We start from the raw sequence: 72,089 nt of genomic DNA, 5'->3' as shown, positions 1-72,089 counted from the left end.
TTTGCGACCAAACTTTAGCTTCCTGACTAATGTCTTGAGATGTTGCTTCAATATATCCACATAACTTTCCTACCTCATGTAGTATTCTATTTTGTGAAGTGCACCAGTCCCTCCTGCAGCAAAGCACCCCCACAACATGATGCTGCCACCCCCATTCTTCACGGTTGGGATGGTGTTCTTCGGCTTGCAAGCTTCCCCCTTTTTCCTCCAAACTTAACAATGGTCATTATGGCCAAACAGTTCTATTTTTGTTTCATAAAACCAGAAGACATTTCTCCAAAAAGTAAGATGTGCATTTGCAAACCGTAGTCTGGCTTTTTTATGGTGGTTTTGGAGCAATGGCTTCTTCCTTCCTGAGTGGCCTTTCAGGTTATGTCGATATAGGACTCGTTTTACTATGGATATAGATACTTTTGTACCTGTTTCCTCCAGCATCTTCACAAGGTCCTTTGCTATAGTTCTGGGATTGATTTGCACTTTTCTCACCAAAGTACGTTCATCTCTAGGAGACAGAACGCGTCTCCTTCCTGACTGGTATGACGGCTGCGTGGTCCCATGGTGTTTATACTTGCGTACTGTTGATTGTACAGATGAACGTGGTACCTTCAGGCGTTTAGAAATTGCTTCCAAGGATGAACCAGACTTGTGGAGGTCTACAATTTGTTTCTGAGGTCTTGGCTGATTTCTTTAGATTTTCCCATGATGTCAAGCAACAAGACAGTGAGTTTGTAGGTAGGCCTGGAAATACATCCACAGGTACACCTTCAATTGACTCAAATGATGTCAATTAGCCTATCAGAAGCTTCTAAAGCCATGACATTATTTTCTGGAACTTACCAAGCTGTTTAAAGGCACAGTCAACTTAGTGTATGTAAACTTCTGACACACTGGAATTGTGATATAATGAATTATAAGTTAAATAATCTATCTGTAAACAATTGTTGGAAAAATTCCTTTTGTCATGCACAAAGTAGATATCCTAACTGACTTGCCAAAACTATAGTTTGCTAACACGAAATTTGTAGAGTGGTTGAAAAACGAGTTTTAATGACTCCAACCTAAGTGTATCTAAACTTCCGACGTCAACTGTATGTCTTTCCACCCATATACGATCTTGTCTCAGCACTGCAACTCCCCACGGGCTCGGGAGAGGAGAAGGTTGAGTCATGCGTCCTCCAAAACATGACCTGCCAAACCACACCAACATGTTGGAGGAAACACAATTCAACTGAGGACCGGATAGGCGCCCGGCCCACCACAAGAGCACAATGATCCAAGTAACCCCCCCCCCAGCCAAACCCTCCCGTAACCCAGATGACGCTGGGACAATTGTGCGCAGTTCTATGGGACTCCCGGTTATGACACAGCCTGGGATTGAACCCGCTTCTGTAGTGACACCTCAAGTACGGCATTGCAGTGCCTTAGACTGCTGAGTCACTCAGGAGGCTCATACTGTTGTAATGAAATACCCCTTGATCTTGAGGAATAGGACTTGTAAATATAGATGAGTCTAATTGTTTTACCTTGGCCCATTGATTCAAAACATGGTTGAAAAACAAATGCTGTTCTCGTGAAATGGCATGCTTTGAGCACTACTGAAAAGTGCTATTTTGCATGATATGAAAAATAAATGCCATATGCTGCATTTTCTATAGGCCTATTGTTTACCTTTTTGTTGGTGTCACTATAGAATTAGAAAACTCAATGACTGTCGTTGACACGTTCATGTCTCCATAATGTGCAGCTGTTGAAGTCTATCAAAGCTGCACAAGTTTAAGCATGTCCGTTAGGCCTTTGGAAAAATATTTAGAATCAGCACTAATTATGTTGAGCAATAAAAGCCCTACTTGTGGTCTTGAATTAAAGTAGTTTTTCCAGTGTGTTTGGAGCACAAAATCATGGAGATGTTTACAAGGGAGGAACTCCATCAAACCTGTATTCCATAGGCTGGGATACGAACAGCTGTTGCAAGAGCGCAGTTTTCTCTGTCCACAGGTCACGTAAACAATGACTGATAGGCAGCTTAGCACTTCTTCAATTCGACCATACAAATAGGCCCGTGGCGCCTTCGGAAAGTGATACCCCTTGACTTGGTCCACATTTTGTTGTTACAGCCTGAATTCAACATTTTGTAAATTGATTCAATTTTTCTCACCCATCTACACGCATCTGTTTTTAGGAATGTTTTGAAATACAGAAACATCTCATTTACATAAGTCACACCCCTGAGCCAATACATGTTAGAATCACATTTGGCTTCGATTACAGCTGGGAGTATTTCTGGGTAAGTCTCTAAGAGCTTTGCACACCTGGGTTGTACAATATTTGCACATGATCCTTTTTAAAATTCTTCAAGCTTTGTCAAGTTGGTTGTTGACCATTTCTAGACAGCCATTTTCAAGTCTTGCCATAGATTTTCAAGCCAATTTAAGTCAAAACTGTAACTAAGCCACTCAGGAACATTCATCCAGGTTAACAACTCCAGTGTAAATTTGGCCTTGTGTTTTAGGTTATTGCCCTGCTGAAAAGTTAATTTGTCTCCCTGTGTCTGTTGGAAAGCAGACTGAACCAGGTTTTCCTCTAGATTTTGCCTGTGCTTAGCTCTATTCCGTTTATTTTTATCCTAAACAACTCCCTAGTCCTTGCCAATGACAAGCATACCCATAACATGATGCACTCACCACCATGCTTGAAAATATGAAGTGAGGTACTCAGGGATGTGTAACGTTGGATTTTCCCCAAACACAACACTTTGCATTCAGGATATAAAGTCATTTTCTTTACCACATTGTATGCAGTTTAAGATTAGTGATTTGTTGCAAACAAGATACATGTTTTGGAATATTTTGTCATCTGTGTGGGCTTCCTTCTTCTCACTCTGTCATTTAGGTTAGTATTGTGGAGTAACTACAATATTGTTGATTCATCCGCAGTTCTCTTATCACAGCCATTATACTCTATAACTGTTTTAAAGCCTCAAGAAATCCTTGAGCGGTTTCCTTCCTCTCCGGCTACTGAGTTAGGAAGGACGCCTGTATCTTTGTAGTGGCTGGGTGTATTGATACACCATCCAAAGTGTAATTAAAAGCCCATGCTCAAATGGATATTTAATGGGTGCTTTATTTTATTTTATAGGTGCCCTTCTTTACGAGGCATTGGAAAACCACTCTGGTCTTTGTGGTTGATTCTGTGTTTGAAATTCACTGCTCGACTGTTGGACCTTACAGATAATTGGATGTGTGGGGTACAGAGATGAGGAAGTCTTTACAAATTTATGTTCAACAATATTATTGCACACAGACTGAGTCCATGCAACTTATTATGTGACTTGTGAAGCACATTTTCAATCATGAACTTATTTAGTCTTGGCATGACAAAGGGGTTGAACACTCATTGACTCAAGACATTTCAGCTTTTCATTTGTTATACATTTGTAAACACTTAGTCATACTCAGTTCCTCTTTGACATTTTGGAATACTTTCTGAAGGCATTGTATACATTTTAACAGCCATCATCAACAACCACAATCCGTAAGGCACAAATAATGAAGAGTGCAACAGTGTGATTCACATGCAGTAATTGCTATGTAGATGTCAATAATAGACATAAGTGATATCCATGTGGTCTGTAGTCTACACCACCGCTGCCGGCCTTACTTCCAAGTGTTTATTCGAGTTTTTCATAGAATCTTGGATGACGACGGCAGTCGCACCATTGGAAGACAAGGCTTGCATCGTAGCTAGCCTACATCAAACGCATTCGGTGTGTCATCATAGTGGTCTCTGACTTGTGGTCAGACTCTCTCAGGTGGAACTTAAACTTGCACCTTTTTCCGATGTTGATTTGAATGCCATTGATAAAACAGAAAGGTGTCAAAGTATTTTTTTCGCATATGAATTTTAATAGTAATCGTGCAAGTAATCATCTAGTTTTTTCAAAGTATCTGTCATCTGATTACAATATCTTAGCTGGTAGTGTAATTACAGTTTTTTTTGTAGTCCGTTACTGCCCAAACATGCATTCAACCAAAGCATATAGTTGGTTAACCAAGGGCCAGCTTTCACCATGTTTGACTCCAGCAAATGTTAGCACAAGGCTAAGCTTTTCTATTGGAAACATGTTCTTGTGTGACATTTTAGCTTTGCTCTGCATCTGACACAAGCAGGTCCGAAACAACTCTAGCTAAGCTAAAGTCATAGAGTGAGGAGAGAGCAGGAGAGAGAAGGCGAGAGAAGGAGAGAGAGGGACGGTTAGGTGGGAGATAAGGACAGAGAGGGGAGAGGAGAGACAAGGGAGAGCGAGAAGCAGAGAGAAAGGAGATAGAGAAGGAGAGAGAGGGGAGAGGGGAGAGGGGAGAGAGAGAAGGAGAAAGAGGGGAGAGAAGGAGGGAGAGGGGAGTGAAGGAGAGAGAGGGGGAAGAGCTAATGAGAGGGGATGGGACATAGAGAGGGAGGAGGATGGTGCAGTACAAAGAGGACAGCTGAAAGATAAGAGCACCTCCCTGCATAGGACACATCATACTGACGCCATCATACATGGCTCTCATTCATCCCGTTTGTCCTCTTCTATCAATCCATCCATCCATTCATGCAGGCCAACCTCTTCTTTTCACTGCACTCCTCCCTCTCCTCCTTCCCTCCTCCCCCCTCTCCTCCTTCCCTCCTTCCCCCCTCTCCTCCTTCCCTCCTTCCCCCCTCTCCTCCTTCCCTCCTTCCCCCCTCTCCTCCTTCCCTCCTCGCTCCTCTCCTCCTTCCCTCCTTCCCCCCTCTCCTCCTTCCCTCCTTCCCCCTCTCATTCCTCTCCTCCCTCTCTCCTCTCTCTCTCCATGTCCTCTGTCTTTAATCTAGGGCCTGACATGCCCAACTGCAGACAATTAGCATTTTCTTCCTCTCCCTCTTTTTCTCTACCTCCTCTTCTAGTTCTTGTCATCCTCTCTTCTCTCCTCTCTGATTGTTGTGGAAATTATATTTGGGGCTCTGGACAGATTCAGTCTGTTCTCTCTATCTCTGTCTCTCTCCCCATCTTCTACTCTCTCTCTCTCTTTCTCTCTCTGTCTCGCTCTGTCTCTCTCTCTTTCTCTCTTTGTCTCGCTCTGTCTCTCTCCCCCTCTTTCTCTCTCTCTCTCTCTCTCTCTCTCTCTTTCTCTCTCTGTCTCGCTCTGTCTCTCTCTCTCTCTCTCTCTCTCTCTCTCTCTCTCTCTCTCTCTTTCTCTCTCCCTCTCTCTCTCTCTCTCTCTCTCTCTCTCTGTCTCTGTCTCTCTCGCTCTCTCTTTTTCTCTCTCTCTCTCTCTCTCTCTCTCTCTCTCTCTCTCTGTCTCGCTCTGTCTCTCTCTCTTTCTCTCTCTCTCGCTCTCTCTCTCTCTCTTTCTCTCTCTCTTTCTCTCTCTGTCTCGCTCTCTCTCTCTCTATCTCTGTCTCACTCTGTCTCTGTCTCTCTCTCTTTCTCTCTCTCTCTCTTTCTCTCTCTCTCTTTCAACATGGATAAACCTGCTGGCAATGAAAACTTTATGGGTTTTATCCCATCTCATCGTTCTCCCACGTTCTCTCTCTCTCTATCCAGTCACCACTCACCTTGTTTCCTCCTCTTTCTCTTATTTGTCACTATCCCTCCTTCTCTCAGCTTCCACCACCTGACCCCTCTGTCCTCTCGTCCTCTACTCTTCCACTCCTCTGCCTCCTGTCTCCCTGTCTCTCTCTTTCGCTCTCTTTCCCTCTCTTTCTCTCTCTCTCTCTGGGTGAAATAGGGGAATGATTAGTGAGAACACATTCAGATTTTCCTTCCATGTGTCGTGCCAGTAAAACGCCCGTGTGCCCGCAACACTCAGGACAGCTGTGCCAGAGAAGTAGGGGTGTGTGTGTGATGATGATGAGAGAAAGCGAGAGCACCGGGAGTGGTAAAGTAACAGAGCGTGATACAATGTACAACACTTGCATAAGTGTGGCTTGTGTAGCTTAAGGCATGCATATCCAACGTGTGTAAGATCTAGAATATATGTGTGCTGGTGGTTATTGTGTGTGCTCTTAGGTTATTGGTTGTTGTTTGTTGAGATCATTGCTGCCCTGTGTGTGTATGCTGATTGCCGAGGTGTGTGTGTGTGTGTTGTTTGGTCGTGGGAACTCTACTTCAGCTCTTTCTCTCTCTCTCTCTCTTTTAGCCCAGATGTGTTGCACGGTGCAGTGAAACCTGAACGGCCCCCACCCCCCACCAACGCGCCCAGAGCTCTGCGTTAAGACACATATGGAAACAATTCAGTCAATACCCTGAGCAGGGTAGCCCTCACACACACACACACACACACACACACACACACACACACACACACACACACACACACACACACACACACGTTACTTCCATCGGTCCCTTGTTGAGGTGCTCATTGCATGGCATTTGACAGTGTGTTAACTCTGCAGTACTTCAGGTTGTCTACACCCTATCACTAAGTCATTTGGATTGTCAACTGGCTGTTGAGGTGAGGAGGTGGTTAGGTGAAGGGCTATAGTAGTGGAGTAGAGGGAGATACTGGAGGGCGGTCGGTGATGTCACAGAGGCATCTTGGCCCCCAGGGTTCCGAGAGTCCTTGTTGTAACATTCTAGAACCCCTATCACCAGACCCGTGAGAGCATGTAGGTGTTTATATTCCACAGTGTGTGAATGTGCCGACCTGTGTGTACTGTGTGTTTAGTCTGCTTTTGAGTGTGAGAAAGTGTGTGTGTTGGGTCTGGGGAGGAGCGAGGGCAAGGGTTGTTTTTGATATAGCCAAAGTGCAGAAACAAGCCCATTTCTGTAGTTTAATATTTCACTGCCTCCCCACTAAGAGCTGCATGTCCAAATGGAAAATAGAGGGGTGGGATAGAAGAATGACATTGAGAGATGGAGAAAGAAAGAGTACACACACACACTTTGAAACGACACACATTTCTCTAGACACACATGTGTTTCTGCTACACACACACGTTTCAGGGTCATGCATGTACACTCATTATGCATTTCTCTCTCTTTCTCTTTCTACCTCTCTATTTCTCTGTCTCACTTGCTCCCTCAAACACAGCATGCACACACGGTGCTCGGTGACTGGTGCTCTGACTTGGCGTGAGTGTGTAGGTGATCTGAGTGTGATTAGTGTTTGGCTCCATGACAGCTCTGATGACGACGTTCAGCGCTTTGAGCTCCTCACACAACTAGCCAGTACACTACACTACGCCTCGGACACACACACACGCACCCATCCACCCATACACACGCACCCACACGCATGTGCACTTGCATACACACACACACACGCACAGAGCGCAGACCTACACACACACATATGTTCCACATGTACTGTACCTCTACACAACCTGTCTGTCTGTCTGTCTGTCTGTCTGTCTGTCTGTCTGTCTGTCTGTCTGTCTGTCTGTCTGTCTGTCTGTCTTCTATTTACTCTATTTACTGTCTGTCTTCTATTTACTTTTCATTTAGTTCATTACTCTCACCAGAGCAGCTGTGTGATGGATTGTATCTATCAAGTCAGAAATCAACATATGTATACATGCACATACACACACATGTGAATACACACACACACACACACACACTCTCTCTCTCTCTCTCTCACGCACTTTCTCTCTCTCACACAGCACACACACCATTCTCTCACTTGCGGGGCTCCATGCCCAGATGGTGTTAATCCTCTCTGTCCTCCACACATTTCTCTGCTCCCATCATCGGCAACGCTGCTTTGATGAAAACACACACACACCACTCTCTCCATCATTATCATTGTTTCAGCTGTAGAGGACTGTTTGTAATTACAGGGGTTTGAAATGAAAGGGAGAAAGAGAGAGAGAGACTGTGTCTGTGACATATTAGTGATTTTTGACCGTAATTGTTTTCTGACCCCATCCCATACTTGTTTTTAAAAACAGGGCTTTGGAGTGGACTGGTTCTAAGGCTTTTGGTCATTCTCTGCTGGAGTTCTGAGTAAAAGACAAAAGGTTTGTGGGTGGCTATCAGTAAGGCTTGAGAACGCGGGGTACTTATGGACAGACAGAGGCCTGTCATGTTGCCAGGCCTGGGGCTGGAATTAGGGTTGACTCCCAGCAAAAAGGCTTGTGTTGTGGCTAGATGTTGTGTACCGTGTTGGTCCTGTACTGGATGGATTCTCTAAAGACTAATGCATCATGCTGACGCAATGATAAACAAATCCAGATCTATTCGATTGATTGACTGACTGACTGACTGACTGACTGAATGAGTGATTGCTGTCATCTGTCAGCAGTAGGAAGCCCATTTCAGTCAGAGACATGTCAGGGACAATTTGACCCCGCCACAGAAATGTAGTGTACAAACCCACAGCCTGATGACAGGCAACATGCAGACATCTCAAGCCATATTTCACTATGTCCCAGGGCTCGTAAAACACATGCTCGTTAAACAAACCACTGTGACAAACACGCCGAGGTCAGAGGTCAAGGATGAGGTCATCATACAGTATCACATTATAGAAAAAACTCACTGAGAGCACCCCCCTCCCCTCCATCCCTCTCTTCTCCTTTGATTTGATTATTGCATCTGGAGGACTCATCCATCTCTCTCTCCTCTCTCTCTCTCCTCTCTCTCTCTCTCTCTCTCTCTCTCTCTCTCTCTCTCTCTCTCTCTCTCTCTCTCTCTCTCTCTCTCTCTCTCTCTCTCTCTCCTCTCTCTCCTCTCTCCTCTCTCTCTCTCTCTCTCTCTCTCTCTCTCTCCTCACTCTCCTCTCTCTCTCTCCTCTCTCTCTCTCTCTCTCTCTCTCTCTCTCTCTCTCTCTCTCTCTCTCTCTCTCTCTCCTCTCTCTCCTCTCTCTCCTCCCTCTCCTCTCTCTCTCTCTCCTTCTCTCCTCTCTCTCTCTCTCTCTCTCTCTCTCTCTCTCTCTCTCTCTCTCTCTCTCTCTCCTCTCTACCTCTCACTCCCTCTCTCTACCTTTCTCTCTCTCCCTCTCACTCCCTCTCTCTATCTTTCTCTCTCCCTCTCACTCCCTCTCTCTCTCTCCCTCCCTCTCTCTCTACCTCTCTCTCTCTCCCTCCCTCTCTCTCTCTACCTCTCTCTCTACCTCCCTCTCGCTCGCTCTCTCTCTCTCTTTCTCTCTCTCTCTCTCTCCTCTCTCTCTCTCTCTCTCTCTCTCTCTCTCTCTCTCTCTCTCTCTCCTCTCTCTCTCTCTCTCTCTCTCTCTCTCATCTGGCTATTTCCCTGTCTCTCAGGGATTTACAACTAAACAAAAATCCTCCTTTGACAAAACATCAGAAAATAGCTCTGCTTTGTCTGTACGTTTTGTGCATAGTCAGTGGAACTGTTTTCATATGTTACTCAAATAAGAATTCGAACAGACAATTTACCTCCTACGCACGCACGCACACACACACACACACACACACACACACACACACACACACACACACACACACACACACACACACACACACACATACACACACACACACTGCAAAGGGGAGTGTGTGTGACCTGTGTACGTCCTCTGCTGACTATGTGTTACCCAAGAGGCAGTGTTTGTGTGGTATCCAGTGGCAACCACTGGGGAGGGTGGGAGAGGCTGATGCAGGGATGTAGGGCTGCAGCCTTGCTTTCCCTCCACTCAATGTGCGTGCCTGATTGCAGTGTGTGTGTATGTGTGATGCGCGGAGTGTGTGGAGAGTGTTGTTGCCTAAAGTCTAAATGTTACTGACATGCACACACTGACTACTGGAGTCACAAAGTTAAATGCACTCTGCTCTCCTCTCTCCCCGGAGGCTCCCTCCCTCCTTCCCTCTCTCTCTCTCTCTCTCTCTCTCTCTCTCTCTCTCTCTCTCTCTCCTCTCTCTCCTCTCTCTCTCCTCTCTCTCTCTCTCTCTCTCTCTCTCTCTCCTCTCTCTCCTCTCTCTCTCCTCTCTCTCTCTCTCTCTCTCTCTCTCACTTTTTCACTCTTTTCTCTCTCTGTCATACTCTCCTGCTTTTTTCTTCCTACCTCTGCCATTGACCCTTCCTCTCTTTCTCTGATGGTTTTAACAGAGGTGTGACTCATTCAGCATAGAGCCACAATGTCAGGTACTGAGGGGAGAGAAAAGTGGAGAGAGAGAGAGAATATGAAGGAGTGTAGTGTGATGAAAACATAAACATGGAGCAAAATGAATAATTTTAGCAAACTGTTTCTATCACGATTGAGTTTTTCCTCCTCCTTGCGTATTTTCCTTCTTCTTCGCGATTCATGTTTTGGCCTCAGGGAGCTGACCGACACAACAACCTGTTTATGTGTTAATCCTTGTTGATGACTTCTTATGCTTTAAGGAAGCTAATTACCTAATTACCCTGTGGGTCATTAAGGAGCCCACTTTACACACACACACACACACACACACACACACACACACACACACACACACACACACACACACACACACACACACACACACACACACACACACACACACACACACACACGGGCACTCAAGCATACACTCACACACACACAAACATACACACACACATATAAAAGGCTGGGAGAATGGGGGTAAGGTAGGGGGTGGTGGGGGCAGGGAGAATGAATATGGGAATGGGAGGGGTTAGACTGGAGGAGTCATGTGAAAGTGTATGCCGTCAATCATCTGTCTCACTAACCCTTTGGCAGGGGTTCTCCACACACACACACACACACACACACACACACACACACACAGTCTTGGCTGATATTAGGGAGATTCTGATATTTCTCCCAGTGAAGTGACCTTGTACTGAATGATTTGCTGGAATGTGCCCTGAAGTTCAGGTCAGTCTGAACACACACACACACACACACATTATGAACATTGATTCATGTTCTCAGTATCCTCACTGAGGAGTACAGGCGGTCAGGCGCCACTCTTTTTTCTCCTTCACCTTCCTTCCTGTCTTTCCCTGCCTTCCATTCCTAGCTATTATCCCATCTCACGTGGGGGGAGGGGGTTCTGGGTAAGATTTACAATGATGACGACAACGATGAGGAAGATGAGGATGACAGTGATGCTGAAAAGGACAGTAATAACAAAATCATGTTGCAAGGATTATGACAACAATGAGAAGAAAGATGGTTTCACAGAGGGTGTTGTGAAGCACTTCTGGGTGTTTACTTTAGGCCTCTCAAGTGCAGCCATGCGGCCGAAAGACCCTTTCAATACTGCCACCTTCAGGACAGAACCCGTCATTGATGAGGGGTGTCAGTGTGAAATATATCAATTAATAGCTTATTACTACTCTACTAGTGGTGATGGTGTAGCTATTACTACACCTAGAGATGATAACATTGGTGATGATGTAGTTATTACTACACCTAGAGATGATAACAGTGGTGATGGTGTAGTTATTACTACACCTAGAGATTATAATAGTGGTGAAGGTGTAGTTATTACCACACCTAGAGATGATAACAGTGGTGATGTATAAATATTACTACACCCAGAGATGATAACAATGGTGATGGAGTAGTTATTACCACACCCAGAGATGATAACAGTGGTGATGGTGTAGTTATTACTACACCTAGAGATGATAACAGTGGTGATGGTGTAGTTATTACTACACCTAGAGATGATAACAATTGGTGATGGTGAAGTTATTACTACACCTAGAGATGATAATAGTGGTGATGTTGTAGTTATTACTACACCTAGAGATGATGACAGTGGTGATGGTGTAGTTATTACTACACCTAGACATGATAACAATGGTGATGGAGTAGTTATTACTACATCTAGAGATGATAATAGTGGTGATGTTGTAGTTATTACTACACCTAGAGATGATAACAGTGGTGATGGTGTAGTTATTACCACACCTAGAGATGATAACAGTGGTGATGGTATAAATATTACTACACCTAGAGATGATAACAATGGTGATGGTGTAGTTATTACTACACCTAGAGATGATAACACTGGTGATGGTGTAGTTATTATAACTAGAGAGTGGTGATGGTATAAATATTACTACACCTAGAGATGATAACAGTGGTGATGGTGTAGTTATTACTACACCTAGAGATGATAACAGTGGTGATGGTATAAATATTACTACACCTAGAGATGATAACAGTGGTGATGGTGTAGTTATTACTACACCTAGAGATGATAATACTGGTGATGGTGTAGTTATTACTACACCTAGAGATGATAACAGTGTTGTTGGTATAAATATTACTACACCTAGAGATGATAACAGTGGTGATGGTGTAGTTATTACTACACCTAGAGATGATAACAGTGGTGATGGTATAAATATTACTACACCTCGAGATGATAACAGTGGTGATGGTATAAATATTACTACACCTAGAGATGATAACATTGGTGATGGCATAAATATTACCACACCTAGAGATGATAACAAGTGGTGATGGTGTAGTTATTACCACACCTAGAGATGATAACAGTGGTGATGGTATAGTTATTACTACACCTAGAGATGATAACAGTGGTGATGGTATAAATATTACTACACCTAGAGATGATAACAGTGGTGATGGTATAAATATTACTACACCTAGAGATGATAACATTGGTGATGGCATAAATATTACTACACCTAGAGATGATAACAGTGGTGATGGTGTAGTTATTACTACACCTAGAGATGAGTGGTGATAGTTATTACTACACCTAGAGATGATAACATTGGTGATGGTATATTACTACACCTAGAGATGATAACAGTGGTGATGGTGTAGTTATTACTACACCTAGAGATGATAACAGTGGTGATGGTATAAATATTACTACACCTAGAGATGATAACAGTGGTGATGGTATAAATATTACTACACCTCGAGATGATAACAGTGGTGATGGTGTAGTTATTACTACACCTAGAGATGATAACAGTGGTGATGGTATACATATTACTACACCTAGAGATGATAACAATGGTGATGGTGTAGTTATTACAACACCTAGAGATGATGATATCGGTGATGTTGTAGTTATTACTACACCTAGAGATGATAACAGTGGTGACGGTATAAATATTACTACACCTAGAGATGATAACATTGGTGATGGCATAAATATTACTGCACCTAGAGATTATAACATTGGTGATGGTATGAATACTACTACACCTAGATATGATAACAATGGTGATCGTGTAGTTATTACTACACCTAGAGATGATAACAGTGGTGATGGTGTAGTTATTACTACACCTAGAGATGATAACAGTGGTGATGGTATAAATATTACTACACCTAGAGATGATAACATTGGTGATGGTATAGTTATTACTACACTAGATATGATAACAGTGGTGAGTAGTTATTACTACACCTAGAGATGATAACAGTGGTGATGGTATAGTTATTACTACACCTAGAGATGATAACAGTGGTGATGGTATAGTTATTACTACACCTAGAGATGAGTGGTGATGTTATTACACACCTAGAGATGATAACATTGGTGATGTTGTAGTTATTACTACACCTAGAGATGATAACAGTGGTGATGGTATAAATATTACTACACCTAGAGATGATAACATTGGTGATGGTATAAATATTACTACACCTAGAGATGATAACAGTGGTGATGTTGTAGTTATTACTACACCTAGAGATGATAACAGTGGTGATGGTGTAGTTATTACTACACCTAGAGATGATAACAGTGGTGATGGTGTAGTTATTACTACACCTAGAGATGATAACAGTGGTGATGGTGTAGTTATTACTACACCTAGAGATGATAACAGTGGTGATGGTATAAATATTACTACACCTAGAGATGATAACAGTGGTGATGGTATAAATATTACTACACCTAGAGATGATAACATTGGTGATGGTATAAATATTACTACACCTAGAGATGATAACAGTGGTGATCGTGTAGTTATTACTACACCTAGAGATGATAACAGTGGTGATGGCATAAATATTACTACACCTAGAGATGATAACAGTGGTGATGGTATAAATATTACTACACCTAGAGATGATAACAGTGGTGATGGTGTAGTTATTACTACACCTAGAGATGATAACATTGGTGATGGTATAAATATTACTACACCTAGAGATGATAACAGTGGTGATGTGTAGTTATTACTACACCTAGAGATGATAACAGTGGTGATGGTGTAGTTATTACTACACCTAGAGATGATAACAGTGGTGATGGTATAGTTATTACTACACCTAGAGATGATAACAGTGGTGATGGTGTAGTTATTACTACACCTAGAGATGATAACAGTGGTGATGGTGTAGTTATTACTACACCTAGAGATGATAACAGTGGTGATGGTATAAATATTACTACACCTAGAGATGATAACAGTGGTGATGGTGTAGTTATTACTACACCTAGAGATGATAACAGTGGTGATGGTATAAATATTACTACACCTAGAGATGATAACAATGGTGATGGTGTAGTTATTACCACACCTAGAGATGATAACAGTGGTGATGGTGTAGTTATTACTACACCTAGAGATGATAACAGTGGTGATGGTATAAATATTACTACACCTAGAGATGATAACATTGGTGATGGTATAAATATTACTACACCTAGAGATGATAACATTGGTGATGGTATAAATATTACTACACCTAGAGATGATAACAGTGGTGATGGTGTAGTTATTACTACACCTAGAGATGATAACAGTGGTGATGGTGTAGTTATTACTACACCTAGAGATGATAACAGTGGTGATGGTGTAGTTATTACTACACCTAGAGATGATAACATTGGTGATGGTATGAATACTACTACACCTAGATATGATAACAGTGGTGATCGTGTAGTTATTACTACACCTAGAGATGATAACAGTGGTGATGGTGTAGTTATTACTACACCTAGAGATGATAACAGTGGTGATGGTATAAATATTACTACACCTCGAGATGATAACAGTGGTGATGGTGTAGTTATTACTACACCTAGAGATGATAACAGTGGTGATGGTATACATATTACTACACCTAGAGATGATAACAATGGTGATGGTGTAGTTATTACCACACCTAGAGATGATAACAGTGGTGATGGTGTAGTTATTACCACACCTAGAGATGATGATATCGGTGATGTTGTAGTTATTACTACACCTAGAGATGATAACAGTGGTGATGGTGTAGTTATTACCACACCTAGAGATGATAACAATGGTGATGGTGTAGTTATTACTACACCTAGAGATGATAATAGTGGTGATGTTGTAGTTATTACTACACCTAGAGATGATAACAGTGGTGATGGTATAGTTATTACTACACCTAGAGATGATAACAGTGGTGATGGTGTAGTTATTACCACACCTAGAGATGATAACAGTGGTGACGGTATAAATATTACTACACCTAGAGATGATAACATTGGTGATGGTATAAATATTACTGCACCTAGAGATGATAACAGTGGTGATGGTGTAGTTATTACCACACCTAGAGATGATAACAGTGGTGATGGTATAAATATTACTACACCTAGAGATGATAACATTGGTGATGGTATAAATATTACTACACCTAGAGATGATAACAGTGGTGATGGTGTAGTTATTACTACACCTAGAGATGATAACAGTGGTGATGGTATAAATATTACTACACCTAGAGATGATAACAGTGGTGATGGTATAGTTATTACTACACCTAGAGATGATAACAGTGGTGATGGTGTAGTTATTACTACACCTAGAGATGATAACAGTGGTGATGGTATAATATTACTACACCTAGAGATGATAACAGTGGTGATGGTGTAGTTATTACTACACCTAGAGATGATAACAGTGGTGATGGTGTAGTTATTACCACACCTAGAGATGAGTGGTGATATTACTACACCTAGAGATGATGGTGTAGTTATTACTACACCTAGAGATGATAACAGTGGTGATGGTGTAGTTATTACTACACCTAGAGATGATAACAGTGGTGATGGTATAAAGTTATTACTACACCTAGAGATGATAACAGTGGTGATGGTGTAGTTATTACTACACCTAGAGATGATAACAGTGGTGATGGTATAAATATTACTACACCTAGAGATGATAACATTGGTGATGGTATAAATATTACTACACCTAGAGATGATAACAGTGGTGATGGTATAAATATTACTACACCTAGAGATGATAACATTGGTGATGGCATAAATATTACTGCACCTAGAGATGATAACAGCGGTGATGGTGTAGTTATTACCACACCTAGAGATGATAACAGTGGTGATGGTATAAATATTACTACACCTAGAGATGATAACATTGGTGATGGTATAAATATTACTACACCTAGAGATGATAACAGTGGTGATGGTATAAATATTACTACACCTAGAGATGATAACAGTGGTGATGGTGTAGTTATTACTACACCTAGAGATGATAATAGTGGTGATGTTGTAGTTATTACTACACCTAGAGATGATAACAGTGGTGATGGTGTAGTTATTACTACACCTAGAGATGATAACAGTGGTGATGGTGTAGTTATTACCACACCTAGAGATGATAACAGTGGTGATGGTGTAGTTATTACTACACCTAGAGATGATAACAGTGGTGATGGTATAAATATTACTACACCTAGAGATGATAACAGTGGTGATGGTATAAATATTACTACACCTAGAGATGATAACATTGGTGATGGCATAAATATTACTGCACCTAGAGATGATAACAGCGGTGATGGTGTAGTTATTACCACACCTAGAGATGATAACAGTGGTGATGGTATAAATATTACTACACCTAGAGATGATAACATTGGTGATGGTATAAATATTACTACACCTAGAGATGATAACAGTGGTGATGGTATAAATATTACTACACCTAGAGATGATAACATTGGTGATGGTATGAATACTACTACACCTAGATATGATAACAGTGGTGATCGTGTAGTTATTACTACACCTAGAGATGATAACAGTGGTGATGGTGTAGTTATTACCACACCTAGAGATGATAACAGTGGTGATAGTGTAGTTATTACTACACCTAGAGATGATAACAGTGGTGATGGTATAAATATTACTACACCTAGAGATGATAACAGTGGTGACGGTATAAATATTACTACACCTAGAGATGATAACATTGGTGATGGCATAAATATTACTGCACCTAGAGATGATAACAGCGGTAATTGTGTAGTTATTACCACACCTAGAGATGATAACAGTGGTGATGGTATAAATATTACTACACCTAGAGATGATAACATTGGTGATGGTATAAATATTACTACACCTAGAGATGATAACAGTGGTGATCGTGTAGGTATTACTACACCTAGAGATGATAACAGTGGTGCTTGGTATAAATATTACTACACCTAGAGATGATAACAGTGGTGATCGTGTAGTTATTACTACACCTAGAGATGATAACAGTGGTGATGGTGTAGTTATTACTACACCTAGAGATGATAACAGTGGTGATGGTATAAATATTACTACACCTAGAGATGATAACAGTGGTGATCGTGTAGTTATTACTACTGCATTCAGGTGTGTTTAGTAGGGGAAAACAACCACTTATCTCTTTCCGATCTATAGATAGGTCAGATCTATTAAGTGTATTTTCTGTTTTGGTGACTTTGCTGAGCAATTAGTGCTTTTTGAGGTGGGCCCGGTATTATAAATATTAGCTGCTCATGTGGCTATCATAAAAAACTACAAATGCCATGATGATCGGGAAGAGACTGCCGTATCGAGGCAATGGTAAGAATCTCTCAATTAACTATCTAATGTTAGCTAAATGTATTAATGAATAAATTGGCAACATTTATTTAAATTGACAATTCTGTGAACTCTTCTGTGAAATCTTCCGTTTAGCTTGGAAAGACAGTACCGTGCAGTACCGAAGAGCCCTTACTGCTGCTCGATCATCCTATTTTTCTAACTTAATTGAGGAAAATAAGAACAATCCGAAATTCCTTTTTGATACTGTCGCAAAGCTAACTAAAAAGCAGCATTCCCCAAGAGAGGATGACTTTCACTTTGGCAGTGATAAATTCATGACCTTCTTTGAGGAAAAAATTATGATTATTAGAAAGCAAATTACAGACTCCTCTTTAAATCTGCGTATTCCTTCAAAGCTCAGTTGTCCTGGGTCTGCACAACTCTGCCTGGACCTAGGATCAAGAGAGACGCTCAAGTGTTTTAGTACTATATCTCTTGACACAATGATGAAAATAATTATGGCCTCTAAACCTTCAAGCTGCATACTGGACCCTATTCCAACTAAACTACTGAACGAGCTGCTTCCTGTGCTTGGCCCTCCTATGTTGAACATAATAAATGGCTCTCTATCCACCGGATGTGTACCAAACTCACTAAAAGTGGCAGTAATAAAGCCTCTCTTGAAAAAGCCAAACCTTGACCCAGAAAATATAAAAAACTATCGGCCTATATCGAATCTTGCATTCCTCTCAAAAATCTTAGAAAAGGCTGTTGCGCAGCAACTCACTGCCTTCCTGAAGACAAACCATGTATCCGAAATGCTTCAGTCTGGTTTTAGACCCTATCATAGCACTGAGACAGCACTTGTGAAGGTGGTAAATGACATTTTAATGGCATCGGACCGAGGCTCTGCATCTGTCCTCGTGCTCCTAGACCTTAGTGCTGCTTTTGATACCATCGATCACCACATTCTTTTGGAGAGATTGGAAACCCAAATTGGTCTACACGGACATGTTCTGGCCTGGTTTAGATCTTATCTGTCGGAAAGATATCAGTTTGTCTCTGTGAATGGTTTGTCCTCTGACAAATCAACTGTAAATTTCGGTGTTCCTCAAGGTTCCGTTTTAGGACCACTATTGTTTTCACTATATATTATACCTCTTGGGGATGTTATTCGAAAACATAATGTTAACTTTCACTGCTATGGGGATGACACACAGCTGTACATTTCAATGAAACATGGTGAAGCCCCAAAATTGCCCTTGCTAGAAGCATGTGTTTCAGACATAAGGAAGTGGATGGCTGCAAACTTTCTACTTTTAAAGTCGGACAAAACAGAGATGCTTGTTCTAGGTCCCAAGAAACAAAGAGTTCTTCTGTTGAATCTGACAATTAATCTTAATGGTTGTACAGTCGTCTCAAATAAAACTGTGAAGGACCTCAGCGTTACTCTGGACCCTGATCTCTCTTTTGAAGAACATATCAAGACCATTTCAAGGACAGATTTTTTCCATCTACGTAACATTGCAAAAATCAGAAACTTTCTGTCCAAAAATGATGCAGAAAAATGTATCTATGCTTTTGTCACTTCTAGGTTAGACTACTGCAATGCTCTACTTTCAGGCTACCTGGATAAAGCACTAAATAAACTTCAGTTAGTGCTAAATACGGCTGCTAGAATCCTGACTAGAACCAAAGAATTTGATCATATTACTCCAGTGCTAGCCTCCCTACACTGGCTTCCTGTCAAAGCAAGGGCTGATTTCAAGGTTTTACTGCTAACCTACAAAGCATTACATGGGCTTGCTCCTACCTATCTCTCTGATTTGGTCCTGCCGTACATACCTACACGTACGCTATGGTCACAAGACGCAGGCCTCCTAATTGTCCCTAGAATTTCTAAGCAAACAGCTGGAGGCAGGGCTTTCTCCTATAGAGCTCCATTTTTATGGAACGGTCTGCCTACCCATGTCAAAGACGCAAACTTGGTCTCAACCTTTAAGTCTTTACTGAAGACTCATCTCTTCAGTGGGTCATATGATTGAGTGTAGTCTGGCCCAGGAGTGGGAAGGTGAACGGAAAGGCTCTGGAGCAACGAACCACCCTTGCTGTCTCTGCCTGGCCGGTTCCCCTCTTTCCACTGGGATTCTCTGCCTCTAACCCTATTACAGGGGCTGAGTCACTGGCTTACTGGGGCTCTCTCATGCCGTCCCTGGAGGGGGTGCGTCACCTGAGTGGGTTGATTCACTGATGTGGTCATCCTGTCTGGGTTGGCACCCCCCCCTTGGGTTGTGCCATGGCGGAGATCTTTGCGGGCTATACTCAGCTTTGTCTCAGGATGGTAAGTTGGTGGTTGAAGATATCCCTCTAGTGGTGTGGGGGCTGTGCTTTGGCAAAGTGGGTGGGGTTATATCCTTCCTGTTTGGCCCTGTCCGGGGGTGTCCTCGGATGGGGCCACAGTGTCTCCTGACCCCTCCTGTCTCAGCCTCCAGTATTTATGCTGCAGTAGTTTATGTGTCGGGGGCTGGGGTCAGTTTGTTATATCTGGAGTACTTCTCCTGTCCAATTCGGTGTCCTGTGTGAATCTAAGTGTGCGTTCTCTAATTCTCTCCTTCTCTCTCTCGGAGGACCTGAGCCCTAGGACCATGCCCCAGGACTACCTGACATGATGACTCCTTGCTGTCCCCAGTCCACCTGGCCGTGCTGCTGCTCCAGTTTCAACTGTTCTGCTTTATTATTATTCGACCATGCTGGTCATTTATGAACATTTGAACATCTTGGCCATGTTCTGTTATAATCTCCACCCGGCACAGCCAGAAGAGGACTGGCCACCCCACATAGCCTGGTTCCTCTCTAGGTTTCTTCCTAGGTTTTGGCCTTTCTAGGGAGTTTTTCCTAACCACCGTGCTTCTACATCTGCATTGCTTGCTGTTTGGGGTTTTAGGCTGGGTTTCTGTACAGCACTTTGAGATATCAGCTGATGTACGAAGGGCTATATAAATAAATTTGATTTGATCTGATTTGATTTTGAACTGTCTTGAAAAAGTTTTAAATTGACACAATACCTGTTAGCAAAGGTGTCAGCAAGAGATGACGTGCCGGAGCTTGCAGGGATTTGTAGTTTAGCATGATGTCTACTTTGATGCTAATTAGCATTATTCGAATCTGAGAGTAAATAGAGCCGCATATATTGATAAAAGTCACTTTTTCTGATAGAAATTTACACTTTTATCAAAATGTCACACCAGGGTATGCCTACACACAACACAGACCTTATTATAAGTGTTTCTAATTGTTGTTAGTTTGTTGTTAGTTTGTTGGCCTGGCCAGTCTCCAAATCTCAACCTCATGGAAAATCTTTGGAGGAAGTTGAAAGTCTGTGTTGCTCAGCAACAGCCCCAAAACATCACTGCTCTAGAGGAGATGTGCATGGAGGAATGGGCCAAAATACCCAAAACCTTGTGAAGACTTACAGAAAACATTTGACCTCTGTCAAAAGGGTATATAACAAAGTATTGAGATAAACTTTTGTTATTGACCAAATACTTATTTTCCACCATAATTTCCAAATAAATTAATTAAAAATCCTACAATGTGATTTTCTGGATTTTTTCCCCCTCATTTTGTCTGTCATAGTTGAAGTGTACCTATGATGAAAATTACAGGCCTCTCTCATCTTTTTAAGTGGGAGAACTTGCACAATTGGTGGCTGACTAAATACTTTTTTGCCCCACTGTATATGCATATTCTAGATTCTGGGCCTGATAAATAGGCAGTTTCATTTGGGTATGTTTTTCATCCAAACATCAAAATTCTGCCCCCTACACTCAAGAGGTTTTATACAGTATCGCTCAGCACTAGTGACAGTAGGGATAGGTCAGATCTATTGTGTGTATTTCTGTGTTGGTGACAGTAGGGATAGGTCAGATCTATTGTGTATATTTCTATGTTGGTGACGGTAGGGATAGTTCAAATCTATTGTGTGTATTTCTGTGTTGGTGACAGTAGGGTTAGTTCAAATGTATTGTGTGTATTTCTGTGTTGATGACAGTAGGGATAGGTCAGATCTATTGTGTGTATTTCTATGTTGGTGACATTAGGGATAGTTTAAATCTATTGTGTGTATTTCTATGTTGGTGACATTAGGGATGGTTTAAATCTATTGTGTGTTATTTCTATGTTGGTGACAGTAGGGAGGGTGGAATGGGGAGGATCAAAGTGTCCTGATTGATCTGTCTGGTTCCACCCACCTGTTCTGTCTGGAATGTTCCTCTCCTGGCAGCATGTGTGTGTGCGGGTGTGTTATGTCTATGAGAAGCTTTGTGTGTCTGTATGTGTGTGTTCACATCTGTTACCAGGTGGATGTCAATCTCTCTTTGTGTGTGTGTGTGTGTGTGTGTGTGTGTGTGTGTGTGTGTGTGTGTGTGTGTGTGTGTGTGTGTGTGTGTGTGTGTGTGTGTGTGTGTGTGTGTGTGTGTGTGCAGTCTGTTTCAACACGTCTATGTAATTTAAGGGAAAATGATCATCTGGAGCTGGAATATGTGCTCATGTCTGTCTGCCACCGCTCCACCCCTCTCACACCTTCCCTCTTTTCTCTCATACCCTCGTTCTTTGACAGCTCTAATAAGTTCAGTAGGTCAGGTTACACCCCTCCGTCCATGCCAACCTCTCCCAGTTTTTCTGTTCTTTCTCTCTGTCCCCAGTTTCTTTATTTTATCTCCCTCTGTTCTCTCTCCCTCTGTTCTCTCTCCCTCTGTTCTCTCTCCCCCTCTGTTCTCTCTCTCCCTCTGTTGTCTCTCTCCCTCTGTTCTCTCTCTCCCTCTGTTCTCTCTCTCCCTCTGTTCTCTCTGCCCCTGTTCTCTCTCTCCCTCTGTTCTCTCTCTCCCTCTGTTCTCTCTCCCTCTGTTCTCTCTGCCCCTGTTCTCTCTCTCCCTCTGTTATTTCTCTCCCTCTGTTCTCTCTCTCCCTCTGTTCTTTCTCTCCCTCTGTTCTCTCTCTCCCTCTGTTCTCTCTGCCCCTGTTCTCTCTCTCTGCCCCTGTTCTCTCTCTCCCTCTGTTCTCTCTCTCCCTCTGTTCTCTCTCTCCCTCTGTTCTCTCTCCCCCTCTGTTCTCTCTCCCCCTCTGTTCTCTCTCTCTCTCTGTTGTCTCTCTCCCTGTTCTCTCTCTCCCTCTGTTCTCTCTCTCCCTCTGTTCTCTCTCTCCCTCTGTTCTCTCTGCCCCTGTTCTCTCTCTCCCTCTGTTCTCTCTCTCCCTCTGTTCTCTCTGCCCCTGTTCTCTCTCTGCCCCTGTTCTCTCTCTCCCTCTGTTCTCTCTCTCCCTCTGTTCTCTCTGCCCCTGTTCTCTCTCTGCCCCTGTTCTCTCTCTCCCTCTGTTCTCTCTCCCTCTGTTCTCTCTCTCCCTCTGTTCTCTCTCCCTCTGTTCTCTTCCCCTTCCCCTTTCCCACACATATACATACATATTCACTCCTTCACCAACACACACAGACACACACTGACAGACAGACAGATGCACACACACACAAACACACACACACTGTCTCTCCAGGCCTCTCAGGTTGCTGACATATTCCATTTTTGCACGTATAAAGTAATAATAATAATATTAGCGGGTGTGACATAGCTAGGGTCCATGGGCTGACACTGCCAGGACTTCTATAAATATCCCCCCTTTTCTGGGGGAATCCGAGACGCAGCACAGAACTTCAGTTTACACAGCTGAGGAGCATGTGGAAGAAACTCTCCCTCCCTCTCTCCTCCTTTCTTTCTATCCCTCTCTTCATTCCTACCACTCCACCTCTTTGCCTGCCCTGCCCCTGCAGCTTGCTACTGTACCTCTCTTTTTCTCCATCTTCAATTTCTCCTCTGTCTCTTTCTTTCTTTTCAATGTTAATGATATGGGGGTGATACTGCTGCCATGGTGTATGAAGGCAGGAGAGAGGGTCTGCTTGTGGAATTGAGGTGAAGTGCAAAGTTAGTGGTTCTCCTCTCTCCCATCTCCTCCTCTCTCCCATTTCCTTCTCTCCCATCTTCTTCTCTACTCCTCTCCCCATCTCCTCTCCTCCACTCCCATCTCCGCCTCTCTCCCATCTCCGCCTCTCTCCCATTTCCTTCTCTCCTCCTCTCCAATCTTCTGCTCTCCTCCTCTCTCCCATTTCCTTCTCTCCTCCTCTCTCTAATCTTCTTCTCCTCTCCCCATCTCCTTCTCTCCTCCACTCCCATCTCCTCCTCTCTCCCATCTCCTTCTCTCTCCCATTTCCTTCTCTCCTCCTCTCTCCCATTTCCTTCTCTCCTCCTCTCTCCAATATTCTTCTCTACCCTCTCCCCATCTCCTTCTCTCCTCTCTCCCATCACCTCCTCTCTCCCATCTCCCTCTCGCCTCCTCTCCCCATCTCCTTCTCTCCTCCTCTCTCCCATCTCCTTCTCATGTCCTTCTCTCCTCCCCTCCATCTAATTCTCTCCTCTCACCCTTCCTTATCTCCTCCTCCCTCCGTCTCCTTCTCTCCTCCTCCCTCCATCTCCTCTCCTCCCCTTCCCATCTCCCTCCCTCCTCTCTTCATCTCCTTCTCTCCTCCTCTCTCCATCTACTTCTCTCCTCTCTCCCATCTCATTCTCTCTCTTCTTTCCCATCTCCTTCTCTCCTCTCTCCCATCTCCTTCTCTCATCCTCTTCTCTCTTCCTCTCTCCATCTCATCTCTCCAATCTCCTTCGCCCTGCCTTCTGTTCCCCATCTCCTTCTCTCCTCCTCTCTCCCATCTCCTTCTCTCTTCCTCTCCCATCTCCTTCTCTCTTCCTCTCTCCCATCTCCTTTTCTCCTCTCTCCAATCTCCTTCTCCCCTCCTTCTCTCTTCCTCTCCCATCTCCTTCTCGCCTCCTCTCGCCATGTCCTACTCGGCCTCCTCTCTCCCAACTCCTTCTCTCCTTTCTCCATCTCCTTCTCTCCTCCTCTCTCCCATCTCATTCTCTCATCTCCTTCTCTTCCCTCACTTTCTAAATCTCTTTCTCTGTCTGTCGCTCTCCTCTCCCTCCCGTCGTCTGTCTGTCTGTCTGTCTGTCCGTCCCTCTCTTACTGTCTGTCTCTCTCCTGTTACAGGCTCTCCCTCCCTTCGTCTGTCTGTCTGTCTGTCTGTCTGTCTGTCTGTCTGTCTGTCTGTCTGTCACCTTGTTACAGGCTCTCCCTCTCTCTCTCTCTCTGTCTGTCTCTCTCCTCTCCTTCCCTCTCTTACTGTCTGTCTCTCTCATTGTTACAAGCTCTGCCTCTCCTCTTGTTCTTCTTAACATCTGCTGCAGTAATCAACAGTTATCTCCCCATAGGGGTCATGCATGCACACGCCTGGCCACACACGTGCACGTGCATGGTCAAGGACACACACACACACACACACACACACACACACACACACACACACACACACACACACACACACACACACACACACACATAGTAAGGAGACTGGGTGTCTGTGTATTATCCAGCATCCACTAGGGGAAACCCTTGTTTTTGTAATGATGCAAGACTGCTGTCGCTTCTGGTGAGGTTCTAATTATGCCTTTCCACCCAAATTAAGTGTGTGACATATGAAGTACGTAGGGTTCTAGTGTGTGTGTATGTGTGTCATGTCTGATATCAGTCTATGAAAAGCTGTAGTACTTGTGCCCCCACGCTGGGTTTACTGGTCTCTGTCCCCCCCTACAGGATATAGCTCATAGGTACAACAACACGCCATTCACGTGACAGTGTTCCTGGTCAAATGAACTACACACTTCATTATCATGCACGAGGCTGGTATATACCTGTGTCGACTGCTGATAGTGGTGACATTATTCAGTTGGGCAAAAGCTAGGCCAGCATAGTTGATTAAGCTAAGCGTACGGCACGTTTTGATTAGGCCTTCTCTGAAAGGAGTTACCGGTATATGTAGTAATGTTTCAGCACACATGAAGGTTTGGTTTGCGCAATCAGTTTTAATGTCATTTAGCTTGTGTTACTTGTTTGAAGTGCAATAGTGTGATAATCTGTTTTTCTTCTTTATAAGTGTGTTATTATATCTATGTATTTGTGTGATATAGGATTTGTGCGTTTTGTCTTAATTTGTTTCTATTTGTCTTTGTTACTTATTTTGTATATTTGAGTCTTATTTTTGTATATATATTTATGTTCATATAGTTTAAAATGTTCTGATTATTTATTTGTGTTGATCCAAATGTCTGAATAAAAATGACAGTTAATGCAGAATGGTGCTTTTTTTAGCGGTGTTTGCCCAAGGATCCATACAAGCTAGAACCGCTGGTTAGAGTTGAGATTAAGGCACTTGGATCTTAATGCACTTTATCATCCCTTGACGTGACAATACACCTGTAGCAGTAATATAACTGTGGAGCTAATGACAAAGGTTTGCCAGCTTAGCTCTACGGACCCAGGCTGCATCACATCCGGCCGTGATTGGGAGTCCCATAGGGCGGCGCACAGTTGGCCCAGCGTCGTCCGGGTTTGTCCGGGGTAGGCCGTCATTGTAAATAAGAATTTGTTCTTCACTGAGTTGGCAAGTTAAATCAAATTTAAAAAAATACTCATCAGCTCAGGTTTCCGCTCCTCGTCGGTCAGCGGGTTGAGAGGTCGAACCGTGGGCGCTGTCTTGCGTTTCTCTCACTTCGCTCTCCTGTTACTCTATAGTTATTTTTCTTTCGTTGGGATATCCTTTCATTATGAAACAGACGTTAGCCTAGTTTTATTTATGTGTTGTAGTCTTATAGGCCCTATGTCTTTCCATCCGAAGTAGTAGGCCTATCAAAACGAAAACAGTCTTGAGATGGGTAGGCTATTCCATCTGGTCAGTGAGAAAAGCCATTTGGCCAGTTGTGTGGCGTCAATTCCTTGTTATTGAAAATCTAGCTGACCTATTTTCTATCTCATACAAATGTCAATCTGCAGCCCGACACTTTCGACGCTGGTTTAGCTCAGTGGTTACTTCAACTCAAATCCTGTTTTAAAGTCCGCGGGCCTTAAGTACGAACCACGGGCGCTGTCCTGCGTTTTTTTAATTTATTTTTTATTTTTAAAGATCACCCAAACAAATATTTCAATTCCATTTAAAGTAGACAATTACAATTCAGGTTACATTTTTCATTTGTATTATGGACATTTAATAATGAAATACATAGTGACCCCGTGGTTATCTTTATTTTGTTAAGTGTACTTATCTTTAAATACATTCTGAAAAGTTTGTGATATATCAGTAGCCTATCTAGTCCAACAATTACACTGCATCCTTCACTTCTTTACAAAACCGTCTAAACCATTTGAACGAAACCTAGTCTGTGCTTATCTGCACTGCCAGAATCTACAGTACATTGTCCTGTGTGTAGGCTGCCTGATTTACCTGAATGTACCAGCAGGAGTCGCTCTGAGACCACGGAATATCACATAGGCCTAATAAACATGAACAAACTGCAATTATTTCTTGCATTTTCAATGGGAGGCCATTGGGCAACCAGCTTTAGATATATAGGGCCTAGTAATAATGAAACCTGCAAACACAATTATTATAATTATTTATTGCGTTTTTCCAATTGAAATTATATGTATATTGGAAATTATTTTTATATTGTCATATGCCTAAGTGATTTAAGCACTTGGTTATCGGCACATGGAGTTAAACAGGTTGGTTACTTGACCTCAGTAAACTTGAATACAATCTTTATCATTATTTTTATTGTTAAGTTTGGCCGCGTTAGTTTCTGTTTTTTTCTCATAGCATGAGTAATACACAGGTAAGAGCACCAACGCTTTACACAAGGACCTGTCAGTTCCGTGTTATTGGAGAGCTCTGTGACGTCAGCTATATCTCATACAAAAGTCTATCTGCAGCCCTGATTTTCGCGCGTTGGTTTAGCTCAGTGGTTACTTCAACTTGGTTTCTGTTTCACAATCCGCGGGCCATGAAGTACGAACCACGGGCGCTGTCCAAGGTTTTTTATTTAATTTTTCGAAAAATAGTTCGACCAAACAAATATGTTAATTCCATTTAAAGTAGACAATTACAATTCAGTTGATAGGTTACATTTTTCATTTGTATTTTGGACATTTACTAACAACATATAATAATAACAATAGAAATGTTTCACCTTTATTTAACCAGGTAGGCTAGTTGAGAACAAGTTCTCATTTACAACTGCGACCTGGTCAAGATAAAGCAGTGCGACAAAAACACAGAGTTACACATAGAATAAACAAAACATACAGTCAATAACAGAATAGAAAAATCTGTATACAGTGAATGCAAATGTAGTAAGATTAGGGAGGTATAAAGCAATACATTAATAACATTAACTGAATTGACAGCAATAGATGGTGACCCTGTGGTATCTTTATTATGTTGAATGTATTTATCTTTAAAGAATTGTAATCCATAATCCCTATTAAATGTTTTCACATCAAGACTACCCTTCGACTTGGCAGTGACGTCGTGACCCAGTGAGTGACATAACACTCAGTCTGCACCGCTCTGTATTTTCCGCTGGCTGCCCCACCAACACAGAAAGCACTGAGCTCGGCTGAAACACCTGCGTTTTGGAGCCTTACTCCAGAAATCAAAAAACGAGACCATGTTTGTATGCGGCTTTATTAAGAGCACATGGATTTAAACACGTTGGTTATCTGACCTCAATACATGTATATAGAGTAATTCATTCATGTCTACTCTGACTGATTGTACTAAGCACATCAAGACTATATATAGATAGTTGTCTTCTTCTCAATGATCCATGTGATGGTTCAAACAGGCCTGCCTGGAGTTTTTCGATTGAAATTCAATTTTGTTCACAAAAGTTAGCCTATGACGTTATATCAAGAGAATTACATAAACTATTGATCTAAGGAACAATGCTTAAGCCATATAGATGAATGACGAATTTGACAAAACCTTTATAGACTCTTCAACACCTTGGCCTACTCTGTTTATTATGACTTGAATGGAGTCTCAAGTCTGAAATTCTTCTTTTTATTGTCAAGTTTGGTTGCCTGAGTTTCTGCTTCTTCCTCGTGGCCTAAGTACAGCACGAGATTGTTTTTGCAGTCTTTATGAATGTGAGCTGTTTAACCGGTAGATGGCGCAAAGGATCATCATCACATAGGTTCTATCTCATACAAAAGTCCTTCTGCAGCCCGAGATTCTCGACGCTGGTTTAGCTCAGTGGTTACTTCATTCAAAATCCTGATTCTCCGTCCGCGGGCCAGAAGTACGGACCACGGGCGCTGTCCTGCGTTTTTTATTTTTTTATATCGAAACAATGTCTCCAAAACAAATATGTTAATTCAATTTAAAGTAGACTATTACAATTCAGTTGATAGGTTAAATTTTTTAATTTGTATTATTGACATTTAATAACAGCATACAAAAATATAACATTTCACCTTAATTTAACCAGGTAGGCCAGTTGAGAACAAGTTCTCATTTACAACTGTGACCTGGCCAAGATAAAGCAAAGCAGTGCGACACAAACAACACAGAGTTACACATGGAATAAACAAACATAGAGTCAATAACACAATAGAAAAATCAATGTACAGTGTTTGCAGATTAGGGAGGTATGTAAATAACATTAACTGAATTGACAGCAATAGATGGTGGCCCCGTGGTATCTTTATTTTGTTAAATGTATTTATCTTTAAAGAAATCTAATCCATAGTCCCTATTAAATGTTTTTGCAGTCTTTATGAATGTAAACTGTTTAACCGGTAGATGGCGCAGAAGATCATCATCACATAGGCTCTATCTAATACAAAAGTCCTTCTGCAGCCGGAGATTCTCGACGCTGGTTTAGCTCAGTGGTTACTTCAATCGAACGTCCTGTTTCACGGTCCGCGGGCCAGAAGTACGAACCACGGGCGCTGTCCTGCGTTTTTATTTTTTGATATCGAAACAATGTCTCCAAAACAAATATGTTAATTCAATTTAAAGTAGACTATTACAATTCAGTTGATAGGTTACATTTTCCATTTGTATTATGGACATTTAGTAATAGCATTAAACCAATAGCAGTAACTGAATTAACAGCAATAAATAGTGACCCTGTGGGGATCTTTATTTTGTTAAATGTATTTATCCTGGCCTGGGGCATAAAAAAAACGATATTTCTGATTAGGTCTAACAAATTATTTAAATCTTATAATCATAGAGTTTTTTCCCAGTATAGTTCCCAGTATGGTTTCTCGTTCACTGGGAACCTGCAGTCCCCCATTGACCTATTGGTTAGGGAAGACTTACTTAATACATTGATTAACGTCGCCTTAATCATAGCGGAGGTCTTACGCCATTTTGCAGGCTCCCCTCTCGGCGCTGGGTTACTACAGAGGTTACTTCAGCTGTGAAACAATCGAAAGGACCTCATGTGAGCCCACATACGAACCACCAAAAAATGAAAAAAAAATCTACTACAAATGAGAAATTGTTGTTATTGGTGAGGGTTCAGCATTACGATTGGGATAACTCCCCCTGAGAGAGTTGTTACGTTGTACGTTGCCGTATTTTAAAAATACATATATAAGCTTTGTTTTGAGGGTATAATTAATATGAAATTGAAGTGTCTTTGTCGTTTCAATGTAAAGAAAACAAAGATTATGATTGTAGGCTACAGTATTGCAGTACTGTCTACTCTGACATTTTCCTCAAACAATTATCCGGCAGATGGCGCTCTCGGATCACGAATAAAAACGCATGTCAGTAAGCCTGTACATTAACCGTGTTAGACCTTCCACATGGCTTAAGGTCAAGTCCATTTCAGTACAATTCAGAATTTAGGAAGTGAATGAGCCGCAGTTTAAGATTTTCAGTCTTTTCAGTTAATATTCTTATACATTTGTAATGTTATGACAAATGATTTATAGACTACTTTACGGACATTTGGCTAAGTAAATAATAATGTACTCAACTTCTACAAACAAGAATCAAGTAATACGATATGATAGAGCAGGTCTGGACTATGATTTTCCGACAGAGTTGAACGTTGTGTGTTTCAAGCCTCAAGCAGATTGAGAGAGTCAAGATGGAACAAAATGACTTGAGCAGAGGGAGGATGTCAACGGGGGAGAGGCTATATAGTAGACTATACATATTAACATGTTTTTTTCTCGATCTAGAAATCTTTGCAAAAAAATGATCTTCAGCTTAGTGTAATGTTTATAACAAGTATAGTTGCTGTCACGGATTGTTGTTCATTGAACTCCAAGCCCACTCAGTGATGGCACATCTTGCCTCTTTGTCAACATAGATAAGAACGAACTGCCGTTCAGCCGGTTAACTCTCGGTTTATTTAGCCTATCACCGGACTGCCGCCAATCGTCTCTCCTGGCTCTCTATCAGCTCTCCTCTTTCATTGTGTGTGTGTGTGTGTGTGTGTGTGTGTGTGTGTGTGTGTGTGTGTGTGTGTGTGTGTGTGTGTGTGTGTGTGTGTGTGTGTGTGTGTGTGTGTGTGTGTGTGTGTGTGTGTGTGTGTGTGTGTGTGTGTGTGTGTGTGTGTGTGTGTGTGTGTGTGTGTGTGTGTGTGTGTGTGTACGTGAGATAGAGGGAGGGAACGGTAGAGCCAGAGAAAGCAATTTAATGACCCCTGTGTGTGCTCGGCCGGGTCACGCAGTTCAGAGAATGCCGTGGTGCTTTTGCCATCGGACAATGCAAGTGGGATGAGAGGCGAGGGTGGATGAAACGATCTTAATGCGCCCTGGAATGCATGTTCATGTAACAGGCACCGAGGGACTGTCGGTGCATCCAACGGAGTGTTTTGGGATGATTTATCACAAAACATGTGTATTCTTCTGTTGTGGAACGGTTGATCCCGGATAGCTACACACTAATCCCCCACTCCGTTAATTAAAAAGACGAGGAAACCAATGGAACTGGTGTTCTTTCAGAAATGTAATCATTTCTGGAGAAGCTTAACCATCTGCTGGAGGTTAAGTCTGTGAGCAGATTGTGTTTTCTGGTTATTTAAACCCGTGGATTTCCCTTGTTTCTACTAGAAGAAGAGGCGGGTGGGTGGTCTCTGGGGGTGACGGGGGTCGTCGCTAAGAGAGGGTGTGGGGATTTTTTTATTTTTTTGGTCTCGGTGGTTGTGTCGTCAGCTCAAGTGGAGATATTTGAGCTCGAGCCACGGGGTTTAATTGGAATGTGACTTGAGTCTGTCAAGAGAAGACGCCGAGCGAGCCGAGGGATTCCGTATGCCTAATGTGTGTGTGTTTTTGATGTCTGACTGACTGACCAGGATTAAATGGGAAAGATTAGATTTGAGCAAACATGTGCCACACTCTACGTGTCCCGGGCTTTCCTCTTTGTCTTTTCAGAGCCAAAACTGCCATCTCCATAATCTTCTAAAGTTATTCATCATATTTACATCTGTTCAAATGACCTTGGCTAAGATTGTGCCTCTTGTCTGTACAAATAACCTCCTGTCTTTTGCCACGTTTTTATGTTATCTGCGTAAAATGATCGCAAGTATCCCTGTAACTAATCATGTCAAATGTGACTATGATATAATCCCATCAGTAATACCTTCCTGTGATTAAACGGTGTGATTATGGTTTTCTGAAGTTGTTTTTATGTTGATTGAGTTGATACGTGTTCAGGTCTGCCGATACAGATACATCGTTGTAATGCGTGTTTGTTTGTACCAGTGCCTCTTTTTTTTTGCCTTCATTATTTTTAGCTGGAAAATAGATGCTCACAAACAATCATTAAAATTGAATAACCCATTAAGGATTCTTTTTGTAAACCCCAAATACTCTATGATGATAAATCCATGGGGTCATTTTGGTCATTAATTTTCAAAGAAACCATATTTGCAATCCCATGTAGACCTACAGTGGCCAAAAGCTATATGATACAAGAAGAGCCTTTTTAGTTGTTGTTATAGTTATATTCCCAACACTGTGTTTTTATAAATTGTTTTATTTGAAAGGCCTGAAGGACCATGTGCCGGACGAGACCTTTGAAATAACTAGAAAACGACACCCTCGATGGAAAGTGATTTACCCCTCATCCAAATCTGCCCCTGATGTCTCGAATGAAAGTGACGCTGTTGTCGCGTCTCTAATCGCTCCGAGGTGCCGCGCCAGATAAAGGGTTAACCGTGCTACTGTAATTAGTCGCTGCTCTCATTTCGTCGTCCTCCAATATAGTGCTGGGCGTAGCCACGGACCCTTACCTCTCCTAACACACACACGCACACACACCTCCCCATCGGCTTCTCGGAATATCTAATACACTGGGAAATCATAGTGCGAGCCTCCCCCGCTCACACACTGCTACTGCGCGCGTGGAGCAGAGACGCTTTACTCATATCATCCAAGTTTACGTTCCCGTTTTATAATATTCTAAAATGCAATAATTTGATGAAAGTATATTGTACTTGCGCAATGGAGTAATCTGATAGGAGGTTTGGCCTTTTTATTTGTTTCTACAACAACTGGAAACAAATCGACAAAATCATTTTATAAAGTGCATAATGTCAGTGACGGGTAAACTCATTCTGTGCTGTTTTCACTCTTGACGATTTTCTGGTGCGCGTTTGAGATGGCGCCCAGGCTCGTGAGCACCCGGTGGACACCGCTAACCGGGCTGGTGGGGTGCCTGCTGGTGTGCAATTGTGTGGTGGACCTGGTTCTCGCACAGATTCGGTACTCTATCCCCGAGGAGTTGGAACACGGAGCTTTTGTCGGTAATATCGCCGAGGACCTGGGCTTGGATGTAGCCCAGCAATCCTCTCGTCGATTTCGGATTGTATCCGGGGCCAAAAAACAATACTTAGAAGTGAATCTGGAAAACGGTATTTTGTTCGTTAACGAGAAGATTGACCGCGATGAACTGTGTGAACGGAGTCCGACCTGCTTCTTGCACTTGCAAGTGGTGATCGAGAATCCGTTAGAACTGTACCGAGTGGAGGTGGAGATTTTGGATGTGAATGACAACTCTCCCAATTTCCCATGGAGCGAGTTTAATCTGGAGATTACAGAGTCGGCGGCGCCTGGGTCTCGATTCCCGTTGGAAAGTGCGCAGGACCAGGACGTGGGCACCAACTCGCTCCGCTCCTACCAGCTGAGCTCCAACGAACACTTTGTGCTGAACATCCAGACGCGTAATGATGGGAGCAAGTTTGCCGAGCTAGTTCTGGAGACCCCACTGGACCGGGAGCAGCAGAAGACGCAAGAGGTGGTGCTCACATCCGTGGACGGGGGGTCGCCTGAGCGCTCGGGCACAGCTCTCATCACCATCACGGTGCTGGATGCCAACGATAACGTGCCCGTTTTCGACCAGTCTGTTTACCGGGCGCGCCTGGTAGAAAACGCACCGAGAGGGACATTAGTGCTGAAGCTAAATGCTACTGATTTGGACGAGGGTGCGAACGGGGAGGTGTCCTATGCATTCAGTGGGCACGCACCACTCAAAGTGCGCGAGCTGTTCAGCGTAGACCAGTACACAGGTGAGATCCGAGTGAGGGGGATTGTGGACTATGAGAAAGCGAGTGTGTATGAGCTGTATGTGCAGGCTAAAGACAGGGGTCCCTCCGCAGTGGCCGTGCACAGTAAGGTACTGGTGGATATCTTAGATGTGAATGACAACGCGCCGGAAGTCATCCTCACCTCCGTGTCCACGCCTGTCCAGGAGGATTCGCCACCGGGAACGGTGATAGCCGTTATAAGCGTCATGGACCGGGACTCGGGAGAGAACGGGAATGTGCACTGCCAGATCCCCAGCAACGTCCCCTTCCAGCTCCACTCTTCTTTTAAGAACTACTACACTCTGATGACTAGCGAGTTTCTCGACAGAGAAGCCTTCTCCGAGTACAACATCACCCTCACGGCCCGGGACCTGGGCTCCCCGTCGCTCTCCACGAGGAAAACCATCCTCGTCCAAGTGTCTGACATTAACGACAACCCCCCGCGCTTCGCCCAGCCATCATACACAGTTTATGTGACTGAGAATAACGCCCCGGGCGCATCCATTTGCTCAGTCACTGCTTTCGACCCCGATTCTAATCAGAACGCTTATCTGTCCTACTCGATTCTAGAGGGTCAGATCCATGACATGCCCGTGTCCACTTACGTCTCCATCAACTCGGACAACGGAAACATCTACGCGCTGCGCTCCTTTGACTACGAGCAGCTAAGGAACTTTCAGATACGGGTGCAGGCGCAGGACGCCGGTTTCCCCCCACTCAGCAGCAATGTCACAGTAAATGTGTTCATATTGGACCAGAACGACAACTCTCCGGTCATCGTGTCCCCCTTGCCCAAGAACGGGACTGTAGCGACAGAGGTGGTCCCGAGGTCAGTGGATGCGGGGTACCTCGTCATCAAGATCACTGCGCTAGATGCGGACGAGGGACAGAACTCCCGCATCTCCTACCAGGTGCTCCAGGCTACGGACCCGGGGCTGTTTAGTGTCGCCCTCTACACAGGAGAAATCAGGACAATTCGCCGGATCGTGGATAAGGACGCTACGAGGCAGAGATTCGTCATCCTGGTCAAGGACAACGGCCAGCCGCCTCTCTCCGCCACCGTCTCCATCCTCCTCTCCGTGGTCGAGAACGTGCCCGAGTCCCTGTCTGATTTCGGCGACCTCACTCTGAGCCCGCAGCCCCCCTCCAACCTCGCCCTCTACTTGATCGTGTCACTGAGCACCATCTCGCTAATCTTCCTGGTGGCTATTATTGTGCTGGCTGCGGTCAAATGTTACAAGGACAAAGACACACACAGCGGGTACAGCCTCCCTCCCGTCGCCTGCTGCTGCTGCGGGGGCTTCCAGCCAGAGCCACCCCCCGAGGTATTCAAAAAATCTAACCTGAACCTGCAAATCTCCACCGGGGCTAAAGTGCCTACCAACTGCATGGAGGTAAATGGCAACGGTACTCTGTCCCAAGCCTACTGCTATAAAGTGTGTCTGACCCCCGAGTCAGCTAAGAGTGACTTTATGTTCCTGAAGCCGTGCAGCCCCAGCAGGACCTCGAGGAAAAACGAGACGAAGGGGGCTGACAACTTTGCTTGGAGCGCGCACAACCGGAGCGCATCCGCGAATAACAATTCCGGAGCCACCACTCCGAATGAGGTACAGTGAGAGTGAATGTGTTCGCACATTTATATAAATCATTTATCCCCTTCACTTATACTTTCACGTATACTGCGTGTTAATGCCCATTTTTGTTTAAAACATAATCAAGTACTTCACATTAAATCTTATAAAGGGGAAATCATACATGCGGCAATGTGACTTTATCTGAGTGAACTTGAACGACACAATATTCATCAGGCTGAGTAAAATTCTCTACTAATTCAACCTACACATGTTTATCTTCCATTCCTGTTAGTGTTTATACCTTAGTTATAGACCTACAGTAATGACGCGATAAAATATATATTGTTTATAATAAGAGAGTGGATATTCTATTCACACAGGCTATGAAAGGAACATGAATGAGCTAGTTGTGTCTTATGTCTCTCTCGTCGCGCACAGAACACAACCGTCAGCCAGAAATATCCGTTTCACAGAGCAACGGAGATGAATCAACCTCAGTCCTGTTTGTTTCGATGCTTATACATCGATCCCTAATCAATTTTTGTTCATAAGCTATTTGAGCTGTCTATGATCATGATTTGTCCATTGTTATTTTGAAAACATTTTCCGAGTAATATAGTAAATGACAAATCTCATAACGTTTGTATGCTTGTGTATTGGTGTGGTAGCATACAATCAATGTCATTGCATGTTCTGTCTCCTGCTATGTGATACGACGAGGAAGACATCGCCCATACTTTTCCTTCATAAACCACTAGTTGGAATTGATTTCTAGTAGTGTCTGCGAATAGAGTTTTTACCATAAGTACAAGGTTAACGGCTGACAGACAAGATGAATGACAGCCCATCTCGGAAATAGAACTCCACTTTTCTGGGCTAAAGTATGCTGTCAACGACCGTTCTGGAGAATCGTCCACCTATCATTTCTTTGGACAGATCACCTCACTAACTATGCCTCAAGGGCACAGACACGGTCGAGCCGTTATACTGCACACAACGCGGTGCATACGAAAGGGGGTCGCGTCCATTATTGATGAAAAATGGCAAAGGGCTGGTTTCTGGGGTACTGGGGAGGAGAAGGGGTAGGGGGGATGAGGGGGGCCATGGCCCTGGCTGGGACGTGGCGCGCCTGTAGATTGCCCCGGCGAGGAGAGTGATGTGGAACAGTGTTTTGTCCTGAGCGAAGGAAGGGGGGGGGGGAGGGACGGAGAGAGAGAGGAAGGCGAGACTGCTGTTGTCGGAGTCACTAGATTGGACCGGCAAACCGTGAATGTGATGTGTGCTTATTGCCCAGGTACATCTCTATAATCTGGTACAATGTATGCAGACAGTGACGGATAAAGGGACCCTTTTCTTCCTAGAATATCCCATCTCCGTATAGACTGAAGACTAAAAATGTCATTCCCATTCATAGCAGGAACACCTCTGGCCATATAAAGAGCTTGATTCGAGGTCATGCTGATTGTTCTGCTCGTAGCTATGGCCCTCCAGGGGCTTGGTGTCCTTGATGACGTTAATTGGTTCCCTTAAATCACCCCTGAGTTCGCCGAGAGTCACTCTCCCATATGAGTCAAATTGGATGGGTGCACAGCATGCCGCGGATCGGCGGATGACACGATACCAGCTCAAAGACTTACCAACTAAACAGTGGGATAGTTATATAGCCTATTTACAACCATATCCATGTTGTATGTAGACCTACATGTCGGCATAGTGTAATCTCAGCAGGGCGATAAAAAATACATACATTGAAGGTGAAAGAGGAGACAGATTAGGCCTCTCCTACTCACAGGTCAACTGTTCTGTGAAACAGACTGATCAGCTGAGATGACCTAGATAAGTGGGTAAAGCTGCAAGGACGGCACAACTTTTCTCTCCTCTCAGCAATACATAATTCAAAGCTGATCTTCTCTGAGAATCAGGGCAATATTCATGTGAAAAATTATACATAAAACACAAAAAACAATTACGTGTATAATTGTATTAATTTCCTGAGAAATTCCTGAGTCCCACGGTTTCCTTTGAATATTAAAATGGTGTTTTCGTTTCATCCCGGTTGGGTTCTAATTGTTTTTTTGTGCAGAGCTGGCGCGGAATGTATTTTCAATACCGATTCTAATAATAGTGAATTAATAGAGCATGGAATCCGCACTATGAGACTTATTCCCAGAGTACATATCACTCCTGAGTGCCCGTCCCCTCCCCTGCTGTGTTGTGCTGCAGTGGATGAAAGCGAAATAAATGACAGGCGAGTCATTGCTCAACGCACGGCGCACATCCTCGCTGCCTTCTGAAAAAAGGCCACAGGGAGGCAGTCAAGCTCCATGGAAAAAATATAATTTTCCGAATTCATTTCGACATCCGTTCCTTAAATGTCCAATTCAGCATTCAATTTCAATATCACGTAATTTCTGGGTTACAATTAAGTACCGTACTCTGATTGTTTAAATTAAAATGGTCAAAATGAGACAAAAAATAGCTTTTTTAGCAAAGATACATTTCTGTGGAGGGGGAAACTAAAAACTAGATGTTATCAGCAGAGAGGTTTGAACTCTCTTATTGGTCTATTAACTAATTTATTACATGGTGATGTCACCTGGCAGGCCAAAAACCATCCCACCACTAACAAGTTCTTACACTAAAATGACATTATAATAATTTTAACAATTTCACAGTATTATTCCAACCTCATAGTGTGGAAATATATATAAAACATAGGAACATCACGTTTCTGACTGCACTGGTCCTTTAAAGTGACACAAATATAATGTAGAATATGCAAACATTGAATCCCTATTAGTGTCAAAGCTCATCTCTTTAACAAGGTTTTTAGACATGTGGTTTTAAGATCTTATTTTCTCTCTTAATCTATAGCTCAAACAACCAAACACCGACTGGACCCTCCCAAAAAACCAGAAGTCCTCTATGAAAAGGTAACAGTCACCTTTGACATGTACACTTCCAACTACCTCAGCATACCAGTCTTTGAGACAGAATGTTATTCATGAATGACTTGTATGTGGTCATGCCAGAACATATTCTGTGATTTTTCATGGATGGATCTATATCCTCCACAGCTATAACTCTATCAACATGGATGGCACTCTGATGAGGAAGGCCATGCATGCAGACCCAGAGAACTACATGACACCCATGACGGGCCAGTACTGGACCTGGGGCACCCACATGAGGGGCACGTGAGGGCCTGGGCTTGAAACACACACACACGCACACACGCACACACGCACACGCGCACACGCGCACACGCACACACACACACACACACACACACACACACACACACACACACACACACACACACACACACACACACACACACACACACACACACACACACACACACACACACACACACACACATACACACACACAGAGAGAGAGAGAGCTAATGCCTCTCCCTGGATAATAGCAAACAGACAATGAGCATGTTATGAGCAGGTATGTTATACCCTGATGAAGACAGCTTGTCTGTCGAAAAGTTGGACATGAATATTTTAGCATCTGAGCTCCTAGAGTGTGCGACTCTCCTATATTAAAAATAAATGTTATGACATCAGCACCCCTTCCACAGCATTTACGTGTGTCTGTACTATCCTTGATTTCAGTCATACAGTATATTAATCAACATTATGTTTCTTCTTCCATAGACTACAAGATGTCTCCTCCTGCCACTGGCCCTCCTCCTCGCTGCTGCACCCCTCGGTGCACCCCTCCACCCCAGCAACAGCCCCAACCCCAGCAGCCTCAGCAACCTCCACTCCCCCCTCATCTCCATCCTCACCCCCAGCCACCTCCAGACTACCAACACAACGTGTACATCCCTGGCACGCCGTCGGCTCTGTGCACCCTGAGGCCAGCAGCCACCCACCACCGCAGTGAGCTGGACGTCCACAACTCCTTCTCCACCTTCGGCAAGAAGAGGCGCTTCATCCTCAACTACGAGCCCCAGACAGAAGCAGCAGCAGCCGTCATCAACAACGACCTGTATAACGCTTCATAGTGGGAGGGACAGAGAGTTAAAGGAAAGGGATTCATTCATGACTGAATTCATTGAACATGTGTACAAACGGAGGAATGAATGAATGAACGTTCGATCTCCATGCTAATGGAACAAGGGAGATAGATGGATGAATCCAAGAAGAGTGATCATTCAACCGTTTTAAGATCTGCCACTGTTGGCCATTGTTATTTTGTATACATTACTGTCACATGTTTTCCACAGTCTGTTTTTCAATTGATAACATGTATTATTGTTGTTATTATTATTTATTGTTTTGACAATCAGCCTGGAGCAAAGAAAAATGATGAGAAATATCCAATTAGCCTAAGATTGGACAGCGCTTTGCACGTTGTTATAAATATCAATTCTAGTTTTGAATTTTTACAAAAACGGACACAAATAACCAGGTTGCGTTTATTCATCTAAAACGGTTTGAAATGTATGGTTCTGTTCAGCAGAACTTGTGAGAATATGTAGGAATATACCTGGAGATATGCAAACTGCATTTGTGATGCAGGTGATCCACAAATGCTTAAACAGTCATCTCCCCAACACATATATTGTATATACATTTCTGAGAATAAAGTATTTTTTCTCATAATTACGCTCTTCTTCCTCATGTATCAAATATGGATCCTGCTCTGTTGAGCCGATGATGCTCATGTCATCGCCAGCTTCCCCCAAACAGGTTTCATTCTGAGGATGGGATAAATTTACTGAGAAACCTTTTCAATGTCAATGAGCATCAGTCACACATCCACTTTAAAGTTGGGAAATTGTTTTAGGGTAAAAAAGTTGCAAGGCGCACGAACACCGGGGAAAGCCTTCTGTCACGGTCAGCTGTGGCAAGGAATAAACCTGGTAACATGCCAGTACATGCCCATTGGGGTGCTTGCATTTCCATTTGGCCTCAGAGAATGGTCGAGGTTCCTTAACTGAACAAACATAATATCATTTTAATTAAAGACAGTGGGACTGGGCTGGGAGCTTAAATGCCACACCTGGATAAAATCTACCAAACGTTCTTCAATCCTCTCTCCTTTTAAAATCCCGGGGAATGAGTTCCGAATGTCAACAGATGAGTATCGGCCGGATCCAGAAGAGTAAATAGGTCGGCAGGTGCCACAGACTGAAAATAATGATCTTAATAATGAGACGGTCTCCATGGAGGCATGACGCTTCTGGATCTGTAGTGTAAACCCTCTGTCCAGCTGGAGAGGAGGAGGAGAACCATAGGGACAGTATAGCAGGGCTGGAGAGGAGGAGGAGAACCACAGGGACAGTATAGCAGGGCTGGGAGGAGGAGGAGAACCATAGGGACAGTATAGCAGGGCTGTAGAGGAGGAGGAGAACCACAGGGACGGTATAGCAGGGCTGGGAGGAGGAGGAGAACCATAGGGACAGTATAGCAGGGCTGGAGAGGAGGAGGAGAACCATAGGGACAGTATAGCAGGGCTGGAGAGGAGGAGGAGAACCATAGGGACAGTATAGCAGGGCTGGAGAGGAGGAGGAGAACCACAGGGACGGTATAGCAGGGCTGGAGCAGGAGGAGGAGGAGAACCATAGGGACAGTATAGCAGGGCTGGAGAGGAGGAGGAGAACCATAGGGACAGTATAGCAGGGCTGGAGAGGAGGAGGAGAACCATAGGGACAGTATAGCAGGGCTGGAGAGGAGGAGGAGAACCATAGGGACAGTATAGCAGGGCTGGAGAGGAGGAGGAGAACCATAGGGACAGTATAGCAGGGCTGGAGAGGAGGAGGAGAACCATAGGGACAGTATAGCAGGGCTGGAGAGGAGGAGGAGAACCATAGGGACAGTATAGCAGGGCTGGAGAGGAGGAGGAGAACCATAGGGACAGTATAGCAGGGCTGGAGAGGAGGAGGAGAACCATAGGGACAGTATAGCAGGGCTGGAGAGGAGGAGGAGAACCATAGGGACAGTATAGCAGGGCTGGAGAGGAGGAGGAGAACCATAGGGACAGTATAGCAGGGCTGGAGAGGAGGAGGAGAACCATAGGGACAGTATAGCAGGGCTGGAGAGGAGGAGGAGAACCATAGGGACAGTATAGCAGGGCTGGAGAGGAGGAGGAGAACCATAGGGACGGTATAGCAGGGCTGGAGAGGAGGAGGAGAACCATAGGGACAGTATAGCAGGGCTGTAGAGGAGGAGGAGAACCACAGGGACGGTATAGCAGGGCTGGAGAGGAGGAGGAGAACCATAGGGACAGTATAGCAGGGCTGGAGAGGAGGAGGAGAACCATAGGGACGGTATAGCAGGGCTGGAGAGGAGGAGGAGAACCATAGGGACAGTATAGCAGGGCTGGGAGGAGGAGGAGAACCATAGGGACAGTATAGCAGGGCTGGAGAGGAGGAGGAGAACCATAGGGACAGTATAGCAGGGCTGGAGAGGAGGAGGAGAACCATAGGGACAGTATAGCAGGGCTGTAGAGGAGGAGGAGAACCATAGGGACAGTATAGCAGGGCTGGAGAGGAGGAGGAGAACCATAGGGACAGTATAGCAGGGCTGGAGAGGAGGAGGAGAACCATAGGGACAGTATAGCAGGGCTGGGAGGAGGAGGAGAACCATAGGGACAGTATAGCAGGGCTGGAGAGGAGGAGGAGAACCATAGGGACAGTATAGCAGGGCTGGAGAGGAGGAGGAGAACCATAGGGACAGTATAGCAGGGCTGGAGAGGAGGAGGAGAACCATAGGGACAGTATAGCAGGGCTGGAGAGGAGGAGGAGAACCATAGGGACAGTATAGCAGGGCTGGAGAGGAGGAGGAGAACCATAGGGACGGTATAGCAGGGCTGGAGAGGAGGAGAACCATAGGGGAGAGGAGGAGGAGAACCATAGGGACAGTATAGCAGGGCTGTAGAGGAGGAGGAGAACCATAGGGACAGTATAGCAGGGCTGGAGAGGAGAACCATAGGGACAGTATAGCAGGGCTGTAGAGGAGGAGGAGAACCATAGGGACAGTATAGCAGGGCTGGAGAGGAGGAGGAGAACCATAGGGACAGTATAGCAGGGCTGGGAGGAGGAGGAGAACCATAGGGACAGTATAGCAGGGCTGGAGAGGAGGAGGAGAACCATAGGGACAGTATATCAGGGCTGGAGAGGAGGAGGAGAACCATAGGGACAGTATAGCAGGGCTGGAGAGGAGGAGGAGAACCATAGGGACAGTATAGCAGGGCTGGAGAGGAGGAGGAGAACCATAGGGACAGTATAGCAGGGCTGGAGAGGAGGAGGAGAACCATAGGGACAGTATAGCAGGGCTGGGAGGAGGAGGAGAACCATAGGGACAGTATATAGGGCAGGGCTGGGAGGAGAGGAGAACCATAGGGACAGTATAGCAGGGCTGGAGAGGAGGAGGAGAACCATAGGGACAGTATAGCAGGGCTGTAGAGGAGGAGGAGAACCATAGGGACGGTATAGCAGGGCTGGAGAGGAGGAGAACCATAGGGACAGTATAGCAGGGCTGGAGAGGAGGAGGAGAACCATAGGGACAGTATAGCAGGGCTGGAGAGGAGGAGGAGAACCATAGGGACAGTATAGCAGGGCTGAGAGGAGGAGGAGAACCATAGGGACAGTATAGCAGGGCTGAGAGGAGGAGGAGAACCATAGGGACAGTATAGCAGGGCTGAGAGGAGGAGGAGAACCATAGGGACGGTATAGCAGGGCTGTAGAGGAGGAGGAGAACCATAGGGACAGTATAGCAGGGCTGGAGAGGAGAACCATAGGGACAGTATAGCAGGGCTGGAGAGGAGGAGGAGAACCATAGGGACAGTATAGCAGGGCTGGACAGAGGAGGAGGAGAACCATAGGGACAGTATAGCAGGGCTGGAGAGGAGGAGGAGAACCATAGGGACAGTATAGCAGGGCTGGAGAGGAGGAGGAGAACCATAGGGACAGTATAGCAGGGCTGGAGAGGAGGAGGAGAACCATAGGGACGGTATAGCAGGGCTGGAGAGGAGGAGGAGAACCATAGGGACAGTATAGCAGGGCTGGAGAGGAGGAGGAGAACCATAGGGACAGTATAGCAGGGCTGGAGAGGAGGAGGAGAACCATAGGGACAGTATAGCAGGGCTGGGAGGAGGAGGAGAACCATAGGGACAGTATAGCAGGGCTGGGAGGAGGAGGAGAACCATAGGGACAGTATAGCAGGGCTGGAGAGGAGGAGGAGAACCATAGGGACAGTATAGCAGGGCTGGAGAGGAGGAGGAGAACCATGGTATAGCAGGGCTGGGAGGAGGAGGAGAGGAGGGAGGAGGAGAACCATAGGGACAGTATAGCAGCAGGGCTGGAGAGGAGGAGGAGAACCATAGGGACAGTATAGCAGGGCTGGAGAGGAGGAGGAGAACCATAGGGACAGTATAGCAGGGCTGGGAGGAGGAGGAGAACCATAGGGACAGTATAGCAGGGCTGGAGAGGAGGAGGAGAACCATAGGGACAGTATAGCAGGGCTGGAGAGGAGGAGGAGAACCATAGGGACAGTATAGCAGGGCTGGAGAGGAGGAGGAGAACCATAGGGAGTATAGCAGGGCTGGAGAGGAGGAGGAGAACCATAGGGACAGTATAGCAGGGCTGGAGAGGAGGAGGAGAACCATAGGGACAGTATAGCAGGGCTGGAGAGGAGGAGGAGAACCATAGGGACAGTATAGCAGGGCTGGAGAGGAGGAGGAGAACCATAGGGACAGTATAGCAGGGCTGGAGAGGAGGAGGAGAACCATAGGGACAGTATAGCAGGGCTGGAGAGGAGGAGGAGAACCATAGGGGACAGTATAGCAGGGCTGGAGAGGAGGAGGAGAACCATAGGGACAGTATAGCAGGGCAGGGCTAGGGAGAGGGCTGGGAGGAGGAGAACCATAGGGACAGTATAGCAGGGCTGGAGAGGAGGAGGAGAACCATAGGGACAGTATAGCAGGGCTGGAGAGGAGGAGGAGAACCATAGGGACAGTATAGCAGGGCTGGAGAGGAGGAGGAGAACCATAGGGACAGTATAGCAGGGCTGGAGAGGAGGAGGAGAACCATAGGGACAGTATAGCAGGGCTGGAGAGGAGGAGGAGAACCATAGGGACAGTATAGCAGGGCTGGAGAGGAGGAGGAGAACCATAGGGACAGTATAGCAGGGCTGGAGAGGAGGAGGAGAACCATAGGGACAGTATAGCAGGGCTGGAGAGGAGGAGGAGAACCATAGGGACAGTATAGCAGGGCTGGAGAGGAGGAGGAGAACCATAGGGACAGTATAGCAGGGCTGGAGAGGAGGAGGAGAACCATAGGGACAGTATAGCAGGGCTGGAGAGGAGGAGGAGAACCATAGGGACAGTATAGCAGGGCTGGAGAGGAGGAGGAGAACCATAGGGACAGTATAGCAGGGCTGGAGAGGAGGAGGAGAACCATAGGGACGGTATAGCAGGGCTGGAGAGGAGGAGGAGGAGGGACAGTATAGCAGGGCTGGAGAGGAGGAGGAGGAGAACCATAGGGACGGTATAGCAGGGCTGGAGAGGAGGAGGAGAACCATAGGGACAGTATAGCAGGGCTGGAGAGGAGGAGGAGAACCATAGGGACAGTATAGCAGGGCTGTAGAGGAGGAGGAGAACCATAGGGACGGTATAGCAGGGCTGGAGAGGAGAACCATAGGGACGGTATAGCAGGGCTGGAGAGGAGGAGGAGAACCATAGGGACGGTATAGCAGGGCTGTAGAGGAGAACCATAGGGACAGTATAGCAGGGCTGGAGAGGAGGAGGAGAACCATAGGGACAGTATAGCAGGGCTGGAGAGGAGGAGGAGAACCATAGGGACAGTATAGCAGGGCTGTAGAGGAGGAGGAGAACCATAGGGACAGTATAGCAGGGCTGAGAGGAGGAGGAGAACCATAGGGACAGTATAGCAGGGCTGGAGAGGAGGAGGAGAACCATAGGGACAGTATAGCAGGGCTGGAGAGGAGGGAGAACCATAGGGACAGTATAGCAGGGCTGAGAGGAGGAGGAGAACCATAGGGACAGTATAGCAGGGCTGGAGAGGAGGAGGAGAACCATAGGGACAGTATAGCAGGGCTGGAGAGGAGGAGGAGAACCATAGGGACAGTATAGCAGGGCTGTAGAGGAGGAGGAGAACCATAGGGGCGGTATAGCAGGGCTGGAGAGGAGGAGGAGAACCATAGGGACAGTATAGCAGGGCTGGAGAGGAGGAGGAGAACCATAGGGACAGTATAGCAGGGCTGGAGGAGAACCATAGGGACAGTATAGCAGGGCTGGAGAGGAGGAGGAGAACCATAGGGACAGTATAGCAGGGCTGGAGAGGAGGAGGAGAACCATAGGGACAGTATAGCAGGGCTGGAGAGGAGGAGGAGAACCATAGGGACAGTATAGCAGGGCTGGAGAGGAGGAGGAGAACCATAGGGACAGTATAGCAGGGCTGGAGAGGAGGAGGAGAACCATAGGGACAGTATAGCAGGGCTGGAGAGGAGGAGGAGAACCATAGGGACAGTATAGCAGGGCTGGAGAGGAGGAGGAGAACCATAGGGAGTATAGAGGGCTGGAGAGGAGGAGGAGAACCATAGGGACAGTATAGCAGGGCTGGAGAGGAGGAGGAGAACCATAGGGACAGTATAGCAGGGCTGGAGAGGAGGAGGAGAACCATAGGGACAGTATAGCAGGGCTGGAGAGGAGGAGGAGAACCATAGGGACAGTATAGCAGGGCTGGAGAGGAGGAGGAGAACCATAGGGACAGTATAGCAGGGCTGGAGAGGAGGAGGAGAACCATAGGGACAGTATAGCAGGGCTGGAGAGGGAGGAGGAGAACCATAGGGACAGTATAGCAGGGCTGGAGAGGAGGAGGAGAACCATAGGGACAGTATAGCAGGGCTGGAGAGGAGGAGGAGAACCATAGGGACAGTATAGCAGGGCTGAGAGGAGGAGGAGAACCATAGGGACAGTATAGCAGGGCTGGAGAGGAGGAGGAGAACCATAGGGACAGTATAGCAGGGCTGGAGAGGAGGAGGAGAACCATAGGGACAGTATAGCAGGGCTGGAGAGGAGGAGGAGAACCATAGGGACAGTATAGCAGGGCTGGAGAGGAGGAGGAGAACCATAGGGACAGTATAGCAGGGCTGGAGAGGAGGAGGAGAACCATAGGGACAGTATAGCAGGGCTGGAGAGGAGGAGGAGAACCATAGGGACAGTATAGCAGGGCTGGAGAGGAGGAGGAGGGAGGGCTGGAGAGAACCATAGGGACAGTATAGCAGGGCTGGAGAGGAGGAGGAGAACCATAGGGACAGTATAGCAGGGCTGGAGAGGAGGAGGAGAACCATAGGGGACAGTATAGCAGGGCTGGAGAGGAGGAGGAGAACCATAGGGACAGTATAGCAGGGCTGGAGAGGAGGAGGAGAACCATAGGGACAGTATAGCAGGGCTGGAGAGGAGGAGGAGAACCATAGGGACAGTATAGCAGGGCTGGAGAGGAGGAGGAGAACCATAGGGACAGTATAGCAGGGCTGGAGAGGAGGAGGAGAACCATAGGGACAGTATAGCAGGGCTGGAGAGGAGGAGGAGAACCATAGGGACAGTATAGCAGGGCTGGAGAGGAGGAGGAGAACCATAGGGACAGTATAGCAGGGCTGGAGAGGAGGAGGAGAACCATAGGGACAGTATAGCAGGGCTGGAGAGGAGGAGGAGAACCATAGGGACAGTATAGCAGGGCTGGAGAGGAGGAGGAGAACCATAGGGACAGTATAGCAGGGCTGGAGAGGAGGAGGAGAACCATAGGGACAGTATAGCAGGGCTGGAGAGGAGGAGGAGAACCATAGGGACAGTATAGCAGGGCTGGAGAGGAGGAGGAGAACCATAGGGACAGTATAGCAGGGCTGGAGAGGAGGAGGAGAACCATAGGGACGGTATAGCAGGGCTGGAGAGGAGGAGGAGAACCATAGGGACAGTATAGCAGGGCTGGAGAGGAGGAGGAGAACCATAGGGACGGTATAGCAGGGCTGGAGAGGAGGAGGAGAACCATAGGGACAGTATAGCAGGGCTGGAGAGGAGGAGGAGAACCATAGGGACAGTATAGCAGGGCTGGAGAGGAGGAGGAGAACCATAGGGACAGTATAGCAGGGCTGGAGAGGAGGAGGAGAACCATAGGGACAGTATAGCAGGGCTGGAGAGGAGGAGGAGAACCATAGGGACAGTATAGCAGGGCTGGAGAGGAGGAGGAGAACCATAGGGACAGTATAGCAGGGCTGGAGAGGAGGAGGAGAACCATAGGGACAGTATAGCAGGGCTGGGAGGAGGAGAACCATAGGGACAGTATAGCAGGGCTGGAGAGGAGGAGGAGAACCATAGGGACAGTATAGCAGGGCTGGAGAGGAGGAGGAGAACCATAGGGACAGTATAGCAGGGCTGGAGAGGAGGAGGAGAACCATAGGGACAGTATAGCAGGGCTGGAGAGGAGGAGGAGAACCATAGGGACGGTATAGCAGGGCTGGAGAGGAGGAGGAGAACCATAGGGACAGTATAGCAGGGCTGGAGAGGAGGAGGAGAACCATAGGGACAGTATAGCAGGGCTGGAGAGGAGGAGGAGAACCATAGGGACAGTATAGCAGGGCTGGAGAGGAGGAGGAGAACCATAGGGACAGTATAGCAGGGCTGGAGAGGAGGAGGAGAACCATAGGGACAGTATAGCAGGGCTGGAGAGGAGGAGGAGAACCATAGGGACAGTATAGCAGGGCTGGAGAGGAGGAGGAGAACCATAGGGACAGTATAGCAGGGCTGGAGAGGAGGAGGAGAACCATAGGGACAGTATAGCAGGGCTGGAGAGGAGGAGGAGAACCATAGGGACAGTATAGCAGGGCTGGAGAGGAGGAGGAGAACCATAGGGACAGTATAGCAGGGCTAGGGACAGGAGGGCTGAGAGGGAGGAGAACCATAGGGACAGTATAGCAGGGCTGAGAGGGAGGAGAGGAGGAGAACCATAGGGACAGTATAGCAGGGCTGGAGAGGAGGAGGAGAACCATAGGGACAGTATAGCAGGGCTGGAGAGGAGGAGGAGAACCATAGGGACAGTATAGCAGGGCTGGAGAGGAGGAGGAGAACCATAGGGACGGTATAGCAGGGCTGGAGAGGAGGAGGAGAACCATAGGGACAGTATAGCAGGGCTGAGAGGAGGAGGAGAACCATAGGGACAGTATAGCAGGGCTGGAGAGGAGGAGGAGAACCATAGGGACAGTATAGCAGGGCTGGAGAGGAGGAGGAGAACCATAGGGACAGTATAGCAGGGCTGGAGAGGAGGAGGAGAACCATAGGGACGGTATAGCAGGGCTGAGAGGAGGAGGAGAACCATAGGGACGGTATAGCAGGGCAGGGGAGAGGAGGAGGGAGAACCTGGAGAGGAGGAGAACCATAGGGACAGTATAGCAGGGCTGGAGAGGAGGAGGAGAACCATAGGGACAGTATAGCAGGGCTGGAGAGGAGGAGGAGAACCATAGGGACAGTATAGCAGGGCTGGAGAGGAGGAGGAGAACCATAGGGACAGTATAGCAGGGCTGAGAGGAGGAGGAGAACCATAGGGACAGTATAGCAGGGCTGGAGAGGAGGAGGAGAACCATAGGGACAGTATAGCAGGGCTGGAGAGGAGGAGGAGAACCATAGGGACAGTATAGCAGGGCTGGAGAGGAGGAGGAGAACCATAGGGACAGTATAGCAGGGCTGGAGAGGAGGAGGAGAACCATAGGGACAGTATAGCAGGGCTGGAGAGGAGGAGGAGAACCATAGGGACAGTATAGCAGGGCTGGAGAGGAGAACCATAGGGACAGTATAGCAGGGCTGGAGAGGAGGAGGAGAACCATAGGGACAGTATAGCAGGGCTGGAGAGGAGGAGGAGAACCATAGGGACAGTATAGCAGGGCTGTAGAGGAGGAGGAGAACCATAGGGACAGTATAGCAGGGCTGGAGAGGAGGAGGAGAACCATAGGGACAGTATAGCAGGGCTGTAGAGGAGGAGGAGAACCATAGGGACAGTATAGCAGGGCTGGAGAGGAGGAGGAGAACCATAGGGACAGTATAGCAGGGCTGTGAGGAGGAGGAGGAGAACCATAGGGACAGTATAGCAGGGCTGGAGAGGAGGAGGAGAACCATAGGGACAGTATAGCAGGGCTGGAGAGGAGGAGGAGAACCATAGGGACAGTATAGCAGGGCTGGAGAGGAGGAGGAGAACCATAGGGACAGTATAGCAGGGCTGACAGAGAGGAGGAGGAGAACCATAGGGACAGTATAGCAGGGCTGGAGAGGAGGAGGAGAACCATAGGGACAGTATAGCAGGGCTGGAGAGGAGGAGGAGAACCATAGGGACAGTATAGCAGGGCTGAGAGGAGGAGGAGAACCATAGGGACAGTATAGCAGGGCTGGAGAGGAGGAGGAGAACCATAGGGACAGTATAGCAGGGCTGGAGAGGAGGAGGAGAACCATAGGGACAGTATAGCAGGGCTGGAGAGGAGGAGGAGAACCATAGGGACAGTATAGCAGGGCTGGAGAGGAGGAGGAGAACCATAGGGACAGTATAGCAGGGCTGGAGAGGAGGAGGAGAACCATAGGGACAGTATAGCAGGGCTGGAGAGGAGGAGGAGAACCATAGGGACAGTATAGCAGGGCTGGAGAGGAGGAGGAGAACCATAGGGACAGTATAGCAGGGCTGGAGAGGAGGAGGAGAACCATAGGGACAGTATAGCAGGGCTGGAGAGGAGGAGGAGAACCATAGGGACAGTATAGCAGGGCTGGAGAGGAGGAGGAGAACCATAGGGACAGTATAGCAGGGCTGGAGAGGAGGAGGAGAACCATAGGGACAGTATAGCAGGGCTGGAGAGGAGGAGGAGAACCATAGGGACAGTATAGCAGGGCTGGAGAGGAGGAGGAGAACCATAGGGACAGTATAGCAGGGCTGGAGAGGAGGAGGAGAACCATAGGGACAGTATAGCAGGGCTGGAGAGGAGGAGGAGAACCATAGGGACAGTATAGCAGGGCTGGAGAGGAGGAGGAGAACCATAGGGACAGTATAGCAGGGCTGGAGAGGAGGAGGAGAACCATAGGGACAGTATAGCAGGGCTGGAGAGGAGGAGGAGAACCATAGGGACAGTATAGCTGGAGAGGAGGGCTGGAGAGGAGGAGGAGAACCATAGGGACAGTATAGCAGGGCTGAGAGGAGGAGGAGAACCATAGGGACAGTATAGCAGGGCTGGAGAGGAGGAGGAGAACCATAGGGGACAGTATAGCAGGGCTGGTATAGAGGAGGAGGAGAACCATAGGGACAGTATAGCAGGGCTGGAGGAGGAGGAGAACCATAGGGACAGTATAGCAGGGCTGGAGGAGGAGGAGAACCATAGGGACAGTATAGCAGGGCTGAGAGGAGGAGAGAACCATAGGGACAGTATAGCAGGGCTGGGAGGAGGAGGAGAACCATAGGGACGGTATAGCAGGTCTGGAGAGGAGGAGAACCACAGGGACAGTATATCAGGGCTGTAGAGGAGGAGGAGAACCATAGGGACAGTATATCAGGGCTGTAGAGGAGGAGGAGAACCACAGGGACAGTATAGCAGGGCTGGGAGAGGAGAGAACCATAGGGACAGTATAGCAGGGCTAGGGGAGAGGGAGGAGGAGAACCATAGGGACAGTATAGCAGGGCTGAGAACCATAGGGACAGTATAGCAGGGCTGGAGAGGAGAACCATAGGGACAGTATAGCAGGGCTGGAGAGGAGGAGGAGAACCATAGGGACAGTATAGGGCAGGGCTAGGGACAGAGAGGGAGGAGGAGAACCATAGGGACAGTATAGCAGGGCTGGAGAGGGGAGGAGGAGAACCATAGGGACAGTATAGCAGGGCTGGAGAGGGAGGAGGAGAACCATAGGGACAGTATAGCAGGGCTGGAGAGGAGAGGAGAACCATAGGGACAGTATAGCAGGGCTGGAGAGGAGGAGGAGAACCATAGGGACAGTATAGCAGGGCTGGAGAGGAGAACCATAGGGACAGTATAGCAGGGCTGGAGAGGAGAACCATAGGGACAGTATAGCAGGGCTGGAGAGGAGAACCATAGGGACAGTATAGCAGGGCTGGAGAGGAGGAGGAGAACCATAGGGACAGTATAGCAGGGCTGAGAGGAGGAGGAGAACCATAGGGACAGTATAGCAGGGCTGGAGAGGAGGAGGAGAACCATAGGGACAGTATAGCAGGGCTGGAGAGGAGGAGGAGAACCATAGGGACAGTATAGCAGGGCTGGAGAGGAGGAGAGGGAGTATAGCAGGGCTGGAGAGGAACCATAGGGACAGTATAGCAGGGCTGGAGAGGAGGAGGAGAACCATAGGGACAGTATAGCAGGGCTGGAGAGGAGGAGGAGAACCATAGGGACAGTATAGCAGGGCTGGAGAGGAGGAGGAGAACCATAGGGACAGTATAGCAGGGCTGGAGAGGAGGAGGAGAACCATAGGGACGGTATAGCAGGGCTGAGAGGAGGAGGAGAACCATAGGGACAGTATAGCAGGGCTGAGGAGGAGGAGAACCATAGGGACAGTATAGCAGGGCTGGAGAGGAGGAGGAGAACCATAGGGAACCATAGGGACAGTATAGCAGGGCTGGAGAGGAGGAGGAGAACCATAGGGACAGTATAGCAGGGCTGGAGAGGAGGAGGAGAACCATAGGGACAGTATAGCAGGGCTGGAGAGGAGGAGGAGAACCATAGGGACAGTATAGCAGGGCTGGAGAGGAGGAGGAGAACCATAGGGACAGTATAGCAGGGCTGGAGAGGAGGAGGAGAACCATAGGGACAGTATAGCAGGGCTGGAGAGGAGGAGGAGAACCATAGGGACAGTATAGCAGGGCTGGAGAGGAGGAGGAGAACCATAGGGACAGTATAGCAGGGCTGGAGAGGAGGAGGAGAACCATAGGGACAGTATAGCAGGGCTGGAGAGGAGGAGGAGAACCATAGGGACAGTATAGCAGGGCTGGAGAGGAGGAGGAGAACCATAGGGACAGTATAGCAGGGCTGGAGAGGAGGAGGAGAACCATAGGGACAGTATAGCAGGGCTGGAGAGGAGGAGGAGAACCATAGGGACAGTATAGCAGGGCTGGAGAGGAGGAGGAGAACCATAGGGACAGTATAGCAGGGCTGGGAGGAGGAGGAGAACCATAGGGACAGTATAGCAGGGCTGGAGAGGAGGAGGAGAACCATAGGGACGGTATAGCAGGGCTGGAGAGGAGGAGGAGAACCATAGGGACAGTATAGCAGGGCTGGAGAGGAGGAGGAGAACCATAGGGACAGTATAGCAGGGCTGGAGAGGAGGAGGAGAACCATAGGGACAGTATAGCAGGGCTGGAGAGGAGGAGGAGAACCATAGGGACGGTATAGCAGGGCTGTAGAGGAGGAGGAGAACCATAGGGACGGTATAGCAGGGCTGGGAGGAGGAGGAGAACCATAGGGACGGTATAGCAGGGCTGTAGAGGAGGAGGAGAACCATAGGGACAGTATAGCAGGGCTGGAGAGGAGGAGGAGAACCATAGGGACAGTATAGCAGGGCTGTAGAGGAGGAGGAGAACCATAGGGACAGTATAGCAGGGCTGGAGAGGAGGAGAACCATAGGGACAGTATAGCAGGGCTGGAGAGGAGGAGGAGAACCATAGGGACGGTATAGCAGGGCTGGAGAGGAGGAGGAGAACCATAGGGACAGTATAGCAGGGCTGGAGAGGAGGAGGAGAACCATAGGGACAGTATAGCAGGGCTGGAGAGGAGGAGGAGAACCATAGGGACAGTATAGCAGGGCTGGAGTTACAGGCCAGCTTGACATCATTTCAATCAGCTGTGATATGGCACATGGAGCTACTGTATCAGCTTGAAAAATAGAGGCATACAAGTTTTCACACCCACTAAAATATCACCAAACAAGATGTGTCTATGAATGGAAACCATGGCCTGGTATAAAATGCTGGGGTGTTGTTTAGTAGATTTCATGGTTAGTATGATTCTGAAGCAGTGTTGCGTTCCATAGGATGCATGAACAAACAGGCATTCTTCTCATGGTCTAATAAACAAAGTACAACGCATTCATAATGACGAGGGATGCTAAATTGCATTTCCCTTCAGGACATAAAGTCTTGACCTTATTGAGGCCTAGTCAAGCCTCTTCACCTGAACCTCAGAGGGAAAACCTACAGTCTGTCTCATTACACAATGTGTACCTCCAGCAGCTCTGTGAGCCATGGGGCTTCTTCTGCGTGGTACAATGTTCTTCTCCTCTCATCATACTGTACCTACCTCCTCCCCATAAACATACTGTTCATCTCCCCAAAACTTCGCCCATCCTCACTTCCCTCTAATCCCTGTCCCATCCTCACGTCCCTCTAATCCCTGTCCCATCCTCACCTCCTTCTAATCCCTGTCCCATCCTCACGTCCCTCTAATCCCTGTCCCATCCTCACCTTCTTCTAATCCCTGTCCCATCCTCACTTCCCTCTAATCCCTGTCCCATCCTCACGTCCCTCTAATCCCTGTCCCATCCTCACCTCCTTCTAATCCCTGTCCCATCCTCACGTCCCTCTAATCCCTGTCCCATCCTCACCTTCTTCTAATCCCTGTCCCATCCTCACGTACCTCTAATCCCTGTCCAATCCTCACCTCCTTCAAATCCCTGTCCCATCCTCACCTCCTTCTAATCCCTGTCCCATCCTCACCTCCTTCTAATCCCTGTCCCATCCTCACCTCCTTCTAATCCCTGTCCCATCCTCACCTCCCTCTAATCCCTGTCCCATCCTCACCTCCTTCTAATCCCTGTCCCATCCTCACCTCCTTCTAATCCCTGTCCCATCCTCACGTCCCTCTAATCCCTGTCCCATCCTCACCTCCCCCCAAACATAACCCATCCTCAGCTCCCCCCAAAACATAGCCCATCCTCACCTCCCCCCAATACATAGCCCATCCTCACCTCCCCCCAATACATAGCCCATCCCTCAGCCCTCCCCCCAATACATAGCCCATCCTCACCTCCCCCCAATACATAGCCCATCCTCACCTCCCCCAATACATAGCCCATCCTCACCTCCCCCAATACATAACCCATCCTCATCCCCCCTAGCCCACCTCCCCCCAATACATAGCCCATCCATAGCCCATCCTCCCCAATACATAGCCCATCCTCACCTCCCCCCAAAACATAGCCCATCCTCACCTCCCCCCAATACATAGCCCATCCTCCCCCAATACATAGCCCATCCTCACCTCCCCCAATACATAGCCCATCCTCACCTCCCCCAATACATAGCCCATCCTCACCTCCCCCAATACATAGCCCATCCTTCTAACCCCCCAATACATAGCCCATCCCATCCTCACCTCCCCCAATACATAGCCCATCCTCACCTCCCCCCAATACATATCCCTGTCCCATCCTCACCTCACCCCCCCAATACATAGCCCCCTCACCTCCCCCAATACATAGCCCATCCTCACCTCCCCCCAATACATAGCCCATCCTCACCTCCCCCAATCCATAGCCCATCCCATCAATACATAGCCCATCCTCACCTCCCCCCAATACATAGCCCATCCTCACCTCCCCCCAATACATAGCCCATCCCATCCATAGCCCACCTCCCCCAATACATAGCCCATCCTCACCTCCCCCAATACATAGCCCATCCTCACCTCCCCCAATACATAGCCCATCCTCACCTCCCCCCAATACATAGCCCATCCTCACCTCCCCCAATACCCCCTAATCCCCCCAATACATAGTCCCCCATAGCCCATCCCTCAGCCCATCCTCACCTCCCCCAAACATAGCCCATCCTCACCTCCCCCCAAAACATAGCCCATCCTCACCTCCCCCCAATACATAGCCCATCCTCACCTCCCCCAATACATAGCCCATCCTCACCTCCCCCCAATACATAGCCCATCCTCACCTCCCCCCAATACATAGCCCATCCTCACCTCCCCCCAATACATAGCCCATCCTCACCTCCCCCCAATACATAGCCCATCCTCACCTCCCCCCACACATTCTCCTCCATGTCAGCTTCCCTCCTTCCGATCACTGGATCAATAAAAGTCCATGAAATACACAGAGACCACAACATTATTTATGTAAGCAAAACACGTACGTAAAGTTAAAGTAAATGCAAAAATGCTCTTTCAAACCTGCAGGGAACACCATGACCTAGATATGTGTTATTGTGACTGAATACAAGGATAGTAAACCATTTAGAGAACCGAATGAAACACATTGTGGTTTCACAAGGCATGACCAATGTGATCAGGCATGGCACAGTATGTATCTAGACATACAGTATCTGTATAGTGTAAAGACAGTAGATCTGTATGTGTGGTCTACCTGCTGTATCTCCACCAGGGGGCACCATTCAGTCACAGAGGGAAAAAGATGGAAAAGGAGCAGACATGATGGAATAGGAGAGCTTGTTGCATTTCACAATAAAGATTTAATCAGGTAAAGTACACCTTCAATATAATAATGGAACAGATCACATAACAAACATGACTAACTCTCAGACAGCACATAAGGCCTAGTTGTGTTTCAGAAATTACAGATATGTTTGCTGAAGTTAACACGTGTTGGATATTGGTTTGAGAAAGGTGATATCAGTTTGTGGATTTTGTGGCTTGCTGGTCATCTGTAGCTGTAATATGTAGAGGTCGTCTGTAGAGTCATCTGTTGACTGAGGTATCCTCTGGTTCATCAGGAAGTGACCTGTGATGGCAAAATAACACAGAATACAGCGCAAGTTAGATAGTGACAGAGTGGGGGAAAAAGCTGTATATATATATATATATACATACAGCATTGCAATACATTATATTAATGAAAGGGGCAATCTGCAATTGCCACAACCATTTTTGAACTTTTAATTTCCTGATATACAGTGCATTCAGTAAGTATTCAGACCCCTGGACGTTTTCCACATTTTGTTACAGTACAGACGTATTCAAAAATGGATTACATTTGGGTTTTTTACTCATCAATCTACACACAAGTCCCCATAATGACGAAGCAAAAACGTGTTTTTATACATTTTTGCAAATGTATTACAAATAAAAAATGCAAATATCAAATTTACATACTCTAACATACTCAAACACGTGTTTTCCATGTGGTCAATGCTATTCCATTTGCTCCGTTTCAGCCATTATTATGAGCCGTCCTCCTCTCAGCAGCCCCATTTAAATAAGTATTCAGACCCTTTACTCAGTACTTTGTTGAAGCACCTTTGGCAGCGATTACAGCCTTGAGTCTCCTTGGGTATGACGCTACAAGCTTGGCACAGCTGTATTTCGTGAATTTCTCCCATTCTCCTCTGCAGATCCTCTCAAGCTTTGTCAGGCTGGATGGGGAGCGTCGCTGCACATTTATTTTCAGGTCTCTCCAGAGATGTTTGATCTAGTTCAAGTCCGAGCTCTGCCTGGGCCATTCAAGAACATTCAGAGACTTGTCCCGAAGCCACTCCTGCGTTGTCTTGGCTGTGTGCTTAGGGTCGTTGTCCTGTTGGAAGGTGAACATTCACCCTGGTCTGAGGTCCTCAGAGCTCTGAAGCATGTTTTCATCAAGGATCTCTTTAGACTTTGCTCCGTGCATCTTTCCCTCGATCCTGATTAGTCTCCCAGTCCCTGCCTCTGAAAAACATCCCCCCCAGCATGATGCTGGAATTCAGGCCAAAGAGTTCAATCTTGGGTTCATCAGACCAGAGAATCTTGTTTCTCATGATCTGATAGTCTTTATGTGCCTTTTGGAAAACTCCAAGTGGGCTGTCATGTGCCTTTTACTGGGGTGTGGCTGTCATCTGCCCTTTACTGGGGTGTGGCTTCTGTCTGGCCACTCTACCTGATTGGTGGAGTGCTGCAGAGATGTTGTTCTTCTGGAAGGTTCTCCCATCTCCACAGAGTAACTCTGGAGCTCTGTCAGAGTGACCATAGGGTTCTTGGTCACCTCCCTGACCAAGTCTCTTCTCCCCAATTGTTCAGTTTGGCCGGGCGGCCAGCTCTGGGAAGAGTCTTGGTGGTTCCAAACTTCTTCCATTTAAGAATGATGGAGGCTACTGTGTTCTTGGGGAACTTCAATGCTGCAGAAATGTTTTGGTACCCTTTTCCAGATCTGTGCGTCGACACAATCCTGTCTCGGAGCTCTACGGACAATTCCTTCCACCTCATGGCTTGGTTTTTGCTTTGACATGCACTGTCACCTGTGGGACTTTACAAAGACAGGTGTGTGCCTTTCCAAATCATGTCCAATCAAAAGAGTTTACCACAGGTGGACTTCAATCAAGTTGTAGAAACACCTCAAGGATGATCAATGGAAGCAGGATGCACCTGAGCTCAATTTCAAGTCTCATAGCAAAGGTTCTGAGTACAGTTTTTTAAATGTTTTTTTTTTCATAACATTTGCCAAAATTTCTAAAAATCTGTTTTCACTTTGTCATCATGGGGTATTGTGTGTCGATAGATGAGGAAAATATAATTGAATCTATTTTTAGAATAAAGCTGCAAGGTAACAACATGTGGAACACGACAAGGGGTCTGTATGAATACTTCCCAAATGCACATTACCGTATTGTACATCGAGGTTTGTACCTGTAGACTTTCCATCAACATGATTTCAAAACAATGCACAATACAGGCATTGAATACATTGAGACATCAAGTTGTTTGCGTGGATGTGATAATGAGGCTCAGTTGGTAGAGCATGGCACTTGCAATGCTAGGGTTGTGGGTTCCATTCCCAAGGGGGAGCAGTATGAAAAAGTACAAGAATCTAAGCACTCACTGCTGTAATCAGCTCTGGATAAAGTGTCTACTGAAAAGGAATGAATAGACCATTTCAGTTTAATCATAGAAAAGTGGGAAACATACAGTACCAGTCAAAAGTTTGGACACACCTACTCATTCAAGGGGTATTCTTTATTATTACTATTTTCTACGTTGAAGAATAATAGTGAAGACATCAAAACTATGAAATAACATACATGGAATCATGTAGTAACTTTTTTGCCCGCTTTGAGGACAATACAGTGCCACTGACACGGCCCGCAACCAAAACATGCGGACTCTCCTTCACTGCAGCCGCGGTGAGTAAAACATTTAAACGTGTTAACCCTCGCAAGGCTGCAGGCCCAGACGGCATCCCCAGCCGCGCCCTCAGAGCATGCGCAGACCAGCTGGCTGGTGTGTTTACGGACATATTCAATCAATCCCTATCCCAGTCTGCTGTTCCCACATGCTTCAAGAGGGCCATCATTGTTCCTGTTCTCAAGAAAGCTAAGGTAACTGAGCTAAACGACTACCGCCCCGTAGCACTCACTTCCGTCATCATGAAGTGCTTTGAGAGACTAGTCAAGGACCATATCACCTCCACCCTACCTGACACCCTAGACCCACTCCAATTTGCTTACCGCCCAAATAGGTCCACAGACGATGCAATCTCAACCACACTGCACACTGCCCTAACCCATCTGGACAAGAGGAATACCTATGTGAGAATTCTGTTCATCGACTACAGCTCAGCATTTAACACCATAGTACACTCCAAAATCGTCATCAAACTCGAGACCCTGGGTCTCGACCCCGCCCTGTGCAACTGGGTACTGGACTTCCTGACGGGCCGCCCCCAGGTGGTGAGGGTAGGTAACAACATCTCCACCCCGCTGATCCTCAACACTGGGGCCCCACAAGGGTGCGTTCTGGGCCCTCTTCTGTACTCCCTGTTCACCCACGACTGCGTGGCCACGCACGCTTCCAACTCAATCATCAAGTTTGCGGACGACACAACAGTGGTAGGCTTGATTACCAACAACAACGAGACGGCCTACAGGGAGGAGGTGAGGGCCCTCGGAGTGTGGTGTCAGGAAAATAACCTCACACTCAACGTCAACAAAACTAAGGAGATGATTGTGGACTTCAGGAAACAGCAGAGGGAACACCCCCCTATCCACATCGATGGAACAGTAGTGGAGAGGGTAGTAAGTTTTAAGTTCCTCGGCGTACACATCACAGACAAACTGAATTGGTCCACCCACACAGGCAGCATCGTGAAGAAGGCGCAGCAGCGCCTCTTCAACCTCAGGAGGCTGAAGAAATTCGGCTTGTCACCAAAAGCACTCACAAACTTCTACAGATCCACAATCGAGAGCATCCTGGCGGGCTGTATCACCGCCTGGTACGGCAACTGCTCTGCCCACAACCGTAAGGCTCTCCAGAGGGTAGTGAGGTCTGCACAACGCATCACCAGGGGCAAACCTCCTGCCCTCCAGGACACCTACACCACCCGATGTCACAGGAAGGCCATAAAGATCATCAAGGACAACAACCACCCGAGCCACTGCCTGTTCACCCCGCTATCATCCAGAAGGCGAGGTCAGTACAGGTGCATCAAAGCTGGGACCGAGAGACTGAAAAACAGCTTCTATCTCAAGGCCATCAGACTGTTAAATAACCATCACTAACATTGAGTGGCTGCTGCCAACACACTGACTCAACTCCAGCCACTTTAATAATGGGTATTGATGGGATTTGATGTAAAATATATCACTAGCCACTTTAATTAAACAATGCTACCTAATATAATGTTTACATACCCTACATTATTTATCTCATATGTATACTTATATACTGTACTCGATACCATCTACTGCATCTTGCCTATGCCGCTCTGTACCATCACTCATTCATATATCTTTATGTACATATTCTTTATCCCTTTACACTTGTGTGTATAAGGTAGTAGTTTTGGAATTGTTAGCTAGATTACTCGTTGGTTATTACTGCATTGTCGGAATTAGAAGCACAAGCATTTCGCTACACTCGCATTAACATCTGCTAACCATGTGTATGTGACAAATAAAATTTGATTTGATTTGATTTGATTTAGTAACCAAAAAAGTGTTAAATAAATACAAAATAGATGTAATATTTAAGATTCTTCATTGTAGTCATCATTTGCCAGCTTTGCTCACTCTTGGCATTCTCTCAACCAGCTTCATTAGGAATGCTTTTCCAACCGTCTTGAAGGAGTTCCCACATATGCTGAGCACTTTTTAGCTGCTTTTCCGTCAGTCTGCGGTCCAACTCATCCCAAACCATCTCAATTGGGTTGAGGTCGGGTGATCGTGGAGGCCAGGTCAGCTGATGCAGCACTCCATCACTCTCCTTCTTGGTCAAATAGCCTTTACACAGCCTGGAGGTGTGTTTTGGGTCATTGTCCTGTTGAAAAACAAATGATAGTCCCACCAAGCTCAAACCAGATGGGATGGCGTATTGCGGCAGAATTCTGTGGTAGCCATGCTGGTTAAGTGTGCCTGGAATTCTAAATACATCATTTACAATGTCAACAGCAAAGCACCCCCACGCTATCACACCTCCTCCTCCATGCTTCAGGGTGGGACCCATACATGCTGAGATCATCCGATGACCTACTCTGCGTCTCACAGACAAGGCGTTTGGAACCAAAAATCTCAAATTTTGACTCATCAGACCAAAGGACAGATTTCCACCAGTCTAATGTCCATTGCTCGTGTTTCTTGGCCCAAGCAAGTCTCTTCTTATTATTGGTGTCCTTTAGTAGTGGTTTCCTTGCAGAAAATCCACCATGACGGCCTGATTCTCCTCTGAACAGTAATGTTGAGATGTGTCTGTTACGTAAACTCTGTGAAGCATTTATTTGCGCTGTAATTTCTGAGGCTGGTAACTCTAATGAATTCATCCTCTGCATCAGAGGTAACCCAGAGTCTTCCTTTCTTGTGGCGGTCCTCATGTGAGCCAGTTTCATGAAAGCGCTTGACGGTTTTTGCTACTGAAGAAACGTTCAAAGTTCTTGAAATATTCCGGAAAAATTGACCTTCATGTCTTAAAAAGTAATGATGGACTGTTGACTATCTTTGCTTATTTGAGGTATTCTTGCCATAATATGGACTTGGTCTTTAACGAATCTTCTGTATATAACCCCTACCTTGTCTCAACACAACTGATGAGCTCAAACGCATTAAGAAGGAAAGAAATTCCACATATTAACTTTTAACAAGGCACACCTTTTTTTGAAAAGCTTTCCAGGTAACTACCTCATGAAGCTGGTTGAGAGAATGCCAAGAATGTGCAAAGCTGTCATCAAGGCAAAGGGTGGCTGCTTAGATGAGTCTCAAATATAAAATATATTGTTGAAGTCAGACGTTTACATATACTTAGGTTGGAGTCATTAAAACTAGTTTTTCAACCACTCTACAAATTTCTTGAGAACAAACTATAGTTTTGGCAAGTCGGTTAGGACATCTACTTTGTGCATGACACAAGTCATTTTTCCAATAATTGTTAACAGACAGATTATTTCACTGTATCATAATTCCAGTGGGTCAGAAGTTTACATACACCAAAGTTGACTGTGCCTTTAAACAGCTTGGAAAATTCCAGATAATTATGTTATGGCTTTAGAAGCTTCTGATAGGCTAATTGACATCATTTGAGTCAATTGGAGGTGTAACTGTGTATGTATTTCAATTCCTACCTTTAAACTCAGTGCCTCTTTGCTTGACATCATGGGAAATCAAAAGAAATCAGCCAAGTCCTCAGAATTTTTTTATAGACCTCCACATGTCTGGTTCATCCTTGGGAGCAATTTCCAAACACCTGATGGTACCACGTTCATCTGTAAAAACAATAGTGCGCAAGTATAAACACCATGGGACCACACAGCCGTCATACCACTCAGGAGGGAGACGTGTTCTGAGATGAACGTATTTTGGTGCTAAAAGTGCAAATCAATCCCAGAACAACAGCAAAGGACCTTGTGAAGATGCTGGAGGAAACAGGTACAAAAGTATCTATATCCACAGTAAAACGAGTCCTATATCGACATAACCTGAAAGGCTGCTCAGCAAGGAAAAACCGCTGCTCATTACCACCATGAAAAAGCCAGACTAAGGTTTGTAACTGCACATGGGGGGGGACAAAGATACTTTTTGGAGAAATGTCCTCTGGTCTGAAGAAACAAAAATAGAACTGTTTTGCAATAAAGACCATCGTTATGTTTGAAGGAAAAAGGGGGATGCTTGCAAGCCGAAGAACACCATACCAACCGTGAAGCACGGGGGTGGCAGCATCATGTTGTGGGGGTGCTTTGCTGCAGGAGGGACTGGTGCACTTCACAAAATAGATGGCTTCATAAGGTAGGAAAATGATGTGGATATATTGAATCGACATCTCAAGACATCAGTTAAAGCTTGGTCGCAAATGGGTCTTTGAAATGTACAATGACCCCAAGCATACTTCCAAAGTTGTTGCAAAATGGATTAAGGACAACAAAGTCAAGGTATTGGAGTGGCCATCACAGAGCCCTGACTGCAATCCCATAGAAAATGTGTGGGCAAAACTAAAAAGCGTGTGCGAGGCCTACAAATCTGTCAGGAGAAATTGGATCAAATTCACCCAAATTATTGTGGGATGCTTGTGGAAGGCCACCCAAAACGTTTGACCCAAGTTAAACAATTTAAAGGCAATGCTATCAAATATTAATTGTGTGTATGTAAACTTCTGACCCACTGGGAATGTGATGAAAGAAATAAAAGCTGAAGTAAATCATTCTCTCTACTCCTATTCTGACATTTCACATTTTTAAAATAAAGTGGGGAACCTACCTGACCTGAGGCAGGGATTAAATGCCAGGAATTGAAAAACTGAGTGTAAACATATTTGGCTCAGGTGTATGTAAACTTCCAACTTCAACTCTATTTTGATTTGTTAAAAAATTGTTTGGTTACTACATGATTTCATATGTGTTATTTCATAGTTTTGATGTCTTCACTATTATTCTAAAATGTAGAAAATGGTAAAAATAAAGAAAAACCCTTGAAAGAGTGGGTGTGTCTAAACTTTTGACTAGTAATGTATATCAAGTTTTTTTTAAATAATCCACAAGTATTATCAGATTAACTGTTTTGTACAGATAATTATCAGACTCAGGAACAGGGCGTACTGGTTGTGTGGGTTATTATTCTATGTTTAGTTGCCTGTTCGCACTAGTCATATTGCTTCACGGTTCGTTTTGTTATTTTGTATAGTTTTTTTTCAGTGTTGCATTCGTTTAATAAAATGGAATGTATGCTTATCACGCTGCGCCTTGGTCTCCTCCTTATGACAACCGTGACACAGTGGTTGCATTAAGGAAAAGTCTGTCTTTAATTCTGTGAATAACACTTGTATCTTTTATCAATATTATTATGAGTATTTTTGCAAAATCATTTACATTTACATTTACATTTAAGTCATTTAGCAGACGCTCTTATCCAGAGCGACTTACAAATTGGTGAATTCACCTTCTGACATCCAGTGGAACAGCCACTTTACAATAGTGCATCTAAATCATTTAAGGGGGGGTGAGAAGGATTACTTTATCCTATCCTAGGTATTCCTTGAAGAGGTGGGGTTTCAGGTGTCTCCGGAAGGTGGTGATTGACTCCGCTGTCCTGGCGTCGTGAGGGAGTTTGTTCCACCATTGGGGGGCCAGAGCAGCGAACAGTTTTGACTGGGCTGAGCGGGAACTGTACTTCCTCAGTGGTAGGGAGGCGAGCAGGCCAGAGGTGGATGAACGCAGTGCCCTTGTTTGGGTGTAGGGCCTGATCAGAGCCTGGAGGTACTGCGGTGCCGTTCCCCTCACAGCTCCGTAGGCAAGCACCATGGTCTTGTAGCGGATGCGAGCTTCAACTGGAAGCCAGTGGAGAGAGCGGAGGAGCGGGGTGACGTGAGAGAACTTGGGAAGGTTGAACACCAGACGGGCTGCGGCGTTCTGGATGAGTTGTAGGGGTTTAATGGCACAGGCAGGGAGCCCAGCCAACAGCGAGTTGCAGTAATCCAGACGGGAGATGACAAGTGCCTGGATTAGGACCTGCGCCGCTTCCTGTGTGAGGCAGGGTCGTACTCTGCGGATGTTGTAGAGCATGAACCTACACGGGCCACCGCCATGATGTTAGTTGAGAACGACAGGGTGTTGTCCAGGATCACGCCAAGGTTCTTAGCGCTCTGGGAGGAGGACACCATGGAGTTGTCAACCGTGATGGCGAGATCATGGAACGGGCAGTCCTTCCCCGGGAGGAAGAGCAGCTCTGTCTTGCCGAGGTTCAGCTTGAGGTGGTGATCCGTCATCCACACTGATATGTCTGCCAGACATGCAGAGATGCGATTCGCCACCTGGTCATCAGAAGGGGGAAAGGAGAAGATTAATTGTGTGTCGTCTGCATAGCAATGATAGGAGAGACCATGTGAGGTTATGACAGAGCCAAGTGACTTGGTGTATATGTCCTCACAGGATGTTTTGGAATCAAAACATTACTGCACATAAGGCGCCAATGTAAACTGAGATTTTTGGATATAAATATGCATATTATCGAACAAAACACAGATGTATTGTGTAACATTGTATCCTATGAGTGTCATCTGATGAATATCATCAAAGGTTAGTGATTAATTGTATCTATATTTGTGCTTTTTGTGACTCCTATCTTCGGCTGGAAAAATGGCTGTGTATATTTTTCGACTTGGCTATGACCTAACATAATCATATGTGGTGCTTTCGCTGTAAAACATTTTTGAAATCGGACACGCTGGCACAGGACACACGGGGCTGTGCAGACTCACCGGAGACACAGTATGCAGAGCCGGCGAAGGATATCCTGGTCCAAAGAGGTATACTGGAGACCAGGAGCACTGAGCCGGCACCCTACTTCCTGGCTGGATGCCCATTCTAGCTCGGCCAATGCGATGAGCTGGAATACAGCGCACCGGGCTAGAATAGCGCACTGGAGACACCGTGCGCTCTACCGCATAACACGGTGCCTGACCAGTAAGACGCTCCCCACAGTAAGCACGAGGAGTAGGCTCAGGTCTCCGACCTGACTCATGCAATCTCCTCGTGTGCCCCCCCCCCCTAAAGAATTATTGGGTCTGCCTCTCGGGCTTCCGTGCTAGCCATGTACCTTCATATCGTCGCTGTTCCTATTTTCTCTGGTATTTCTCCTCGTAGTATCGCCGTTCCGTTCCGCTGCCTCTAACTCCTCCTTAGGATGGCGATACTCCCCTAGCTGTGTCCAGGGTCCTGCTCCATCTAATATCTCCTCCCAGGTCCATTTCCCCATTAAGCGTTGTTCCTCCTTTTCACGCTGCTTGGTCCTGGTTTGGTGGGTTATTCTGTCACGGTCGTCATAAGGAGGAGACCAAGGCGCAGCGACATATTAAAACCCCATAGATATACAAAAACCCTAGACAGAACAAAAACTAAACAAACCACCCTTGTCACACCCTGACCTAACCAAAATAATAAAGAAAACCAAAATAACTAAGGTCACGCTGTGTAAGATTTCAAAAAAACTTTATGGAAAAAAAAATTGAGAACTGTGCTCAGAACCCAAAACAGCCAGAGGAATATCAATATTTTGGAGTCAACAAAGTTAGAAACAACACCATAAATATTCACTTACTTTTGATGATCTTTATCAGAAGGCACTCCCAGGAATCCCAAGTCGACAATAAATGACTGATTTGTTCCATAAAGTCCGTCATTTATGTCCAAATAGCCACTTGTTGTTAGCGTGTTCAGCCCAGTAATCCATCTTCATGAAGCGCAGGAACTTCATCTAGACAAAAACTCAAAAGGTTCCGTAACAGTCCTTTAGAAACATGTCAAACAATGTATGGAATCAATCTTTAGGATGATTTTAACATAAAACATCAATAATGTTCCAACCGGAGAATTCCTTTGTCTTCAGAAAAGCACTGGAACCAGAGGTACAGTGGGGCAAAAAAGTATTTAGTCAGCCACCAATTGTGCATGTTCTCCCACTTAAAAAGATGAGAGAGGCCTGTAATTTTCATCATAGGTACACTCCAACTATGACAGACAAAATGAGAAAAAGAAATCCAGAAAATCACATTGTAGGATTTCTAATGAATTTATTTGCAAATTATGGTGGAAAATAAGTATTTGGCCACCTACAAACAAGCAAGATTTCTGGCTCTCAAAGACCTGTAACTTCTTCTTTAAGAGGCTCCTCTGTCCTCCACTCATTACCTGTATTAATGGCACCTGTTTGAACTTGTTATCAGTATAAAAGACAGTATAGAAGACCTCCTTCCATCAGCAAGGGCATTGAAGATGACACGTGGCTGGGTCTTTCAGCATGACAATGATCCCAAACACACCGTCCGGGCAACAACATAGTGGCTTCGTAAGAAGCATTTCAAGGTCCTGGAGTGGCCTAGCCAGTATCCAGATCTCAACCCCATAGAAAATCTTTGGAGGGAGTTGAAAGTCCATGTTGCCCAGCAACAGCCCCAAAACATCACTGCTCTAGAGGAGATCTGCATGGAGGAATGGGCCAAAATACCAGCAACAGTGTGTGAAAACCTTGTGAAGACTTACAGAAAACGTTTGACCTCTGTCATTGCCAACAAAGGGTATATAACAAAGTATTGAGATAAACTTTTGTTATTGACCAAATACTTATTTTCCACCATAATTTGCAAATAAATTCATTAAAAATCCTACAATGTGATTTTCTGGATTTTTTTTTCTCATATTGTCTGCCATAGTTGAAGTGTGCCTATGATGAAAATTACAGGCCTCTCTCATCTTTTTACGTGGGAGAACTTGCACAATTGGTGGCTGACTAAATACTTTTTTGCCCCACTGTAACTCTGTCGGGAGCGCGCGTCATGAGACCAAGGCACTCTGCCAGACCACTGACTCAAAGAGGTCTCATGAGTCCCTCCTTTATAGTAGAATCCTCATTCAAGTTTCTAAAGATGGTTGACATCTAGTGGAAGCCGTAGGAAGTGCAACTTTATCCATATCTCAATGTGTATTCAGTAGGCCAAGCTTTGAAAAACTACAAACCTCAGATGTCCCACTTCCTGGTTGGATTTTTCTCAGGTTTTCGCCTGCCATATGAGTTCTGTTATACTCACAGACATCACTCAAACAGTTTTAGAAATGTCCGTGTGTTTTATATCCAATGCTAATAATAATACGCATATATTAGCATCTGGGACAGAGTAGGAGGCAGTTCACTCTGGGCACACTATTCATCCAAAAGTGAAAATGCTGCCACCTATCCCAAAAAGGATTTATTAGGCCACTGATTAAATACATAATGATGAACTTCACATGGTGGTTAAAGTACACGTGATGAGCTTGATGCTCCTTGCCAATAAATATCTTATTCTGGTGACATGATGATCGATGCTTGGCTGCCGTTTGACAATTATTATTTAAAAAAAACATTTGAATAGCTCTTATCCATAGTAATCTCATTATGCAAGTAGCCTACCAGCACTGTATCTGCAAGGTGTCGGCTAGAGCGCATATGCCTCGACCAGAGTGGGCATGTTTGCTATTTAACGCAACCGTTTTTGTGACAAAACCATCAGTCGAGTTGAAAATGAGATGGAAACCTATTTAACTTGTATTTTTCATCCGGTGCACAATGTTATCACGCACAGTCTTTAATCCCCAATAAGTCACTTCAATGGAAACACATCTCTGGTGGGGAAATGCCCATATTGTTTTAGGCAGATTTTTGAAAATCTATCACAAATTGGATGGAAACCTAGTTTGTGATTATGACGTTTTCCAATGGTCTATTGTTGCGTCACATTCTAAGATTCTAGACAGCAAAAAGGTATTTAATTCATATTTTTTTCACCGGTGATGTCATAATCAGTGAATGGAAGTCAGATAATTCCAATCACAAGGATTTGGTGCCAGATTGCATAATAATACATTTAATTTGTATTGCGCTTTCATTACACAGTTATATAGAAAAACATACAATTATATGCAATAAAACGACATACATTTAGAGTCTAGGAAGATAAAATAACGATTGTGGGCTAGATGCTAAATACATTTTAGATTTGGACTAGGACTATGAAAAATAAGTGGGGTTTTGATTTCACTCTTTTTGATTTATTCAGTGATTATCACATCAACCGTGAAAACAATAGATAGGCCTAATACAATAGTACAGGTTAACATGCCCTTCGTTCTTAGTAAAATGAATATCAACAGCCTACTTAGTAATACAGCACAATATTTACTATTCTTTATATATCTATCAATACTGTCTTGCTTAAGTAGCCAATTCTGCAACATCACAACAATCCGTGGCCTCTCCCTGACTCCCCTTCTGCGTCAGCCAGGTGGTGTCGCTGTTCACCAGTAAATATCTAAGCTCTGCTTAGAGAGAGCCATGACATTCTCATCCATCTCTGCTGTAGGACAGACCTGTTTTAGCTTAAACAAACATGGCTATTTAATTTACAACAACAACACTGGTCTGAACTACAGGCTACTATATAGGATTTTATACAAGCCTTAATAGCATCCGAATATAAGGAGTCTAGCTAAATCTGACTGGAGTTCAACGTCCAGGATGCTTCGGGAGAGAAGGGTTTTCTCGGCTGTCTTTGTGTTCTGCGCGTTATGGGGCAACGCTTTGTCTGTGACGCGGTATTCCATACCCGAAGAGATGGAGAGAGGTTCTGTAGTGGCCAATTTAGCCGCAGATTTGGGACTGGAACTTGCAGGTCTGGCTCATCGCGAGGTAAAACTTGATATTTTCCATAGCAAGAAGTTCTTGGACGTCATCAAAAAGACAGGTGAGCTGTATATTGTAGAGAAAATAGACAGGGAGTATCTTTGTACTACTAAGACTACCGACTGTTTTTTAAAATTGGACGTTATCATTGAAAGCCCTTTACGCATATTTAACATAGAATTGGGAATAACAGATATTAATGATAACGCACCTCATTTTCGCAGGGACACAATAGAGCTTGATGTTTCAGAATCAGCTACACCAGGAGAGAAATTCTCCCTTCCTAATGCAGTGGACCCGGATGTTGGTATAAATACAGTCAAAACCTACCAGCTCAGTGCTAGCGAGCATTTTACCATAGAAATCCAGACTGGGAGTGATGGTACTAAATATGTTGACCTGGTCTTGACAAAGGCTTTAGACCGGGAAGAGCACGCCGTTCATAATTTAATACTCACGGCTGTAGATGGCGGGGTCCCATCGCAATCTGGTACAGCTAATATCGTTGTTAGAGTGCTGGATACAAACGACAACGCCCCTAGATTCGACCGTTCGGTTTATTCCGTTAATGTGACAGAAAACTCCGCGATTGGAACGCTAGTAATGAAGCTAAACGCCACAGATTTAGATGAAGGGTCAAATGCAGACATCAAGTATTCATTCACACTTTACACGTCAGAGAAAACACAATACGTATTTGCACTGAATCCAAACACAGGGGAGATAACAGTGAAAGGAACTATTGATTATGAAGATATGAAGTTTTACGAGATGCATGTTGAGGCTAAGGACAAAGGACAGCATCCCCTATTGGGTCAATGTAAAATTGTAGTTGGCGTTACAGATACAAACGACAACTATCCAGAGATAACCGTTAAATCATATAAAAGTACAGTTAATGAGAACATTCCAGTTGGGACAGTCATAGCAATCGTAGGTATAAGCGACAGGGACACAGGTGACAATGGCAATATGAAACTATCTATAAACCAACAGGTGCCATTTGTTTTGCACCAGTCGTCTGACTTCCTATACGAGCTCATTGTCTCGGAAACATTAGATCGTGAGAAAGTTCCAGAATATGACATCACGCTCGTTGTAACGGACGGAGGAAGGCCCTCCTTGTCTGATAATGAAACGATAACTTTACATCTGTTGGACGTCAATGACAACGCGCCACTCTTCCCCCAGTCGTTCTACACTATTCCCGTTATGGAGAATAACGCGCCTGGGGCCTTGCTAAGTTCCCTCACTGCGTTTGATCCAGACCTCCATGAAAACCAGTATCTAGTTTATTTCATCATAGAGAAGGAGATAGTGAACACCTCCATTTCCATGCTTTTTTCCATCAATCCGGAGAACGGTAATCTTTACGCACTAAAGACGTTTGACTATGAGATAGAGAAAGAGTTCCTTTTCCACATTGAGGCCAGAGACTCTGGTGTTCCTCCACTCAGCAGTAATGTGACTGTCCACATCATTATTGTTGATCAGAATGACAACACCCCTGTCATAGTCTCTCCGTGGCGCGTGCACGGCTCCGTGGTGGAGGAAAAGATTCCCAGATCCACCGATAAAGGATCCCTGGTCTCCAAGGTGATAGCCATAGACACGGACTCGGTCCAGAACTCTCGGATTACATACCAGCTTCTACAGGTTACTGACGCCACCTTATTCAGTCTGGACCAATACAATGGAGATATCCGGACAATGAGAATGTTCAGTTACAGAGATCCGCGTCATCAACGGCTGGTTGTCATCGCCAAGGACAACGGGGAGCCTGCTCTGTCTGCTACAGTTACCATCAAGCTGTCAACAGCAGAGACTGCCGTTAAAGCCTACTCTGACATGACTGAAGTGCCTCTAGAATATGACATATTTTCAGACTTAAACCTGTATTTGGTGATCGGCTTGGGCTCGGTGTCCTTTCTGTTATTGATCACCATATTGGTCACCTGTGTGCTGAAGTGTCAGAAACCGATGCCCAGCAAAGCGGCTCCTCCCAGTAGGAACAGCGTGATCAGCGAGAGGAACTCGACCATTGCAGATTCCACTTTGGTCTCCAACGATGCCTACTGGTACAGTATGTTTCTAGCAGAGACCAGGAAAGGAAAGCTGGTAGTCAGACAGCCTGTGCCAAAGGCGGGCTCCAGATACATTGTGTCCAGTTTACCAAGGAGCACGGGCCTGACTGAGACCAGCGACTCGGCAGCCTCTACTCTGCAGGTAAGAAAACAATCTTAAACTGTTTTAAACAAATCACCTACATCCTTTTTTTATAATCATAATGCGTAAAAGCCATCATTTAGGGCGTAATATGGAACAAAAATAAAATCTGATAAGGGGTAGCTGTGACCAACAAGAATGACCAAAACAACAAACTGATAAAGCTTTACTCCCTCTACCAAACGTTTAAACTATACAATGCCATGCAATGTTTATAAAAATGATGGCAACATTAGATTTTACAAACATAGCGAAATGGACAATATATATATATTCCCATGCCCTTTAAAAACAATTTATTAAAAATAACGACGTAAACTTTTCTTTCTCATTATACACCATTCATAGACAACAACAAAAAGTGGACCGTTTTCAATGTAGAGATGTGTAAAATGCTGGTAAATGCACAAAGTGTCGCTGCTCACCAATAAAACACACCTCTTGTGATGTAAGAGTCGCAATGACAGTTTGTAACAAGGA

The 72,089-nt window shown here is 45.7% G+C and overlaps 2 protein-coding genes and 1 long non-coding RNA gene across 3 annotated transcripts in view; 2 read left to right on the top strand and 1 right to left on the bottom strand.

The window, feature by feature from the left end:
- Positions 1-33,253: 33,253 nt before the first annotated feature.
- On the top strand, positions 33,254-40,368 carry LOC135545188 (protocadherin beta-15-like). Its single transcript, XM_064972819.1, has 4 exons — positions 33,254-35,785; positions 38,627-38,685; positions 38,830-38,945; positions 39,421-40,368. Exons 1-4 carry the CDS (start codon positions 33,254-33,256, stop codon positions 39,771-39,773), a joined length of 3,060 nt encoding a protein of 1,019 aa, XP_064828891.1. The 3' UTR covers positions 39,774-40,368.
- A 15,860-nt stretch (positions 40,369-56,228) lies between these two features.
- LOC135545773 (uncharacterized) lies at positions 56,229-66,472 on the bottom strand. The gene is made up of 3 exons (XR_010456508.1): positions 66,267-66,472; positions 65,766-65,976; positions 56,229-56,509 (listed from the first exon to the last, which is right to left on the bottom strand). It is a non-coding gene; the product is annotated as an uncharacterized LOC135545773 (long non-coding RNA).
- Positions 66,473-69,085: 2,613 nt separating this feature from the next.
- The window catches only part of LOC135545771 (protocadherin alpha-C2-like), a 23,192-nt gene continuing 20,188 nt past the window's right edge, over positions 69,086-72,089 (top strand). Inside the window, exon 1 of the mRNA XM_064973626.1 lies at positions 69,086-71,609. Within this exon, the coding sequence (XP_064829698.1) occupies positions 69,219-71,609 (2,391 nt within the window). The 5' untranslated portion in view covers positions 69,086-69,218. The remainder of the gene's footprint in view (positions 71,610-72,089) is intronic.

The sequence above is a fragment of the Oncorhynchus masou genome, chromosome 9, assembly GCF_036934945.1.
Source record: "Oncorhynchus masou masou isolate Uvic2021 chromosome 9, UVic_Omas_1.1, whole genome shotgun sequence".
In the NCBI taxonomy this organism is placed as follows: Eukaryota; Metazoa; Chordata; class Actinopteri; order Salmoniformes; family Salmonidae; genus Oncorhynchus; species Oncorhynchus masou.
The sequence above is the reverse complement of the archived record's forward strand: the minus strand, read 5'-3'. Positions and strand labels throughout refer to the sequence as shown.

Coding starts and splice junctions, on each gene's coding strand:
- LOC135545188 (XM_064972819.1), top strand. CDS start 33,254: ATGGCGCCCAGGCTCGTGAGCACCCGGTGGACACCGCTAACCGGGCTG. Junction 35,786..38,626: donor GAGCCACCACTCCGAATGAG/GTACAGTGAGAG, acceptor CTTAATCTATAG/CTCAAACAACCAAACACCGA. Junction 38,946..39,420: donor CTGGGGCACCCACATGAGGG/GCACGTGAGGGC, acceptor CTTCTTCCATAG/ACTACAAGATGTCTCCTCCT.